Source organism: Drosophila novamexicana, unplaced genomic scaffold, assembly GCF_003285875.2.
Source record: "Drosophila novamexicana strain 15010-1031.04,08,12 unplaced genomic scaffold, DnovRS2.1 tig00000817-arrow-arrow-pilon, whole genome shotgun sequence".
NCBI classification, from domain to species: Eukaryota; Metazoa; Arthropoda; class Insecta; order Diptera; family Drosophilidae; genus Drosophila; species Drosophila novamexicana.
Genome location: NW_020824827.1, coordinates 970231 through 1042146, shown reverse-complemented (window position 1 = coordinate 1042146; position 71916 = coordinate 970231). Strand labels below are relative to the sequence as shown.

At 41.0% G+C, this 71916-nt stretch overlaps 4 protein-coding genes across 7 annotated transcripts; all 4 read right to left on the bottom strand.

Moving 5' to 3' along the window:
* Window positions 1–194: 194 nt before the first annotated feature.
* Window positions 195–2390, bottom strand: LOC115763997 (general odorant-binding protein 83a-like). Its single transcript, XM_030706816.1, has 4 exons — window positions 2089–2390; window positions 912–987; window positions 539–795; window positions 195–462 (listed from the first exon to the last, which is right to left on the bottom strand). The coding sequence occupies exons 1-4, from the start codon at window positions 2185–2187 to the stop codon at window positions 445–447; spliced, it is 450 nt and encodes a 149-aa protein (XP_030562676.1). The 5' UTR covers window positions 2188–2390; the 3' UTR covers window positions 195–444.
* A 23605-nt stretch (window positions 2391–25995) lies between these two features.
* Window positions 25996–27726, bottom strand: LOC115764161 (CAAX prenyl protease 1 homolog). Its single transcript, XM_030707038.1, has one exon. The coding sequence runs from the start codon at window positions 27652–27654 to the stop codon at window positions 26230–26232; it is 1425 nt and encodes a 474-aa protein (XP_030562898.1). The 5' UTR covers window positions 27655–27726; the 3' UTR covers window positions 25996–26229.
* A 1638-nt stretch (window positions 27727–29364) lies between these two features.
* LOC115764130 (ATP-dependent RNA helicase p62) lies at window positions 29365–36489 on the bottom strand. 3 transcript variants are annotated; one of them, XM_030707001.1, is made up of 5 exons: window positions 36038–36489; window positions 33376–34476; window positions 33070–33308; window positions 30351–30529; window positions 29365–30279 (listed from the first exon to the last, which is right to left on the bottom strand). In XM_030707001.1, exons 1-5 carry the CDS (start codon window positions 36472–36474, stop codon window positions 30043–30045), a joined length of 2193 nt encoding a protein of 730 aa, XP_030562861.1. In that variant the 5' UTR covers window positions 36475–36489; the 3' UTR covers window positions 29365–30042. The 3 variants fall into 3 exon arrangements, 2 of the variants coding, with proteins under 2 accessions (XP_030562861.1, XP_030562862.1); XM_030707002.1 differs by lacking the exon at window positions 36038–36489 and adding an exon at window positions 34567–34649; XR_004018008.1 differs by lacking the exon at window positions 29365–30279 and adding an exon at window positions 30899–32123 and having other exon boundaries at window positions 30447–30529; window positions 36038–36459.
* Window positions 36490–36782: 293 nt separating this feature from the next.
* On the bottom strand, window positions 36783–70373 carry LOC115764132 (low choriolytic enzyme). Of its 2 annotated transcripts, none has more exons than XM_030707004.1 (2): window positions 69984–70373; window positions 36783–37860 (listed from the first exon to the last, which is right to left on the bottom strand). In XM_030707004.1, exons 1-2 carry the CDS (start codon window positions 70111–70113, stop codon window positions 37055–37057), a joined length of 936 nt encoding a protein of 311 aa, XP_030562864.1. In that variant the 5' UTR covers window positions 70114–70373; the 3' UTR covers window positions 36783–37054. The 2 variants fall into 2 exon arrangements, with proteins under 2 accessions (XP_030562864.1, XP_030562863.1); XM_030707003.1 differs by lacking the exon at window positions 69984–70373 and adding an exon at window positions 37919–38629.
* Between the last annotated feature and the right edge of the window lie 1543 nt (window positions 70374–71916).

Sequence of the window (71916 nt, the reverse complement as noted above, 5' to 3'; positions counted from 1 at the left end):
TTAGATAGCGCTAATTAAATAATTAAATATGCTTTAGGCCATGGCCAGTCAGCGGATTTATGTGCGCTATCCATCAGCCACGACAATTATGGCGCTGCGAATTTATCACAATATTCCCATAAAATTCAATTCGCAATTCGCAGACCCAGCGCCAAACTAGCAACAGCTGCGGCAAAAACTTTATGCGTAATTGTATTTTCATATTTTTTTTTGCAAAGCTTTTCGCTCATATTTTTGGAATGCTCGTCAAAACGCCATTTGCTGACTAAAATGTAAATGGAATATATACAGAAATATATAGAGAATAATAAGGAGAATAAAATATATAAACATAAATCATAAGCCGGCATAAACCTTGGCCGGGTTCAGCTTGTCCGTGTCTCTGTTGCTGGGCCCGCGACCCCTCGGCTTCTCGACCCCTCGACCGTCGGCCCTCGTCAACGCTCAGATGAGAAAGTAATGCTGGCAAAAAGAGGTAATTTATTAGCTTAATACCTAGCCGCAAGCCGGTGCGCTAATCAGGTGCAATGACACTCACCTTGGGATCCGCCTGCTTCCAGCAGCGGTGCAGCCAAAAGGCGCGCTCACATTTTGTATCGCCCTTGGGGTACAGACACTTCTTGCCCATGTTGACCGCAATGTCGTGCATGGAGTCGGGCAGTCGGTCGAGCAGCTTTTCCAAATGCACCTCACCATCCTCGTGCAGCACATCCGTCTCATCAAACACACAGTACATATAGCATTTGAGCTTCTCGTCCTCGTGCACCTCGCCGTCGCTGAACTCCTTAATTGCCGCTGCAGACACAAGTTGCAAGTTACAGTGACAGATGGCAACAGCTTGTTTGCATTAGTCCGCCATCAAACTGGAGTCTGCTGCCCCAGCTTATGGTGGTTATTTACCAAGCGCTTACCTTCTGTGACTCCCGTCTTGCCAACACAGCTGTCATGCACGGGCGCCAACTCCTTGAGCAGCTCCGGCGGTGGATACTGCAAAATGTTGTAGTTCATTAGATATATCAAAAGCATAAAACGGTTTTTCTCTCTCCGAATGTCAGTGATGGCCAAATCTAAGTAGATGCAAGTCTTTAAAATCCAATCTGTGAGATACCACACTTTTCTAGACTTCTCTCTAGTTACAAATTTTCTTAACGGAATATCAAAGACATTCTTCAGTCGAAAATAATGTTTAAACTCTCAAAACTATTTTCTCGCTTTGTTTTATTGCCTGTTCAATATTTATTTGCTGAACTTCAAAAGAGTTCAGAACTGCAAAGTGCCTACATATATGAGTTCTTTTTCTGAAGTATGTGATTTATCGCTTGTTAAATTAATGCACTCGATAATAAATGTACTCTACAACATAGTTTTTCCAATACCCTATAGAAACATTACTCGATTCCATATCTGACCCAATATCATTGTATGCTATATATCAAAGAGATTTTATCTTTAGTTAAATTTATCAAACGAAAGATTCGTCAATTATAGATCGTGTAATTATATAAGATCCTAGTCTTATATATCTGCTGATACAAATAGACGTCAAAGACTTTGTTTTTTAATTTAACAAAATCTCTGTAAACTGAATGTCTTTGAAAATCTGCGAAAATCTTTTCTAAATAGTATTTCTGATTGCAATAATGTTTTCCCAATACTTTGTAGTACCAAATTTTCTCGTAAGGGAAATTTGTCCAAAAGGAATATTGAAAAGTATACGAATCTTTGTTTATTGTGACCTATGGTTAATTTTGGATAATCGCTTTAAATTAAAATTTTTTTAAATATTAGAAAATGTTTTTTAAAAATAAAAAACTAAAAAGCAATATATTAAGCAAATTAATCATTTTGAAGGTTAGTTATCAATGCAATAATTCGAGTGTAGGAAAAATATATATCGAATTTTTGTTGCAACAAAGTACCAAATCGGGTACAGTTAAATCTCTTCTTCTTTTAGCCAGAGCTAGTGAGAAATGCACGTATTGGCTGTATCTTAAGCACAAGTTTAGCTCCCGTGACTTTTCTGTTCATTATCTTAACGTGTGATTTGGCTTATCTAGACGCTGGCAGCAGCGATCTGCTGTTGCTTACCGTTTCATCGCGACGCAGCTCGGCTGCCCAGCTGCCACGCCCCATCAGAGAGTATAGCAATAAAATGCTGAAAATGTTAATAGTGGCACGCAGCAACATGATGCCGCACAGCTGCTGCTGGTCAAGTTGCAACGTGACAACGCCGTCAAGTCCAAAGTAGCGGTAAGCTGCGGAAGCGCGCACGTGAGACGCCGGATATCTGGGATCAAGGATTTACTGGCACTGCAGCCAGCCACTGTACGTGCAGTCAAGGGTATTAGCAGACGAAATTGAATGACGTTCGCAGCAGCAGCAAACCAAAGGCCAAATGCAACTGTAACTGCCCCAAGCGGCAAGTGGATGCTTTATAGCCCAAGTATGAGTCGAGTTGGAGCGCGGGCGCGAGCGAGAGCTTGATCTATGTAATTAGCTGTCATTAATTGCTGCGCAACAGTGCTCCATAATTAAGACAGGCGAACGGAGTCCACAATTTGTCAATCAAAAAGCACTCAGCAAGGCGCGAAAATACACGGCTCGAGCCGAAATAATCATACGCCATGTTTGACGGCCGAGCGGCCAAGATGGCGACCTCCAAAATGCCCAGCTTACATGAAACTGTGCAACAAGTTAATAACAACAATAAGTTTATGTAGTGTCCGACTAGCAAATACCCTAAACTTGTTGCTATATATGTATATACACAAAAATACACACAAGCAGATTATAATTACGGCCTGCAATGTGTATGAATAGCAAAGCCAAAGTCTGAATATTCTGGATCCGCATGTTACTCTTTTGAGGTCAGAGCTAATATATGTAATCGGAGCAGCGATTCTTATCGATTTTGTAACTACAGATTATGTTGTCGATAGTTTAAGATAAGCAGCATCTAGTCAATATCTTCAAAACTGGCTTTTAATCAATGTTGTGGCGTGCGAGAGCTGGAATCCTAGAGGTTGATTATTGACCAACCTAATGTGATAATCGATATATATCGATTTCATACAATTAAAGGTAGTTGTCAATAATTCAAGATAATTTCCATGCCTAAAATGCTGTCTGTGCTTTTTGCAAGCTTCGATATATTATCTAAATTCGGAGAATCGATTTTTTATTGGGGGGGGGGGGGGGGGGGGGTGTTTTCGATGATTTAAATTAAACTTCATCAGCGTAGGAAATACGTTTCAATTTTGAGATCTTAGAGCTTAAAGATCGACTCATTCATAGAGACAATTTCGGCCCTGCTGCTGATGCGGATCAAGTATATATATATATATGCATTTTATGTGCAGCTACTCTTCTTTAAGCTACTCTCTTTTTTGTACTGTTTTATACAGGGTATAACATCAACACGCACAGCGCTATTAAATATAATGTGAATGCCAGGTACCCCCAGGCCCGTAACCGCAACCCATCATTTGGGGCCACACGAAACGCGTTAATTACGGGCGGCCATTGCATTTATATATATTTTTTTTTGTTGAGCCCTCACATTCATTAATTATTATGCAAGCTAAGCGCTGGGCAAAAGTTTTGACCGGCTCTCCCACTCCCAATCCCACCTACTCGCATACTTTGACATGCAAGCGCAACGTGTCAAATTAATTTTTAATAGCCAACCCATCGGCCACCCAACCAGCGACGCTTAACTGTTGCCAAATAATAGATTTAAACGAGGCGCACAGCAACTTTTGGGGCGTACGCTCAGGCATTGTAATTAAAGTTTGGCACCAGTCTGCCCCCCCCCCCCCCCCCTACTCCTCTGCCGCATTTGGTGGTCAGTTGGAGCTGCGTACCCTCAAAATAAACGTTAATATGCGGACAAAGTCAGTGCCAAGTTGCAGCATACAGCTTGACATGTGGGTGTTGCCGGTTGCCGGTTGTCCTTGTCCTCGTCCTGTTTGCCATAATTGCGCAATGTGTTGAAGGCATTTAATGCAGACGTGTGTGTTTGTGTGTGTGTATTGACATCTGACACTTGCAAATTAGATGCCGGCAGGCGAATGCTCAGGTCACAATGTTGCATATGATGTTGCATGCCATTGTTGCATGTGCGCATGTATGCGGCCTGTCTGCATGTGTGTGTGTGTGTTGTGCACAACTTATTGACACCTTATTTGCGCTCACAAAACGCACAACTCGTTTGCGGTTTGCACATGCAATTTACATGTGTAATTTTTCGGTGCGCTGCTTGCCATGAAAAGTTGCAGCTGCTAACCGCAGCGGCGGCAGCAGCAGCGGCAGTTACATCATTGTCAGCGCCAGGACAAGCCAGGATGACACAGGACAACTTCGTTAAACGAACTGCAGCATTTGTGCAGTTTGTCAGCACTGGCCAGGGGCGGGCGCAATGGCTAGGGAGGTGTGGCACATGCAGCAAATTTGAATAGCGCGTTTGTTGCGGCCATTTGTATGGACTCTTGTGGTGACCGGACATAATCGATTTACTGTTGTCCAGGTCCGGCGGCCGCCTTGCTACGCATTTCATCAACATGCAATAGAACCGACAAAAAAAAAAAAAAAGCCAGGAAAACTCGAAACGGAAAACTGAAAACTGAGTACTGCATAGCAAGTGCTGAAAAAGGGGTGGCCCGCCCGGGAGTAGGGGCTCTGAAGGCTTCAGGCTCAAGGCTCCAATGAATTATAATTAATGATTGCGGCCTGGGCGGCGGCTTAGCTCTTCAAAATTTATAGCCAGACCCAGGCCAGCCAACTGGCGGTGCGTAATAAATTTAAATTAGCACTAGGCAAATAAATACGCACCATAAATAACTGGCCAAGGTCAACAATTTGGGACTCCGGCCGGGTCAAAGGGTATGGCCATTTGATATGCATTTAACAATTTAATTGCTCATTATTATGATATATTTATAAGCGGGTCAGCCTGGATGGCTGCCCCATATATATTTGAGTTGCCTTCTTCTTCTCCCTACTTTTTTATAGTTTACCCAAGTTTCAGTGCATATTTTGCTTAAAGTGCCGCTCAAAGCAATGCAACTTGCATCATTAACATATTCACAGTCTATTAATTTTCAGCACACACTCACACACACGCAAACACACACACACACACACACTCAAGTCCCCCAAGTCTCGTTGCCGACTGGATTGCCCGGTTTTGGCCTTTGGCAACATAATTAGAAACTTTTGCACTTAAATGCAAGTTGAGTGCATGCGGCCAGTCGAATGAATGCATTAAGCCAAAGTACAAGCCAAGTACGCGCTAGAAATGTGCCATAATAACTACAACTATATGAACTGGAACTCACTAAGCACTCGCCCTCTCTCGCTCTCTCTCCCTTACTTCCTCTCTCTCGCTCTCTTGCTTTTATAAAATGGTCTTAGTGTAATGCTTATGTTAGTTATATGAGAGACATAGTCATTACATAATATGGACAGTATTTTTTTCGAAGTCGAAAGCTTTAAAATAATTTGGGTTAATCTTCAATCCCCTGCTGCACCCTACTCCTCTCTAATTCGAGCATTAATTATTACCAAGTACTTAGTGATGGACTAATTTTTCATAAACTAACTATTGAATATATTGAAAGCTTTATACTGGCTTTTCGCTTCAAATTTTAAATATCTACTTTTCACATGTGGGAAATTTAAATAAATTTTCATATATTTCATATAATTGTTAAGCAAGGGAACATGATATTTTTTGTGAAAAAAAATGCCAAAAAATTTTATTTACATACAAAAATATATTTATGTATGAAGCTAAATTCGTGAGTTTGGAAGGAATTAGTTGCGTGTTAAGCCATGCTCCTGTTGCGAGCATAAATCTGTAATTAATTTAATTAAATGGCAGCTGGTTACCTACATAAATCATTAAGTTGTAGTCGATTTCGATGTTAAGTTGTAGGTCATACTCTAGCCATAATTTTTGTCATTGAATCTGGAATTGTTTAGCTCTGACCCATTTAATGGTTCGACTGCGTTTGATTGAGCGATTTGAGAGATTTTAGCCACTTGACTGGGTGGATTTTCGGGAATCGGCTGAAAAATAAATCCACACGCATTTAACTTTATGCAAGACCCATAAAATTGGTCATAAATGTATAAAATGGCATGTCATTAAAAATTAATTATCGGTTAAATATGCGCATACGACTTTTACCAGTATTTTGTGCGCGGTTTTAAATAAATTTTCGATGGCCAATGAAAGCCAATGAAATGCAACAACAAAAGTAAAATGCACAAAAAGTCATTTAACACTTGGCCATTTTCAACTTTTTCAACTTTTGACAAGCGCAAAGAGGTTTAAAAAATTAAACGCATCAGCGACTGGCCAAAAGCTTCAACTGCCCAATGGGTGCCGCGGGGCCAGAGGTCACAGTTCGGTGGGCAATGGGCAAATCGCAGCGGGCAACGGGCAGCGTCCGCCCCGCAGCAATGTCATTGATATTCATGAGCCCAGGGCGTTTGAACTTGACAGTGATTAAGATTTGACTGTTCTATCCAAAGCAATGTAGATGAAAAAAAAACAAAACTTAGAATGATCTAGGCGCGGCTGATCGACATGCCGATGCCCTGTATACAGAGATAAAGTAGCATAGGCCTATTAAGCAGCTTGGACTTTTCTCAAGAAAAGTTTCGTGATTTATTATTATATTGTATTATATGATATATATTATATATTATATGTAATTTCAACTACAATATATCTGTAATTGCATTCTGCTTGCACTTCTTTGGAAGCCTAAGCCTCAGCTGCTCATTAAAACGGTTCAAAGGGTAGCTTTAACTTATAAGATTATTTATTATTATTATTATAATCATATCATGGTAATCCAACGAATTCCAGTAAAAACTGCTTACTATACTTTTTTCCAGTTTGAAAATGGATAGCATTATATTTGCACTACATTGGAATCCCTTTAATTCTGCAGCTCATAAAGATGAAGATAACTTAGTACCTGTCTTTAATAATACAATAATAAGAATCCAGGGAAATGCGGCAAGTAGATACTTTGCTTGATTTTAAACAAACTATGACTAGTAGAGACTTTTCTTCTATTCATACGAACTTCAGCGACTTTTCTTAACATAAAATGTATAGCATTCTTTTTTCACTAAACTGGAAGCTTAAACTTCAGCAGCTCTTAAAAATGGTTACTGTTCATAATCGGCGCTCAGCCGAAGTATATTAATTTAAGGAAATGCATCATGTAGAAACTTTTCCTGAATAATACTCCCTATTTTCCAAACATTTGCGACATATCATGCCTTTTTCACTGCATGAGAAGCCGAAACTTCAGCAGATCATAAAAATCCATACCGATTTTCGTCACATTTTACCTGACTTGATGAATACCCCTTGTTGAGTGAGTACAGTACAGGGCATATGAAAAAGGCTGCTGGTATTCGCTTTACAAATGTAAATTAGACCGCCATTTTTTGCGCTGCGGCAGATATTTTAATTTAGTCTGTAAAAATGACACGGGGCCACAAACAAAAAAAAAAACCAAAAAATAAAAAAAGGCGCCAGCGAGCTGAGCAGCGATATTTGCCCTTTGTTTTGGTTGGCAAGGGCCAAGCATCTGGCCATCTTTAGCCTTTTTTTCTATTTTTTGTTTGTTTTTTTTTTTTTTTGGTGATGGTGATTTTGAAGTCAAAAGCGCGGTTACATCAAAAGGGTTTGGCCGCGCTGCTGGGGCGTGGGCATGGAAATTTTTCTGCTGTCGAATTTTTATGCGAAAATGTCAAGCGGCTAGCACAAACAAATAAAAAGCAAGCAAAGAAAAAATTGTAATAAAAACCCAAATAAAAGGCAAATGACGGCAATTTAATGGTTCAGACGCGAAAACAATAGTGTTGTTGTTGTTGTTCTTGTTCTTGTTGTTGTTTGTGGCTGAGAGAAATGTGAAATGTGTAATGTGTTTTTGAAAGCCAAAGTTGGCTGCGACTTCTGCTGCTGCTGCTGCTGCTGCTGCTGCTACTACCTATGAAGTTTTTTATCTGCTCGCTGCAGCTGGGCCAAAAGTTGTCGTAACTGCTGCTGCTGCTGCTGCTGCTGCTGCTGCTGCTGCTGCTACTGCTGCAGTGGGCAGTGCAAAAGTAAACTTTAATTATAGCTGGACAGGCAGGCAGTGCTTCTAATGAATGCACCTCTCTCTCTCTCTCTCTCTCTCTCTCTCTCACTCTCTCCAAGTGCGTTTCTCTATTTGCCCCCCGAATTCGCCTTATTAAAACTTTTCGTCAACTTGCGATTCTGACGTTCCTTTTGGTCTTTAAGCTACGTCTGTTGCCATAGCAGAGAGCCCAAGCCCTGTCTTGGCCTTATGTATATAGTATTTAGATATATTTATTTGCATGACAACAGCAGCAAGCCAAAAAATTTAATTAGATTTAAATTCCTGGATGTCTAATGTGCCGCTTCACGTTCGTCTCGCTCTCTCTCTCTCTCTCTCTCTCTATCTTTGCTATTTTTTTGGTTTTTTGTAATTTTTATTTTTATTTTGCTGCTCGGAAATTTGTCTTTACAAGTTTTTTGCGTTGCCAGCCCAGAAATTGTTTAATTAAAAGTTTTGTGCCGCTCTTGTTGTGCTTTTTATGAACATGCTCTCAGTTTCGTTTCGTTTCGTTTCACTTCATTTTTGTTTTATTCTCTATTCTTTTTTATTTTTTTTTTGTTATTTCGTACATTTTTGTTTTATTTTTCAATTTGTTGCTTGCAACACTTAAACAGAAGAGCTGCAACACGAAAGTAGGCAACTAAAAATGATTTAATTAATTTAACTTCCGCGCTCAGCTCGCCCTTTTGGTAGTCAGCCTATTATTAATATTATTATTAAATACCTTTTCATTGAGCCGTGCGCGTAGCGCTGGTCTTTTGTGATTTTAATAAGCAGCCATTCAAGTTAAAAGTGCTTCGATTTTAATTAAGTCTACAAATGCACATCAAAGCTAATACCCGAACCCAAGAAGACGGCGTTCCCTAACAACATGATTTTAATTAATAAATTAGCCCCATTGTTTGCATCGTCCAGACAATGCATTAGCGTATTAATTAAACTAGACTTTAGTGAAAATTGTAAAAATTTGGTTGAGTTACAATAACCCAAACATCTGGCAAAACTGGAATTCGACAAAAGGCGATTCAAACAAATAAGTTTTTGAGATACTTTCTCTTCTTATATATTAGGAGTATTTCTCTTTTGATTAAAACTCCAAATACAAATCAAATTCAAAACGTAATTCAGCTATTCGAAAGAGAGTTGATGCATGTAGAATGCAGTTAAAAAAAAAAACAAGTAAGAGGTTCGGGAGCTCCCGACTAGGGGATACCCTGAACCCTCTTTTTCCAACATCAAATGCATATATATATTCTATTTTAGAAGCTATATGTCTAGTTTGGTGACTCTAGCTCTTATTATTTACCAAAATTGCCCAAAAACAGGATATCGATATCGATTTTTATCGATTGCTTGGAAACGGAGTAAGTTATCGACTATCGGAAACAAACTCTATCTGCGCAGGCACTAGGAGCACCTAGATATAAAAGTCTCTAGCTCTTATAGGTTCTGAGATCCTTGCGCTCATGCATACGGACAGACGGACGGACGGACAGACAGACGGACGGACGGACGGACAGACAGACGGACATGGCTAGATCGACTCGGCTATTGATGCTGATCAAGAATATATATACTTTATGGAGTCGGAGATGCTTCCTTCTGCCTGTTACATACATTTTGATTTTGCACAAATACAATATACCCTCATACCCATTTTTAATGGGTTCAGGGTATAAAAATACCAAGAAATACAACCAATAATTGAGCGTTAACAATTTCTTTGCAATCGCACAAGAGTTCTTTTCAGTTCGTTTTCTTTTGCTGGGCATATTACAAAACTCTTTTGGCCATCAATTGAAGTACATCGAACATTGTGCTGAGCTGTATGCAAAACACGGGCAATAATAAATTTCAGTAGCAGATATTTGATTCTATTTGATCAGTCAAAGGGCTGCTGGCTGGCTCAGGCAGACAAAGGCCTAGACAAAATATTTGCTTTTTTTATGCAACACTCACAATGCGCAATGGAAACGAAAAAGCAATCAAAAAATGCCAGAGCCAGTGCATAAAGCCAACAAATGAAGCCGGCGTACGTAGTGATAATGGCAGGGTTTCAGCTACAAAAACTCTCACACACACACACACACACACACACATATATATATATATGTATGAATATAGATACACCTACAGAAAGTGGCAATAGAAAGTATTGGACAATTGGAAAAACCAAAGCCGACCGAACCACAGAGCCACAGCACAAACTTTTTAGTCATCTTCATCTCAGGTTGACACCCATTTTAGTACCGTGGCTTTCGCATATGCCGCAAAACCTGTGCGAAAGCGAAACTAATACAGAGACCAATCGAAGGGGAGAAAGAGTAAACGAGTGCGAAGCGAGCACACAAACAAATTAGCAAAAGGAGCTACCCAAATAAGAAAACAAGCAGACAAGCCAACAAAAAAATAATGTTTGCTGTGCCGAATTCAAAATACCCTGGAATATCGACAACTGTCTTGTAATTGAAAGCAATCCGACTCGCTTGCTTCCATACATAATTTAATATACCCTGGAATGTCGACAACTATCTTGTGATTGAAAGCATTCCAATTCGCTTACATAATTAAAAATACCCTCGAACTTCGACAACCTTCTAGTGGTTGATTCTCTAGTTTCTATACACAACTAGCAAGATTAACCCAGGAAACTCCGTTTTTTATTCACGTAAAATCCGACTTTTTGCCATTTTTAGAGGTTTCCTGAAATTAGCACAGATTTATAGCTTGATTGATTGATCAAATGTACAAATAGTTTTCATTTAATTGTACTTTAATTGGATGTTAATCTTAGACCCCCAATTCACACTCAAAAAGTGTGGAACAATTTTGAACTAAATTATTATAAAAATCATTTAAAATAAATTTAAACACAATCTAGTGAAAAGTAACAAATGCTTAACAATTTTTTACAAATGTTTAGTCGATCAATTAGACAATCAGTCAATAATGGCAAACTGTTTCATATGTATTCTTGATCAAAGGCAGCTGCTACCAATAAAACCCAAAAAAAAAGGAGAAAGGTAACAGACTAAATTGAATTAAAACTCAGCCACATCTTGGATTGCCGACTTGATCTGATATACAAGCGAGCTCGTATTATTTGAGGATGAAAGGAACTACTTTTGTTAATTATTTAAAAAGGATTTTCCTAGTTATAATTAAAATACAAATGTTGTCTTTGGTTCGATTCCCAAATTTCAAGATCAAGACTGGATTCCAGTTGACAAAAGAAAGAAATGTAAAAGAAAACTTGTAATTTTTGCTGCTTACAACCCAATTTCTTTGCATAACTTTCTTTCCTTACGAATAACAACAAATGACATATAAAAGTTAGAAATGTTTCTGAATTTGAACCAGCAAGCTGACGCCTGTTAGTTCGACGCTCAGACGTTTAAGCTACGTCTCATCTGCAAAAATCATTTGAATGAGCAGAATGCTGTAGATGTTTTTCATACAAGCTTCGTTTACCATCTTAACGCCCAGCTTATACCCAAGAGAAAGCTCTAGTAAAAATTAAACTTTTCAGATTTACGACTTTCGTGATGCGTTAATCTCTAATCAGTCAGTCAGGACAAATTCTTTAATGGAGATTGCAATTGCTGTCTTCTGCTAAACGTAACGTATTTCATGCAAAATCTAGAATACCCTCTGCGAAAGGGATATGGCAAGCAAGGCTCTTTAGGGGGTCGTTCGACATAGATATACATAGCCATGAGGACGCCAGATGAAGTGTGGGCGTGGGCTTCCAGGCAACTGTGCGGACTGCTTTCCAAATGTGCCAAAGTTAATTAAGATCGAAATCAATATTGGCCCTTTAGCTAAAAGCATCAAACAAACCAACCAGTTGTGCGGCCGGCCCAGCCCGGCCCAGCCCGGCCAGGCCATGGCCAATGTGTCCGGCGTTCGTTTCAACTGCGCCCAGGGGCGTCAACAACAACGTGCAACGTGCCGCTGCCCAACAACAACAGCAACAACAACAGAAAAACGAAAGTGTCAAAGTGTACGAAGCAAAGTTCTGACTGCTAACGAAATAATTTCAGATATTTTGTGTTGCTAATTCGAATGCGACGCAACTTGGCCAAAAAGGCAGCTGGAGAAGAAGCAGAACGCATGTGCCCATCTTTGATTTGGGTTTTTTGGGGGCTTGGTGCTTGGGGCTTGAGGCTCGGTGCCGCCCAATGGCCATCACAACTCGAACTATGTAATTTAATTTGCCTAAAGTTCGCTGCCTTACTGCCGGGGCCTCTCTCTTAGTTACTCAAGTATTGGTGGGCCAAATCGAAAATCCTTTTGTACTGCTAATTATATAACAAGTTCTAATGCTGAGCATTTCCTAGAATTTATGCAGCGCGACTAGCTTCTGTTATGAGCATAATAAAAAAAAGGTATAATAATAAAAATGCAGAAGATACTATTCGAAATGAATAGGTGGGTCCTTGTATAGATTATAAGGCAGCTTTGACTGCTAAGATGTCTTCAGACTAAGTAGGGCGTTTTTGTTGTTGGTTACTAAAAAACCGGGGAAAAGTTTAAAGGGTTTGATCTTCAAGTTTCGGTCAGATAAAAAGAAGTGCACAATGACTGAGACTATCGTATGCTTGCATTACGCTGTCATTCTAACAGCAGAACCCATTTATGTTAATCATTATGTAACGCCATATGTAAGGCATTCTTTTAAATGAGAATGTTAAACAGTAGTGCCAGTCATTCCTTGGCCTGTGGTCTGCGAATTTAAGAAATGTAGCCTATATTTATGTGAAGCTATAAAACACAAACACAGGTCTAAAGCCTATGGATCCTCGATAATTTTAAAGTTGAGTTTATCTTGTGAGCTTTGATATTTTTAAATAGAAATATTGTAAGGTCCGCAGTCTTTTCTAACTCTCTTTAACAACACTCGACAATCCATTCCATTAGTTCAATCGTTCGAAATATTGTCTAAACAATTCCAAAATCGATACAACTCGCTCATTCAGCTATCGATAAAATTCGTCGCTAATTTCTATATCGATGCATACATCGCTTAGATCTTATACTTAAATGTTAAGATCTTTACAATATTGTTAATTTGTAAGGCAAATAAAAGGGTTCTAATTCTTAGTTCTTAGGCTGCACTTCATAAATTCATAACTATACCGAATTTAAAAAAAAAGTAATATATATACATTTATTAAATATTTGCCACTCAAGTAACTTGACCTGAGCCCATAAGCTCTTTTTATCGTCTGGCTGCACTCGAATCTCATTTTAAACCTTTAATAAGCGTATAATAGCGATACATGTGTTAAATCTGTTAGCTAAATGGTTTTTCATGGACATAAATTGGCGATTTGTTGCTGCGTCTGGCATTAACATAATCCTGGCGATAATTGAAAAACACGTTTGTGGCCATGTTAATGCACAGAAAAACAACAACAATTTATGTTAATAACAATAACAATTTTTGGACTTTACACGTTATGGCAATTTAATGAACACGACGAAACACAGCATGCAACTGGCCAAAAGTATGCTCTTGGCCCGATAAGCGACCAACAGCAAAAACATTGTTGCCGCTTAACAATGTTGGCCTTTAATGAAAGATAGTCGGCGGCGGCGAGGCGTGGCCAGCTTTAAGCGCCACTCGCTTATCAGACACTTTTGCCGCAGCTGGCTCGTAAACCCTTCTGCCCGCGTTTATGTGGGCCAAATCAAAATGAATGGCTAACCATAACTGGCGCACAAAGTTGCAGCCAAGTCTCAAGTTGTCAATGCAGTTGATATAATTAGGGCAGGTGCCGGCGGACGGGCGAACGGGTGGGTTGTCGGTTGCCCAATAGACAGCTCGAAATGTTGCCCAGAATACTGACTTGGCTAAGTCAGAGCCGTGGCTGTTGCTGCTGCGCCACGTTTTAAGCCAGAAATAAAATTAAAAGTTTGTGTACGGCCAGGCAATCCGCTCTCCCACACACACACACACACACGCACACACGCACACACACACACAGTGCCAGCGAAACGTAAGCACCCACAGTGCTCAACCCAATTGCTTTTAAATGCATAAAATTTGATATTTTATGTGGAGGGTTTGGCGGGCGGGCAGGCTGCTGCCTGTGCCAGTACAGAACAGCAACAACAACAACAACAACAACAACAACAACAACAACGTCGTCACTTAATGCCCACTCACACAGCCATTGGCTTTGGTGTTTCGCAATCTCTGCGCCATGTCCCATGTCCGTGTCCGTGTCCGTGTGTCCCTTCTTTAGCCATGCCCTCCGGCTCCATATCCCGTGACAATTGCAACCGGAAACGCACATAAATGTTGGCAACTAACTCGATTTTGTTGTTCTGTTCCTTTTGCTGTTGCCGTAAAATATGGCAACAACATTATTGCTGCTGTTTGTTGTTTGCAGTTTGAGAGCGCCCAAAAAAAAGAGTCCACACAAAGTCCAACAGCTTTCTTATTGAGTACGTAACCTAGCCTGAAAGTGATCGCGATGCTTGAACTAGAAGCTTGGTTTTCATGAACTTGGGTGTTTCTCAAAAACGAACTCCGTGTTCAAATAAATTATTCAAATGTTAGCTTGAAAGTCTACAGTTCTGTCTGGATAATCCATAATATTTTCCATTTTTTTTATTTTATTTTCTTAATGTCAATACTTACGCAAAAATATTAAAAAACAAAATATTTGATCTTTATTAGGTCTGCTCTTATTTTATCAGTGTTGCCTAACGTGCTAATACAATACATATGTGTTATTTTAAATACTATCGTATGTTAAATTATTTGCACATGCTTAATACAATATCCCTTTTTATTTATTTGTTTTTCCTTTATAAAAATTTATTTTTTATTTATTGTTTTTAATTTTTTTTTTTTGTATTTTTATAGCAAACTAGCTGTAAGTCTGGCCTATTTTATTCATTTTTTATGTTTACAGAATTATTTTATATTTGAAGAGTATTTAATAATTGTCATGATTAAAATCTTTTGTTTTTAAAAATCAAAGCACACATACAGCCACACATTTTAGGCATGAAGCGTGTCGAAGTCTGTGTCCAGGCACTGTGCTCTTTGCTCGAGCACTTTTCGCGCTGACTGTTGCATGTGTCCACACACACACACACACGCCTGTGGGGCGTTAAACGCCATTTTTCAGTTCGAAACTCAGATGAGTTAACAATGTGCCAAAAAATGCCAGTAGCCCGTTAATTGGTAAACGGCAGCAAGAGGCCATCAAATTATGGCAGCAGTTCATTAAAATTGTACAGAATGTGCATAATTCTCGAATTAAAATTCAAAAGTTTGCCATGCCAAAATAATGAACTGGCGAGGCAATCTGTTGCCAATAGTCAAAAAGTCATAAATTTCAAATGCAGCAACAACAACAACAACAACAACAACAACAACGACAATAAACGAGCTGAACGTATGGCCAAAAGTATTGAAAGTGTGGCAAGAGCCAAGAATTGTGTGGGGCATCATGGATTGTTGTTGCTTTACGAGTGCTCAGCTGTTGGTGAGGTGTTTTGTGGGTGGGAATGCGGCTGGCTTACCAATAATAACAATAATCATAACGGCAACAACTTTGCGCCGAAAAGTGCCAAAAACATTTCATTGATTTCATGTGACGCCGCGCCTTCAAATCGGCGGCTGCTGTTGCAATAATTTTCAAATTTTCCATTTGGGCCACGGCGCCATTGAAAACACAACGCAGATGTTGCCACGCCCACACGCCCAAACGACCCACACGCCAGAAGTGTTAAGGCGTAGCAAGCGCAATAAGGTTGCGCTTATATACTCGAAACACACACACACACACATACAGCCGCTCCCCTCTATATCCATCCACCCCCACTCCAGTTGCTGAAAAGCGATTTTTCTTTTATGCCGATTTTTGTGAATTATGTGGCAGCAATTGTGTTCAGGGTTCGATTTTTGGCTCTTTGTATTGAATGCCTGGCCCCGAGGCGAACCAGAAAAGCGTGGGAAAACCTGTGTGGGGAGGCGGGTTTGGGGTGTGGGTGGGGTACCCAGTGCAAAGTGTTGCAATGTGGCGCATAATTAAGTTGACCAAGGCGTTTCGGTAATTGGTTTATTATGTAAGTGGCCTTAGGTAGGCAAGAACTTGGCCAATTGTTGAGCTCCAACAACAGCCGCTGGCCTGTGTGCCAAACATAATGAGTTGGATCGAGTGGATCGCCCAAAGGATGGCGATAACCTTCTGATTTGCAGCCTTATCAAGTAAGTTGGCACTTGTCGAGAGTAGCAGATAACTCGACTAGCAGATACCTCGCACGAAGCTGCGTCTGCCCGTCACATGCGTGCTTCTTTCACTCTCCCGATATATATCTATCTATCTATCTATATATATATATATATATATATATATATATCCATGGAAGAAGTATACAGTACAAAATACGTCGATCTCTTTCTCAGGTCTATACACTTAAGATTTGATGTATTTATTCTCTTATAACACACGTAGTATGAGCATCTCAGGTTTGTCGATAACTCATGCGATAAAAATCGATTTTGCGTCCAACCTTTTTCTGATAAATCGAAAATTATCAGCGCAAGATACACCAAATTTGACATCTAGCTTCTCGTTTAATATATACGAGTTAAAACATTTCACTTTTTGTTAACTTCCCCCACATTCCCTCAAAATCGAAGGAAATTAACTTTTATAAGTAGACACTTGCGCTTTGGCATATACGAACTTTTGCAGGCCATATTAAAACCAGCTACATGAAATTTGTTATTGGAAATATTTCATTTTTTGGCTACGAGTTGAATCGGCGTGTAGGGTATATTCTCAGCGGACGCTCGCGATTAAAGCACTCTTGATTTTCAATATCTTCTGTGCTTAGTTCCCAATGAAATTACAAAAGTTGTCCAGACTTGGAAATGAATGAGGCCTACATGAAACATTTTCTTATTATTATTATTATAGAGCAATCGACATAACAAAGAAGATGCTTCTAGCATTAAATATCTGCGAAATATGCTGGAAAACTGTGTCTAAATATATATTAATATATCGATTTTGGAATAACAGCAGAAGTTATCGATAATTAGAAATTAACAAAGATACACAGGAATCTCCGGAGCCTTTCGCTCTTGTTATCAATGAGATCGACTAATTTCTCGAATCGAATATTTAGACAGACAGAGGCAGGCTCTGCTTTCATCAAATCTGTTGTTGATGCTTTAAAAGAATATCTGTTTTAAATGCAGTCGAAGCTGCCTTGTTTGGCATGTACATATAGAAGATTAATCTAACTTAATATACCGTAAAACAAGTAAGAGGTTCTAGTCGGGAGCTCCCGACTAGGGGTTACCCTGAACCCTCTTCGTCCAACATCACATGCATATATATATTCTATTTTCGAAGCTATATGTCAAGTTTGGTGACTCCAGCTCTTATTATTTACCAAAAAAACCTTATTATTACCCAAAAAACAGGATATCGATATCGATTTTTATCGATTGCTTGGAAACGGAGTAAGTTATCGATTATCGAAAACAAGCTGCGCAGGCACTAGGAGCATCTACATCTAAAATTTCAGGTCTTTAGCTCTTATAGGTTCTGAGATCCTTGCGTTCATACATACGGACGGACGGACGGACAGACAGACGGACATGGCTAGATCGACTCGGCTATTGGTGCTGATCAAGAATATATATACCTTATGGGCTCGGAGATGCTTCCTTTTGCCTGTTACATACATTTGGATTTTGCACAAATACAATATACCCTTATACCCATTTTTAATGGGTTCAGGTTATAAAAAGTGCATTAAATGTATATAGTACAAATCGTACAAATCGTATTCCAAGTGCAGCCACAATTCAAAAGTCATGCAATTATATGGTTTTTGAGCTTTTGTAGCCATTTCTTGGCTGAATGAGTTTTGTTGCGCCGCGCCAATTCTGATCAATCATCAATTAGTTGTCTCGGACTTAACAATCAGTTGCTTTCTACTGGTCACTTCTATATTTATTTTCAATTATAACGCATGTCGCTCTGTAATGGTGCTTTATTATTTGCGCTGCATATTGTGAGTATTTGTTGTGTGTGGGCGAGGCGGAGGGGTTTTTTTTTTTGTTTTTTTCTTTTTCTATTTATTCGATTCGATTCTATTCTTGCAGCGTGCGGCGTCTATCGGGCTGTATGTTTTATTACATGCCAAACATTTTTCATATTTTCCGCATTACTTGCATTTATGTATGAAGAAGTCTCGGACACACACTCACACACACACCAATACAGACACAATGTTATCTTTGCGCTTCCGGCTGAAAGCATTTCTTAGCACTCTCTCGTTCTCGCTCTCACTCTGGTGCTGCTTTCTTCTGGCATCATCAATGGCCCAACGTGACCACCAAGTTGTCTTGGAAAATGGTCAAAAAATAAATGGATGATTGAATGAAAACCCCGCCAGCTGGCAAAGGCATGAACTCAAGCAAAAAGTGGCCAACAGCAAAAGGCCAACTCATCGTCTTTAAAGCCAATGTTGGCCGCGCCAATTTCCGGCTCTCTGCTGCTGCCTCTGCTTCTTCTTGTTGGCCAACTTGCCCAGCTCAGCTGCAGCAGCAGCAGCCAGATGCCAGCGTCTTGCATTCATTGGGCCATAAGCTTCAAATTTGTGTGCCCCGCTTGAAATCCACTCGGTTGGCCGACAGCAAAATTGTCTGCACCAATTTGGCTGCATTCTCTCATGGCTCTAACTGCGGCCAGACGCTTTATTAAATTTCTACTTTCAAGTCCATTTTTAAAGGTGCCACGCTCAAATTTAACTGCGGCACTTTTCACGTTAATTTGAGGGACTGAAGCAAAGAAAAAAAAACGCCAAGTGGATAGCCTGGATCATTATTAAGCTTGTTTTTGTTGCCTCTATTATTACATGCATAAATATTTTCTTTTCCTATTTTTGTAGATACGCTCATACAGGGTATTACAGTTTCGTCACGAAATGTGACACAAACAAAGTCCTTATAAAATAATTATATATATTTGCTTGATTTGTGTGAAAAGTCCGGTCGCTATGTCCTTCTGCCCTTTTATCTGCGTTAAAGAACCGTTTGAACAGTTCTATATTTCTTAGATATAGGCAAAATCATATCAACATCTTAGCATTATATCGAATAGTTATATGTAAGAAAGTTATCGAAAAAATGATTTGTGTACTTTAAGATATCTTGACCAAAGGCAGAAAGAATGTACTTCACTTTCTTTATGACATGATTATTTTGTTATAATATCCTTTTAAATACAAATAATAATAATAATAATAAGCTCAAGAAGCAGCTGGTTCTATAATCAGCAGGCTTTGCTCTCCTTGTCCCATTTTCGAAGCCTTAACTCGTTGAGAATTACAAGCGTCAAGCAATGAAAAGACGAGCATACTAGACTCCCATTTCTGTTTAAATATGTCCAGAAAAGCGTGTCAACTCCAATCTGACGGAATTAAAACTTCTGTGCCTGCAAGGGTATTTAATATTCGGTACGCTGCTGACAGATGTTCTTTTTTTGGTTTGTGCTTTTTTGTTTTTGTGCTCGTTGTCATCTCGTTTGCCTGCGCCTTTGCCTGCAACGCGCCTTCGGGGATAATTGAAATTGTTTGCGCAATTTTACACTCCAAAGGCTAATGGAGTAGTCGACCGAGTCCACTGGCCAACTAACTGTGCCGAAGCGAGGCCAACAAGGCAACAAGCCAGCCAGCCAGGCAGCTCGTGGTCTCGGTTAGCCTAGAACTGGCATCAGGATCGGATGCGTGTTGCAGGGCATCTGATGTTTCACAAAGCAAAATAATGCCCAAGGCTGTGCCGCCAGAAGTTGCCAATGAAATGCTAGGCAAATTGAATTTGTGCATTACAAATGCCTCCACAGATAATTTCAGTCAGATAACAAGTCTTAACAAGCCCACAATGGCCAAGACCAGACCACACACTGTGGCTCATCTCATCTCATCCTTTGTGTCTGTCACACAGTGCAATTCCCAAATTAACAGCAAATCGTGCGAGTTCTTCAAATGCCGCATCCAATTCAATAATTGTATTGAAAGCAAACGCTATTCGAATATGATGTTGGCATTCATGAAGCTAATAAAAATTGCAACTTAATACTAATTTATGGCAGCTCTGGGAATTTCAAATTGAAAATAGCTCAAACGTTTGCTTCAGGCAACACGATTTTAGTTCTTGGAACTACAAACTAAAAATATCATAATTTTTATATTTGTTTTTTATTAATTTTTACTTTACTTGAAGCAAAGGAAAAGTTTACTCTTAGAGAAAAGAACTATAAATTCAAATGACAGACGTGAGGCAGAAAAAGATAGTTTTGGAATGCATGTGACTGCCCGAGTTCTGCCTACACAAATATTTACTGCACGAACTTCTGTTATGTAGTTGGGTTCGCATGAGCTTTACCATTCAAAGTTGAATAGTTTTTGTAAGGTATTTGCTGAAGAAGTTGCTCATTAACTAAAACACGCAACTAAAATACAATAGACATGCCCATGTGGCTGATTGGAATGCAATTAAAATTGCCGTCATTGCGGTGGCATGCATCAAGTTTAAAGCACGACCTGGCCTTGCCCCACCTGACAAGTGCTTGATGGCAGCCCAGGACGGCGGGCGGGGAGTTACGGGAGGTGTGTGTGTGTGTGTGTGTGTGTGTAAAGCCTTTTGAATATTTGAAGTGCTTTTCACACCTACAACAAGCAGACACAACACTTGGCACTCCTTTCTTTTTACTTATTATATACCCTGGAACCATTGGAAATGTGCAAAAAGGGTATAATGCTTTTGTACAAGTGTACGTAGCGTAAATATATAATTGTAAGTAAATTATATAAGATAATATAATATAATAACTCTGAGGCTACAAGAGCTTTAGACTTTTGAGTTGGAACGTTTTCTTATTGCCTACGCAGATCAAGTCTCTTTTAAATGTTCGAATATTCAAGTCTTTTCCATGATATCGATGTTCAGTTTGGGTTCTTTTTTAACCGTATATCCAAGCTTACAATAGCTAGAGATTGAACCCCTTAATAAGGGGAAGAGTTATAGCTTTCAGCTGTGGTATGCACACACCTCTCTAAAAACAAGATTGTTTTCCTATAAATAGTGTGGGCTTAAGCCAAGAAGAAGCACAGCCACAGCATAAAATGTGTGTGTGTGTGTGAGGGTGTGTATTGTCTTGCATGTGTGCAGAGGGAGGCAAGCGGAAATGATTGTATCGTCAGTTAGGTTCTCGAGGGTATCTACTAGTCGTTCACAGCCAACCAAAGCCCGCTTACTTGTTTTATTAATATTTGTTGTTGTTGTTTGTGCACGCATGACGCCTGCAAATAAAACAGAAATTACAGCTCATTAGAAATATGAAACAAAAATGTAAATAAAAAGGCATGGAAAAAAAAAAAGATTGCCGGAGGGCAGCAGCAGCAGTGAAAGGCGGAAAGGAGGAGCAGTAAAAGCAAACAGCAGGCGGGTGGCGCAAAAAGGATTCAACAACAGGATATGCCAAGGCAGACGACGAGTGAAAAATGTAAATAAAATATTGCACAATCTATGGGGAGGGGCAGGGAGAGCGTGACAGAGGGGGAAATTGTGGGGCAGGCAGCCACTTGAGCACGTTGTCAAGTGTGTCCTGGCGCTGGTGTCTGTTTGTCTGGCAACAACAACAACAGCAGCCAGGACACATTATGCGTCGTTTAAATAGCAATAAATCTTGCATAAAAAAGCGAGCCAAGAGAAAGAGAGCGAGAACTTGGTTGCAACTTTAATATGAAAATCTGTTTGGCCAGGACTAACGATGACAACGCCCGAGTCCTGCGCGCATATTTGCAACGCTAATTTAGCAGCAAGTCAGCAGATTGCGGCATGGATCAGCTCGAAGCCGGACCGGGCCGGGCCGGGCCGGGCCAAAAGCTGACAAGCCAGCGTAAAGGCCATCAAGTCATCAGAGGCGCCGCTGCCATTAAAAACTTGCTACAAAATTAACTTGACCAGGACACGAGGGTGTCAAATTGAATCTTCTTTCCACTTTCCTCTTCCTTTTTCTTTTTTTTTTTTTGTCAACCCTCAAGGCGCTTGCCGTCAATATGAAACTCAAAGGGATCAGCGTTAAATGTTGCACGCAACGCCAACGCCATCCATCTTCCTTAATGTCAGCTGCAGTTAGTGCCGGCAGTGCCCCACCCCCCGACGCTCCTCTCTCCTGCTCATTATGCTAGGACAAAGCAACTACTATATAGTAGTAGGACTTTTCACGCTTTTATGATTTGCTAACGACATGAGCTGCGTCCTGGCTGGCTGCCGTTTTAAAAATCAATTTCACCCACCGCAGCCAGACCCTGCAGCTGCAAGCCACCCTCCTCTCCCCCCCCCCCCCCCCCTCCCCTGCATCATCTACTGTTTATATTCGTGTCATGTCGCCGACTGCAACAACGCCTCCTGCCTCAAATGGCAGCAACATCAGCAGCAGCATCAGGAGCAGCAGCACAACAAAAGCCAATAGCCGTCAACATGCCGTTCCGTGCTGCTCAGCTTCATGTCCTGGAAGGATCAGCCCCCCCCCCCCCCCTAACTCCACCCCCCTTCCCCACGGCTCCCTGTTCGGGCTCTAGGCAACGCCGCCTGCTGGCATGCGTCAGGTGTGCCATTTTAATAAATTATGCATCCTGCTAAATGCTTAAACAATTGAATTTCATATTTACATAATATGTAATATGCTGTGACATCATTATGCAATCGGGCGGGGGAGAGGGTGCAGGCAGGGGGATTGGCGGGGGCAACATCCAAGACGACTGCTTCTCCTTGCCTGACACTTTATTGAATTATGTTGCGTGCTGAGTGGCATCCAAAATATGACGCAAACTGTGGCAAGACTCTGCGCACAAAAGGCTAGGCTCCACGTTGTCGGTATTCATTACAGCCTCAACTCTTGCTGCCTTTTAATTGAATAATATAGTATATTAATTAAATACATATATGCTAAGTGCATATATCAGTTGTTAAACTATAGCTATATTTCTTTTTATCTATGACATCAATTTGATTATTTAAAAGAGAATGTGCCTGAAAAATCATTCAGAATTTTTCTATTTTCTTCTAACTAACTCTCAGTCAGAATTTGTTATACCCCAAGCCTAGTGAAATTGTGTTAAAAAGGGTTTTATAAAGTCGTGCTTGTGTATATATGCTTGGTCAAGTATATATATATTATTATAAAGTATATATATACAGATATCTGAATGAACATATTTTCCCCTGAATATATACGAATTTGAGCTAAAAGATTCGATGTTAAAGCATGGAAAGCTGACACCGAGAAGTATGTGGAAAAAAATGGATTAACTGAAAGCCAAAATTTGATTCTTAATTAAATGCAAATCATTATGCAGAGTCAATTTAAAGATTCTAATAGAATATTTTGTTCAGTTCCTTGTAAAACAAACTTAGGCTGAACAAAATCAACTAAATGCTTAATATCTTCTTCTTTTACAGACATACACAAATAATAATGAAACAAATCGCTTAGAACCTGTTCTGTGTGGCATCCAAAAAGCCCAGAAAAGGCAATCATGCCCATTTTGAGCATGATTTGTGAGCTCAGGTGAGTAATATTTCATATATTTCCATTCTTCCAATTCTTTTCTTCACACTCAAATCAATCGAAAACAAATATTAAATATTAAAACAATTTAAACTTGACTACAAAATAAACCAAAAAGGCATTATTTATGCTGAATTAAGTCAAGCGAAATAATATAACGTATACGCATTATGTATACGCCACTTAATACAACGTTTGCGCATTACGTATACGTCATGTAGAGCACAAGCGACAGAGCGGAGAGCAACTAGCTGATTGACTGACTGACTAACTGACTGACTGGCTGATTGACTGATTGACGCAGCACATTTACAAGCAAAGACTTAATTACAATAAAGCGCCACGTGACTGCCACATGTGTGCGTGTGTGTGTGCGTGTGTGTGTGGCAGGGGGAGCCAAGGGCAAAGGGCGTCTAATCAAAACTTTTATTTGCATGAAATTAAATTCAAGCAATTGCACTTAATTTGCCAAACAGCCCGAACAGGCGGCGGCGGGGCGATGCCAAATAAACAGGACGAAGCGCACGAAATATATAAAACAAAAAAGATTTACGCAGATAGAGAGAGCGAGACAGAGAGTGAGAGAGAGCGCGAGAGAGAGTGAAACGAAATTAAAAAGCAAGCAAGCGTGGCCAAGGGCCAGGGCATGCGGGTGGAAAAAAAAAAAAAAGAAAGAAGGCAAGTAAATTATGGCAAAATCTAAGATGCTGGGCTGGGGGCGTGGCAGGCGCAGCCGCAGCGCCAGCCTTTTGAAGTGTGCACACGCACACACACACACACGCACACACACTCCAGACGCACATAAATAAAGTATTTGATGTGCATGAAGTTAATGTCTTATTATGCCCAAGTTGTCAAAAACAAGCAGCAGGGTCCGATCCCCTCTGCCCCCTCTCCACGCCCAAAGTAGTTAAACGCTGGCTGTGTGTGTGTGTGTGTGTGTGTGTGTGTGTGTGTGTGTGTGTGGATGGGCGTGCATTTTATGAACTTGAGCTCTGATTTGGCTTAGGCGCCGCCCGCGCTGCCTGCTTAATGATAACAAAAACTCAACACAAGTGATAACGCGTCAAATTACCAAAGCGCCAAGCTCATGTGGTGTGTGTGTTGGTGTGTGTGTGTGTGTTGGTGTGCTGGTGTGTGTGTGTGTGCCGTCGCGGGTGTTGTAAATACAATCAATGAATTTCAACTGGTTGTCTTGGCTGCGCCTAACCCGAACCCACATTTGCAATTGTCTGATTTGTGTGTGTGTGTGTGTGTGTGCGTGTGTGGTTGTGTGGCAAAAACGAAATTAGGCAAATTTAATGAATTTATGCTGGTGGCGTCTCCTTTTGTAATCCGAGTGCGCGCGCAGCGAAGTAAGTGACCCGCTTCCCGTTCCTGGTTAAGTGGCTTCCCTTTCTGGCCAGAAAGCGGGTGGAGCAGGCGGAGAGGAAGGCACATGAATGTGTCGCTGCGTGTGTGGACTCTCAGCAATTTGCCATATCATTCGGTTGCGCCGGGAAGGCTATAAATGCGCTGATTGGGGGGTAGCTGGTTAGTTTCGGCTGGGGAGCTATTAATTTAGATACCATTTGTGGTCACGGCGCGCGATAAGGAAATTATCTTTAACAACATTTAATCAAAGCGTTTCGATGGCAAGAGAGCTAAAATAAGTCATATTTTAGACCGTGAATAACAAGCTAAATAAACAAATAGAGGAAGAAAGGCCCTTGCTGACCTTTGTCTTTTGCAGATATATGAGAGAAGTGAAGATATCGTTAAAAAACCAATAAGTTTTCCATATAAGAGCCTACTATTCGACATATCGTTCCTATGGCAGCTATATGATATAGTTATCCGATTCGACACATCTAATGCCTGCAATAAAATGTAAGAAAGTTTTAAAGCTGAGAGTCTAGTTCGCATAGAAACGGACAAAAGATATATACTATATACTGCTAGACATGAATATATGTACTTCATAGGGTCGAAGAATGAGATAAGAAAATTAACATTAGAATAGAAACTTTACTGAATTTGAACCGGCGACAGCACGCTTGTTGGTCCGACGCTTAAAAAATTTAAGCACGCAGGCTTTCTTGGCTTTCCTTCTTGATTTTCAAGCCAAAGATCAAATTATAATTTCCTATCTCTCAGTTTTTGGTCTTGTATCACACAGAAAAGTTCTAGATAAATATTACCTGCCCCTCTTGTAGATAATGATACAAATGAAAGGTTAATAAGAGAGCAGATTGTAATAGTTATCCTCTATTATTGTTAACTAATTTCAATACTGATCTGAATTTACATTAGATACAGTTTAGATAATTGGGAACTATGCCTATTGCCCCTCAAATAAATACATTTCATAAATATAATTTGATGAGCTAAGCTTTCGCCTAGGATCAGCTATCAATTCCATATCCCTACAAGTTCCGGGAACAATTCAGTTTATAGATTCATGGTTTTTCTGTTGCTGCAAGGAGCTAAACAGCACGCCAGGCTGCAATACGCTTGATGCGCAACAGATATGTTGGCCTGAAGCGATGCCACATCATGTACCACCTGTCCACGTAGGGGAAAACGGGATTGTCGGCAAATATTTTGAGCAAAGCGGCGACCAGTGGCGAGCCATAGCCCAGTTTCCAGGTATATTTATCGGCCGAATACTCGAACGAGTGCAGAACAAAGAAAATAATCCAATTGGTAATTGTCAAATAAATTGGCATCACATACTTGTAGACCAGCCAATAGCCAACAATGGGCGGATAGAAGCCGGGAGAGAAGCCGGCCGCCTCGTAGAGGCAATGCAGCCGATAGCAGACGCCAAAGATCATAAAGTATACGATAAGTGTGACGTGGACCATTATGAAGGACTTGACAATGTGCCACTGACGCCAATGGACAAGTGCGTGGGCTATGTAGCCGACCATCTCCTGGGTATTGAGACCCTTGCCGATCTCATCCTCGTACAGCTCGGACTCGGGCTTGCCGAGATTCAGCAACAGATTCTCCATGATGAAGATACGCTTCCAGCAGGAACAGCCCCAGGCATTGGCTTTTGAGCCGCTCAGTTGAAAGTTTGTGTGTATCAGGTACACATGGTCGGCCTTAAATCGAAATATCTTCAATACCTTGGCCAGGGCATCCTTCAGTTCGCCGGCGGGCAGCTTGGAACGCTTGCTCAGAAACGGAATGCCAAAGAAACTGTAGGTCATCAGGCCAAGGCTAGTTACAATGAACAGGAAACCCCAAATCCAGAGCACAAAAAATGTGCCGCCCGACCTTTCAATAAACAAAAAGATTGCCGTCAGCGGCACAAGGCCCACCTGTACCAGCACAAGCAGCAAAGCGAACGAGCACAACACCCCGACCAGGGGCAAGGTCTTATCCCGGCCAAGATTGTACCATTGGGCGAGCACCAGCTTGTTGTAGAAGATTTGGGGCAGGTGACGCAGCACCAAATAGCTGGAGAACAAACCCACATACGCAATGCTCTGCCAGACAAGATCGTCGACAATGCTATAGCAATTGATGATCACCCTCCAGAGATACGGATAGACGCCAAAGTAGAGCTCGATAAAACAAAATATGGTATCGAATATGTAGGAGAGCAGCGACTGTTCCACAGAGTACATCTCGTCCGTTTTGGACGCCACATACGCCTCCTTGGTGAAGGCGTTCTGCATTTCGGGCGGCGGATCCACGTTCTTGTTGCACACGCGCAACTGGCGCCAGCAGAGATACACGTGAAAGAAGTTCCGCACGACGATCATCAGGCAGAGCATGTGCCGCAACAGCACTGGATCGAATAGGCTAATGTCCTTTGGCAACAAACGCAGATGTATGCCCGTATCCGGTATAACCATCGGTTGGCTCTGCATCGGATCCTGATACAAGGAGTGGCTCATGTTGAAAGTGTTCTCTTACAATTTTACTTGGCGTGAAAAATAAGGGGGAAAACTGGAAAATGCCTGTTCAAGCAGCCTTTTCAAAGTGCGCTCTGTTTTTATTGCTTCTCTATTTCATTTTTCTGGCAATTAATTTGGTTTCCCTGCAAGGCACTGCCTTTTTTTTCAATTTCACCTAAAAGCGTGGAAAATAGATGGAATTCTATTATCTAACACTTTTCTGTGACATTCAAGAGTGTGCAAAGCCTTAGAGTGTGAAAGCCTAAGCTCTTAGAAACTTTGGAAATTTTTAAGCAAAAATGCATTATTTCGTTATCGATTCTTATCGATTGCTTAGCGAAGGGGCAAGTTGTCGATAATATTAGAGGACCTACCTTCGAAATATCTCTAATATCTGAAAACGATGCGTTCTGACATAAGGTCAGATGGACGTAGACATGGAGGGCTAGACGAACTATTTACATACATTGGCAGAAAATCATCATACCCCTTTTACCCATTTTTAATGGGCTTGGAAGAGTTTTACAATTTGACATGGACCGTGAAGGGTATTCTAAAAGTGAAATATTCTCAATCTGTGTTTACCCTTGGACAGCCTACATACCAAGTCTCAAAATTGATAAGCTTGAAATGGTTTGATTTATCGAAAAAATTGATAAACTCGTTCTGCATATGATATTCGGGAAAATTTATTGAAAATTTCTCTCGCTTTAGCTTCTGTTGTTTCCCATGGTTCAAATATTTTTATTTTTATTCAAGACGAAAAAAAAAACAAAATTTTTCTTAAATTTTCACCCACAATATTTATTATATTTGCTATAGAAATAGTTGGAGATTTTCAACTGAAAAGTTCTCACCCAAAATATACTTAAAAGAAATCTTTAATATCTTTATATATATATAAAACTGTTTGTCCTCAATTGTTTTCAAAGATCTTGGTTCAAATTCATTTGAGGGTTGTTTCACACTTTTCGGAAAATCCATTCCTGCTTGGTGGAAATGTGGTTCAAAAGATTTGGCGCTCAAATTCATTTCCAAATATCTATACGTATATTTGAGACATATTTCACACTTTTCACACAATCCAAGCTGCGTGCTTATCTACAATCTGCACAAACGACGGGCAATACCCGCTTGTATATATACATATGATTGTGATTAGGTAAACCACACCTAACTGAAACTATCATTTGGCGTACAGAGTATCGCGCAGCGCAGTTATTTTGTGCTTCAACAACTTTGCTCGGCTGCTTCAATTATTGTTCGAGCCGCAGCACAGCCCATCCCCAGCCTCATTATCGGCAATCTGTCAGGGGGCAGCATAAATGGTGGTAAGTCGCCCCAATGCGAAACTTGTCATAGGAATTGTGAGCGACAGGCGAAAAAGGCTCAAACTCCTAGCAATTCCTGGCCCCCAAATTGGCTTCATTGCATCTAAATGTGGTGTCAGAGAAACGGCTGTCGCTCGCCGTTTTGGCAAAATTTCTTATCTACGGCATTGGGCCTGCCAATGCCCCCGCTCCGCTCCTGTGCCTTTGTCCGCCAACTGACAGGTTCTCGATGCGAAAGTTGTTGGGACTTAATGATGCCTGCCTGGCAAAAGAAGAAAAAGAATATCCTCTGCGACTTCTGTGGCATCATGGCCTTTAAACTTTAATTGAGAAAGCTGTCAACGCACGCGGAGTTTCTGTTGCTTTTGGCTGTTGTAAGTAGGTTCACACACATTTATTTTCCAAAAGAAAAATTAAAACATTTTTAATTGTGAGAATTTCTCTCCTTGTACATACAATTGCATACTTTTTCATTTGTATTGTATTTTTTTGTTTTCTTTAGTTCTTATTGTGCCATAAAAGGTATCCAAAAGTTAAATGATGATCACAAGGAGCCGAGCCCTCTGCTCCTGGTCATCATCATCAAAAAAGAGAAGGGAACGAGACGGGAATGATCCTTTGCTCTTTGCCTTACACACGACGCGCTTCGTTTAAGTTGTTGTTGTTTAAAGTGATTATATTGTATTAAATTAAAAGTTATCACATGATATTATAATATTGTGTTTACCATTTCGCAGGGGAGTGAGTGTTAAGTGTGTAGTGTGTGTTGTTTGTTGTGTGTGGAGCAAGCGTCAAAATAATTTACAAGTGTTTGCTAACATAAAATGCTATGTTGAAGAAGAAGATTGTTTGCTTCGGCTCACATCTAACCCCTCTTCTGGTTGTGGGTTATTTGCTCGTCCGGGGACAAACCGATGATACGAGTAGTTGGTTGTACGAAAACTTAATTTGTAGCTATTACTTAAATTAATCTTATGTTCTAGGAGGGGGGGAGGAGCTGCTTCTCATTTGCTAATCAAATCAACTGATACTATAGTTAGTTTCCTCTGTGTTTAGCTTAATCGAAGCGCGTGTGTCGGCCGCCTCCGTCGCCGCCGTTCCGGTTGCCAAAGCCGCCGCCATCGCCGCCGCCGCCACCGCCAAAGCCGCGTCCATTGCTGATGCTGCCCTTCTTGAATCCGCCGCCGCCGAAGCGACCGCCACCACCGCCGCCGCCGCCTCCATAACGGGAGCGTCCACCGCCACCGTCGTAGCGCGAGTTGCGTGCCAGATTCTCTAGCGCGGGGTTGATTTCCTGCAAACAAAGCGGAAAAAAATGGTTAAATACAATTCAGATTATATATGCGAATCGCTAACTGTACGCACCTGGTTAGCCTCTCGGAGCACATCGACGAGCGCCTTGGCCTGCTTGGCATTGTTTTTCGTGAAGAAGGCAAAGGATGTGCCCTTGGTATTCGAACGTCCTGTGCGTCCAATGCGATGTATATAATCCTCGCTATTTTGTGGATAGTCAAAATTGATGACATACTTGATGCCATCGACGTCTGCGCATATGTGTGTGAGAAATAGATATGGAACGTGTTGTTTATAGATTAATATAAATCAAATTGTGTTTGGTTTATTTTCTAAAAAAAACACAGTTTGCAAATTGCCAAATGGTTTGTTTTCAATTTTCTATTTGCTTTGGTGCTTTGCTTTTGCTTTTGCAACAACAATTTTTAGCGTTTTTCCGAGACGTTTTTACACTTTGAATACACTTGTCTTTTTTGATTCGCTTTTCGAGTAAAGTTTATATTTTGTATGTTTTCAGCTTCTTTTTTTTTTTCTTTCTATATGTATATATAATATTTGATATATTTTTTTTTTGGTTTTGTTTTTACGAAAAAAAGAAAATGTTTCAAAATGTACGTTACCTTCTTGGTGCTACAAATTGTTTCACTCAATTTTTCTCTCAATCAAAATCTCAAAGTTTTGTGGCGCCGCGCAGCTCGTGGTCCAAACTCTCTCCAAACAACAATAATATATATATATGTACATTATATTATTTAAATATGATACATCGCATGGCGAAGCGCGAGCGGCGAGAGTTTGTTGCATTGAGCCCCGCGTGCACCTCATCTGACTCGATTCGACTCGACTCGACTCATTAGACTTGGGGGGCTGGGGGTCGGGCCAGGCCAACCGGTAACCGCATCCTCCTCCATAGAAGGGAGAGGCGGCGGCGGCATATATGTGTGTTTCTATTATTTAAATTAAACTCTTTTTTGTTGAACAACTTTTTCAAACAAGCGTCGCGGTGTCCAGGAGAGGTTCAGTTGCCACCCACTAGACGGCGGGCGTTGGCGGCGCGCAGGCAGTTGGGCAGTGGGCGTGGCGGCCCAATTGGTAGCTAGGCACTCAGCAGCAGCAGAGGCAGCAGCAGCAGCGACGACGACGACGACGATCATCACACAGCTCTCTTCCTTCCTGAGATCCATCATCAACATTCCATTCCAATTCTGGGACAGCTTTAATAGTGGAAATGGTTCTCTCTGTGTCTGTGTATGTGGTTGTGTCTGGGTGTGCGGGTGTGTGTGTGTGTGCATCCTTCGGGCTGGGTATTCATTCCGTGTTGCTGTCGCTGCCTGGCTGATGTTTGTGGTGTGTGCTTAGCAACCGGCCGGCCGACGACATCAGCGCCTTTCAAGTTCGACATATACATATATATATATATAATTATGTGCCTGCATTGTAGCGCCGCCTTCAACTGGTGACAACCAAGATGCGCCCCTCTTGACCGTTTTGCTTGTTGTGCTTTGGTTTGGTTAGCTGGCTGGCTTTTTGGTTGGTTGACTCAACACTCTTTCTCGATATGTGAGGACTGCAGAGGCCACGTATGATGCATGATGTTGGGGATATATATATATAAGCCCTCGTCTCGTATGTTAATGTTGATCATCGCGCGTCCGAGCACGAACGAAACACGACGACGACGACTCGAAGGATCAGTTGAACATTCTATTATCTCAACAATTCAATTGTTTTCTGTTCTTTCATTCACAGTTTCAGAGCTGAAAAAGTCGGCTCAAGTTACGAGTACAGGTTTTGGGACTTGTTGTTTGTCCTTTATCCTCCCCATCATACTACAATAAACGGCCTCTGTAAACGAGAAAGAAGGAAGAGAGAGAGACAAAGAGAGAGAGAGAGAGAGGCAGAGAGAGACACGCACACAGACAAAATTGTGTGTGTGTGTGCACAACACAAGGCACACATATTTATAATTTACGGGGTTTTTTTTTGTGGGTGGCATTTGCAGGGAGGCGGGTGCATGGTTATGGGGGCGGGGTCGGGTCGGGTGTGGGGTATGGAATAAAAATTTATGTTGATTATTAAAGTTTTTTTCAGCTTTGTTTGGGGGGCGCTTACGACTAAAAACAGTTTATATATATTTATATAAAAAAGTTGTTCGCGCGCACGCTAATTTGTTCTTGTCTTCAAGTCTAGATGCAGTTGATGAGGAGGGGGGTTGGCGGGCGGTTGAATCTGTGGGGCTTGTTTGGTGGGAAGGGGGAGTTATAGTCTAGTGGGATGTACAGTGAAAGCTCTGTAAAGCGGACAGCTCGATAAAGGACAAACTTTGGCAACAAAACAAATTGTATTTATATATATGAATCGAGGCATTTCTTCCAGCGAGTATATATATTCTTGATCCGTCAGTTAGAGACATAGAGTAAACTAGTTTCTTAATTCTCAGTCTAGCCTCATATGGAACTCTTATAGATGAAATAGAAACGATCCGTCAAGATCGATCTACTATATTATGCAGCTCTATAGGATGAATCGGACCAAGAGTTTTTGTATGGGATATTTTCTTTAACTTCTTATTAACAATTACAATTATATCAATCCTGGCTGTCCGTTCTAGCGAGTTTTCACTGTGTGCATGTCAAGCAAATGTTTATATGGGCAAATGTTTAAGTGTGTGTGCGTGTGTCTGTGTGTGTGTGTGCGTGTGTCTGTGTGTGTGTGCGTCTAGTATGGCAAAGGCTTGATGGCGCGAACGTCGTGAAACTACGTGAATTGCTCATGCATAACGTTAACTTACCCAAGCCACGGGCCGCCACATCGGTGGCCACCAGAATGTTGGACTTGCCGGATCGGAATTCGCGCAGAACAAAATCGCGCTCCGACTGGGATTTGTCGCCGTGAATTGCGCCGCAGCGCACGCCGAAGCTGCGTATGAATCGAACCAGATTGTCCACGCGACGCTTAGTCTCCACAAAGATGATGATCTTGCCGGGATTCTCGCTGGTATCATAGATGTCCGACAGCAAGCTCTTGAGTCTGTAAGGCAAGTAGAGTATAGTTCGGACTAGATGGGATTGGCCAGAGATGTGGACTGAATGCTTACTTATCCTCCTTGCTGAATTCGTCGCAAACATCGACCACTTGGCGAATATTGTGATTGGCCGAGAGCTCGAGCGAGCCAATGTTGATCTGTATGTAGTTGCCGAGGAAGTCCTCGGCCAGCTGTTTAACCTCTTTGGGCCAGGTGGCGCTCCACATGAGCGTCTGGCGATCGGGACGTATCTGTGAAACAATCTTGCGTATCTGCGGCTCGAAGCCCATGTCCAACATGCGATCGGCCTCGTCCAGCACCAGATAGGTGCAACGCTTCAGATTGGTCGAGCCCGCCGAGAGGAAATCAATGAGACGGCCGGGCGTGGCAATCACAATCTCACAGCCGCGCTGCAGATCGCGCATTTGACCGCCCTTCGGTGCGCCGCCAAAGACGCACGTGTTGCGCACATAGGAGGACGAACCGAACTCGGTGGCCACCTGCTGTATCTGCTGGGCCAGCTCGCGTGTGGGCGCCAGCACCAGGGCAATGGGACCCTCGCCGCGCTGCAGCGGCTGCTGGTTGTTGATGTGCACAATTGCGGGCAGTATATAGCCGAGCGTCTTGCCCGAGCCCGTCTTGGCAATGCCCACAAAGTTGGCGCCGCTCATTGCAATTGGCCAGCCCTGCGCCTGGATGGGTGTGGGCGACTTGTAGCCCTGGCGACGAATCTCCTTCACCACATAGTCAGGCAGATAGGCCTCGGCAAAGTCCTGTATGGGATTGGCCGCCTGGCCGCGCACTGTGATCTCGTGCTCGTCACGATAGCGCTGCACCTCGTACGGCGAGCGAGCGGCCACCGTCGGATGCTCCTGATAGAAGTTCTTCTTGAACGGCGTCAAATTGGAGAAGTCCACCGGGCGCATGGGCAAATCCTGGCTGCCGCCACCGCGACGATCACCGCCGAAGCCGCCGCCGCCACCACCACCGCCGCCAAAGCGCCCACCACCGCCGCCGCCGCGATCATCACGACGCTTCTCAATGCGACCATTGCGTACGCCGTGATAGTCGCCGCCGCCGCCAAAACGTCCACCGCCGCCGCCGCCGCGACGATCGTCATCGCGGTCGCGGCCGCCACGTGGTCCGGATCCAAAATCACGGTCGTGCGGTGCCCTGTTTAAAGAAAATGCAATTCATATAAATTACGTTTTAAAAAGCAAAAAAATATGCTAGAATGACACTTCATTTGATTTGGCAACTTAAATTTTGGCAATGCGGTAACCAATTTGTGTACTTTTTGCATTTAGTGCACTTTTATCCAATTTCAACATATTTAGTTTGCTTTCGTTTGACTTTTTGCTTTCGTCTGCAGAAATATTAAATGTCATCCGAGCTTGTGAAATTGTTAATGCGGCGCCCACTTTGATCGCATGCTGTTCGTTTGCAGTCAGTTTTGCGACTGGCTGGCAACGCCAAACATCTGACGGATTTGATATGTGAGAGTGAGAGCGAGACAGCAATAGAACCGCAATAAACTTAAATAAAACTAATTGCGTGTTAACGAAATTAAATAAATTTCGAATAATGCAAACAATCAGGCAAATTTGATTGACAACAACATGCAAGACCAGCATTTATCTAAACTATACAATATTTACATACAACTATACAACTCGGCACCTGGCAGCGGCAGCCAAAACACAAATGTTACAGTTTTGACATTAATCAATTATACACACAAACACACACATACAGAAATGTGAAACGTATCGGTTTATTCGTTTGCAATGTGCTGCCCATAAAATGCTACCCTCTCATTTCCTTTCCCACCCGCCAAATGTCTGTCAATTTGGGCTACTCCGCCCTTTGTTTTTTTCTAGGCACGCTAACTTGGCCAACTGACAGAACAAAACGCTGAACGTTTATTAGACAGCAAATGTCTTGCCTAGCTCCCCCACCGCTCTCTTTCTCTACACACTGTCGTGTGCTTTACCTGTCGCTTTTCAGGCATGCAAAAAGGCAAATCGTGCGCGCACACGACAGTGCAAACGGGCGACGGGCAGACTCTCATAATCAATTGGCGTCGTTTGACATTTTAAACTAACAAACTGGGAGAGTTAGACAGAGATGGAGAATTCAGCTAGGTAGTGGTATTAGCTTTGACAGACGGCGATAAAAAATCATGGGCACGCCAACTGTACTACGAACTGTTATACATGAGCAACACACGCGAAAAATGCCGCCAATACATACACAGGCGCACACACACACTCACACATTGTTGCACGCTGTGTCTGCGTGCTCGTGTTGAGGGCATACAGACAAATTAAAATGCTATAAAAAAGCAAACGAAGTAAAGACACGTTTCACAAATCAAGCCAATTCTCTTTATGACGTACACTGACATTTCCCCCACCCCTTTTCCTGTTGTTGTGGTTCTTGCTATTAGTTGTTGCTTGCGGGTAAGAAAAATAATAACAGTAGAAAAACGAAGAACAACAAAAAAAAAGTTGATTTTCCGCTGTTTGCTTTCCCTTCGGCATTTGCAACTCTTCATTAATTACTCATCGTTGAGTTTCGAGGTATACAGACTTTACGAACGTTGAGCGCAAAGCGTGGGCAAGAAAATGGCGACGGAAAAAAACCCCAACAACTACAACAGCATATGTACCCATACATGTACATGTTTCTATAAGCGCGTTTTTCATTGAATTTCCATTAGAAATTTACTTACATTATTCCTTCAATTTTGATTTCCTCTGATTGCTCGTCTGGGTCAATAAAAAGCGATTTCCTCGTACGTTTGGACAAAGTAGTAGTTTGCCTGTCTGCTGGGAGTGCTTCGTCGACTAATCTGGATGTTTCGTATCGAGTTGACGACAAATGAAACGCACGCTGTGTCTGCTGGGAGCAACTGAATAATACTCTATGTGTGGGTACTGCTGACTCCTGGCTAGACCGGCTCCCTTGGAACTGTTGTGGTTGTTCTCTGCAGATGGAAGCAAGACTGCTGCTGGTTGTTCTGTTGGTCGAGCAAAAAAGAAAATGGCGACGTTGCGTTACACATTTTTCCATGCTGTTTGGTGAAATCAATAAATTGCGCCAGCTGCATGTGGGTAGCGTCGCAGCTTCGCACGATTTACGCGCTACATATTGTACTAATTTTAACATATTTAACTAAGCAATAATTTATTTCGTTTAATAATCTAACAATTTTCACTTATTATGCACTAAACTCGTGCAGGTCTATGCGCGCGTGTTCTTACCTAACCTCGTCCAAAATGGAAATGAAAGACGATGAATTTTTTCCCACGATATTGCAGCAACAAACTATCGTGCGTTACATCGATTGGCAACGAGGGTTGCATTGACTGCAATCGATGTTCTGTACACCAAAACTGTTCCGTCAGACAACGTTGCATATGCCAGTTGCTTGTATTTTATGTGCTAAGAAATATAAATAATATGCAAACAACGAATATTTTGTTACATAAGCATTGAATAACAAAATTATTTGAAAATTGAGCCAGTCGCTCGACACTTTGCGCTACTCAAACGCGTATAGCGCCACCTGCTGGCTTTCGTGTGGAATTAAGTTGACGCAATGCCATTTGTGAATGTGGCAACGCTCTGCAGTGGCAACTTTACAGTTATTTAAAAACAGTAAAAACGCGTGCAATTTCGCAATGTGTATAATTTATTAAATTAGCAAATCAATGTGATTCAAATAAAAATACAATTAGTGCAACAACTACAAACCTAATAAACTACAAAACGCCCTATACATTTTGGCACGCCGACCATTCAGACAGCCGTACAAATCGTTTATCTTGAGGCAATCAATTTGGCTGATCGTCTTCCTCTGGCCAATTCGGACGCCCGGCTGCAGCGGCGTCATCGTTGGCTTTTGACCCTTCTTTTTGCTAAAATAGTACTCGCCGTAATGCATCACCGAGTTGTAATCGTAGTCGAAGGCGTATTTGCCCCGCTTGCGCGAGACGAGCTTGAAATTCTTACGGAAACGCGGCACAATATTGTCCCAGTGGATCTTCACAAAGTTGTCCCGATCCGCGCGCGATTGCTCATGGTAGATGCCAATCGCATGCATTAGCTCGTGCATGATGCGTCCCTCGCTGCTGAAGCAGTGGGCGCTCGTCTCGTCGGGCCGCTGCAGGGCGACGACCTGCTCCCCGCCCCGCTTGCCCACATACGACCAGCAGCCCTGCGGCCCCTCCTCGGGCGGCTCAATCAGCAGATAATCCTCCACATAGCCATCGTATGGCAAAAACCGGATGCAGGTGAGCGAATTGAATGTCCACAAAGCATGCATAATAGATTGTCGCTCCCTGCTCTCGTAGCGCGGGCTAATCGCAAAGGGTATGGTGCCGTTGGGCCACAAGCGTTTCGGATGTCGCATGGGATTCACGCCCAGACGCAGCGTAATGTACGTATAGGGATCGATGGCAATGTCGCCCTGGAACAAGCGCGGCATGGTCTCCGGATCGTCAATGCCCAGATCATCATCCCCGATATCCGGCCCGAACGGATCAAACTCGTCTGCAAGAAGAGTTAGAGCTTAGTATGGAAACTATGGAACTGGCCGGCTTGGACGCACCTGCCGCCAGGCTGCTGAACTCATGCTCAAAGAAATCCACACCAGCCGGATAATGGACACGCTGCGGCGCCGGCTGCTGCCCGACAACGCTTTCTCTGCCCGGCGCGGCAGTCAACGCGGCGGGCAACAACAATAGCGACTGCAACAGCAGCGGCAGCAACAAAGATCTGGGTAAATCTTCACACATTGTAAAAGAGCTTTGATATCGTATTTGTTATTAATATTTGCGTTACGCTGTTTGTGTTTGCCTTTCAGAGCGACGCCATACCCAGAAACCGTACCGAACCGAACCGCTGCGCGCAAAGACGTTAACTAAACTCGCCGCCAGCTATCGCCGACATTGAGGCCCGCGCGCGCGCGTTCGACTTGTATTTAATTTATGCAAAAAGTGCGAAAATAAAAACTAAATAATGTTGGCCATCCGCCGTCAGGTGGATCGGTATATCGGTATCGCTTGTTACCGGGCTTTGCAGACTTTGCAAACCAAATCCAACATCTATCAGCTGTACGCGTCGCAGAGCTCACCTGATCACCTGCTCACCTGTCCGACTGACTGGGCCACTCTTGTAATTTAATGCCGCAATGGGAAAGAGCGATGGGCAAGTGAACGGCCTACGTTTTGCCATACACTTCCAATCCGGGTACTATGCCTACTTTAAATTGTGTTTATTGTTCAACTTTGCTCATTTTCTTGCCTTTTAGAAAGTCGCCCAATCGGATTTGGAGATCAAATTTAAATTATAAATAATTATCCATCAAATAGTGGCAGTGGTAAGTGCATATATTCTGCATATTAGACTTTTACTATAATCTATATGGAGCTATAGTCCGGGCGATTTTAGGGAACAGGAAGCATAACTTAAACTATAAAATATTTGTATGAGACTTTTTCTCAATCATCCGATTGGCTTCAAATTTATTTTGAAACATCTTTGTGACATGTTTCACGCTTTACGCAGAATCCACTTTTTTTTAACGGAAAGTTCGGCTGAAATATCTGTTTAAAAAAGGAATCCGTGATTCAACAATTTTTGATAGTTCAGTCTCCGGAAAGTCTTGATTGGTTCTTTTATATCTTTTTGATCCATCCGATCGCCTTCAAATTCGATTAAGAATGTTTGCATATCTATATGTATGCCTATATTATACTTTTGAAGGGTGGAAAAAGGGTGGAAAAGTAATGTCAAGACAGATTAAGAAGAAACTTGAACCGGATAGAAGTGTTTAATACCCTTTACAAAAGAATTCCAGTATTATCTATAAAGATAAACTCTCCGATCTCTATCATACAAACACCATTATGTAAATGGATTGAGCTCTATATAAAATGATTGACAACATATAAATTATATTTCATAAAACCTTTGAGCCTAAGCTTTCTGTATGAAAGTGTATTTTGGCTGCCGCATTTAAATCATATCATTAATTTCTTTGCGTGCTGTTGTTGTCGCCTGTTGTCGTTGGTCAGGTTTACTTCTTAATGTTATAAATAAACAAAATTTCGCAAAATTGATTTCAACGTCCGGAGGCCCGGCACGCTGCATTTCGTAAACGTTTAGAGCTCTGTTTTGTTAGTTGTTGGTTTGTTAGCCAAAACAGTTGCTGTTATTGTTTCTATACCCTATGCCCATTGCAAATGGCCAAAAGGGTATGATGTTTGTGCGCAAGTGCATGTAATAGGCAGAAGAAGTCAGGCCGAAATCTATAGTGTATATATATTCCTGATGACAGTCGAATTGATCCATCAAAAGCTTCGAGCTCGGAAATTATAATAGCTACAGGTATAATATTTGATAGGTATATCTCGCTAAAGGCCAGGCAGTACAATTTAATTTTAAATAATCGATAAATTGATTTGCTTTTATGAAATCGATTAATATTAATCGATTAATCGTTATCGGCGCTGTTTTATGAGCATATCTCAGAGCTTATCAGAGCTAGAGACACCAAATTGGGTATATTTAATTTTTTGAATACCTCTTTCTGAAAAAGAGTTTTACACATATTTGAATGCTTTAAATATGTCCCAAAATTTTCATAAACGCCGAAGTTAATCAAGAACATATTTGGCATAGAGCTAAGGTAAGAAAAAGGAAGAATTTCGCTAAAAGCAAACTTAACTCTCTGTGCAGGGTATTTCCTAGTCGGTGACTAGAGCACACACTTATTTTGTGTTTTTGCTGCTGTTAGCTGTTGCTTATATGATACCAAAGAGCAGCATTTGGACCAAGCATTTGAAAACTGCCGCCTCGGGGTCATTTCATTTTCAGATTAAAGATATATGTATGTACGCTCGAAATTGTCCAAGACTAACTATTTGTTTCTACTATCTACATCTTTGGGGTTTCAATTGTTTGTGTAGCAGCACTTGGGAATGCATTTTAATCGCTCATCATTAATTAGAGGCAACTACTTGCAACTTAATTAGCACAACAACAACAACAACAAGAACAACAACAATTCGGGCCACACATTTAATCATGATAATTTTTGGAATTTAAATTCATTTGTGGTATGTCGGACCATTTCGTATATTGTCGAGGTGTGAGCTTTGATTTTGTTAATGAATAAATCATTTTGCAAGAGCGCATTCCAATTAGTTACTAATATCCAATTACGCAAAATTGTGAGAGATATCAATGGGTCTACTAAGCTATTATGTTCGCTCGTGTGCCTATAAATTCCTTTGTGTACCCTGTGCACAGAGAAGAAACGGATTAAATGGGTATAACATGCTGATAGAGAATATATTCGTTGTCCAACACTATTTTTTCGGGCAAGGTTGCTTTGGAGTGTCGTCTTTGTCAACTATTGGGTATTTTCTGGTCGATCAGTCTTGCTTAGAACACTGCAGAACTAGGTACAGGGTATAAACTTGGCTCTTACTTTAGTTTTGCTTCATTTTGTCAATCTCGATTGAAGCAGTTGGAACTATAATATAGTATTACCAGATACCCTATACTGCTTGTCGATCACTTTCGACTCGACTGCTTTAGTACTGAGTTTTGGAATGATCTGCTGCTCAAACAATCATGACTGAAACTCTCTTGTACTGGATGCAAAAGTCGGCCTAAGTACAGGGTATGCAATAGTCGATCACTTGTGACTTTTTTCTTTAATTAGATTTGGCGCTTAATCAAATATATTTTGCATGCGCTTTGTGTTTTGCATAAATAATATATTTTACTATATGCCGCAAGTACAGGGTGTCTTAGGGTCGATCACTTGCTAACATTTTCTCTTGATTTGCTGCATAATCAACTAGATTTGGCTTGCGCTATATTTTAAATGGATTTTATTGTATATATTATATCTACGACTATTCAGCTTAAGTGCAGGGTATGTCAAAGTCGATCACAACTGACTTATTTCGATTTTCTGCTTGCGCTTTATGTTTCTAATATATTTTGAATATACTTATTATATTTGTGACTATTCGGCCTAATTACAGGGTATGATGCTAGATTTTCCATGCTCTATATACCTTATACTATATACATATACACACATATGTTATATATATGCTTTTAAGGCACTTTCCGCCACTTGTTCACTAGTTGTGACCTCTTGACCTGTTGTTAACCGCTGCTGACCTGGCAAACATTCCCAAATTTGAGTCAAATTTCAAATGCGATTCGCTTCTTTCTTTCTTTCCTCTTCTTTTTGGACGAACGTTCGGTGGGGGAGGGGGGGTGGTGGAATGGCATTATACCGCAAACGACTAATTCAAAGTTGTCACGTAATAAACCACCAAAAGCCAAAAACGAAAAAAACAAAAACTGAAAGCGAGAAACAATCGCTTCACAAATAATAAAAATCAAATAAATTTGCATTTTTATTTATTTATTTATTTTTTTTTTGTCAAAGCTGCGCTAACAACAACAATTTGAACCATGTACAAAATCGTTATTTGATTTGATTACGTAATGACGTCACACGCACACACAAACACACACAAGCAAGTGTTGCCAGCCGCCCCTCCTCCATACACTCGCACGCCCTTCTCGCTGTTCCTGAGACTGTGTCTTTCCCGTTTTGGCTGACAGTTTGTCTGCCGTTTGCATTTCGTTATACCCTTCTGTAAAAAGTACGTTAAACTCCGCACAAAATATGTGACGCAAGGCATTTTCAAGAACAAATAACGTATACATATTGATTCATGTATCTATCATATGACTGCAAGCAATGCAAATATTGTTTTTGGTATGGCAACACTTTAAGGCATTGCCAACTTAAAGGCGAACCGCTGCCATTTGTTCGCAAGTGTATTTGATATTCTGTGCGGCGAACATAACTGTTCTTTCTTATTTTGCATTCGCTTTGCTTTGCATTTTTATTGTGTGCTTCGCTTTGTTTTGCTTTGCCTTGTTTTGACACCCAAAAGCGATATCTCCAATTAGATTTCGAATGGAATTAATTGAATTGCATTAAAACGGTTGCTGATTTGTAGCTATGCTGATAGCGCCCCCCTCCCTTAACCCCTTTCCGCTTCGCACCCCTCGCCCGTGCACTTTGACTGCATTAATCTGCATAATACAAAGATAATATTTGGCATCTGTATAACAAAATTAATAACGTAATTTTCTTTGAAATATGAACAGCTCAAATTTTTCTGCCCCTTTGTTGTGCATCACGAAATGAGACGATTGTGGTGGGGGAGGGGGGTGGTGGGATTTGAGGGGCATTGCAAGGGATTTGCGTATTAATTATAACGTTGGCAAAATGAAACTTTTATTCTTTTTACGCTTAATAAAGCGAAAGCGCAAAGTTTTTCATGTTGTCATGGAATATCCTATGCTTAAGCATAAAGTGTTGTGGGTAGAACGGAAGAGGGAGGGTGGCAGAGAGAGAGAGAGGGAGGGGTGGGGGGACCACAACTTTTAATGCCGCTAATGTCGATTTTCAGTTAGAGAGAGTGAGATAGAGAGAGAGAGAGAGCGCGCGTAAAGGAAGTTTATGGAGAATTACGTGAGTGTGTCGCTGGTTAAGCTGCATTCGCCCAAGTCGGCTTAAATATACTTATAGATTTTGACCAAAACGAAAAACTTCTAGGCCAGCTTTGTCAATGACAGCCAACATTTTTATTAACAATACGATGTGAACAAAAGATATTAATTATTGAAAGTTAGAGCAAAACATTAATTTGATTGTAATATTAAGTTTCTATTTGATAAATTGTAATATTAAGTTTCTATATTTGCAATTTTCGAATTAAATACATACTTTTTTTACCCAGGACCTATTGAAACTGGGTAAAAGGGGTATAATGTTTTTGTGCCAATGCATGTAACAGACAGAAGGAAGCATCTCCGACTATATATATTATTGATCCGCATTAATAACCGAGTCGATCTAGCCACGTGGATCGCAAGGATCTCAGAAGAGCTAAAGACTTGAAATTTGGAACGTAGGTCTAATAATCGATAACCTGCCCCGTTTTCAAGCAATCGATAATAATCGATATCCAAACCTTGTATTCTTCAGCCAATCTCTTAGGTTTTAAGAGCTAGAATCAACAACTTTGATTCTTCTAGAATAATATATACCACCAAGAGGTTGTGGATATGCCCCAGTCACGAACTCCCAACTAGAGCATTTTTAATTTCAATTTTAAAACAAATTTGTGCAACTTTTCTGCAAAAGGAGTACTGAGTACAGGGTCAGCTTTATGCTACATAGAGTCTTCATTTTAATAAGCCAAATGCATATGGATATGTGTGCATGTTCATAAATTTGCTCTGAATTCCTCTGAGCTTTACACATAGAACGTTTTTCCACTAGAACTCGTTTGCCATTTCAAAGGTTTAGCTCATAAAGCATTATGTAAACATTTGAAAACTAACAGTCTCTGTGAAGTTCAAATTCATGCCATGAATATGTATAATTTTTAGTAAACACTGTAATATATATAAAACTTTTGCAGCTCTGAAGTTTATACAATCTGCACGTGTGCCTTGTTTTTTAGAGATGACAGCGTGTTTGGCATAAAATAATAAAAACTAACAGGTAAAGCTTTTAAGAATAAAAGACGCAAGAAAAAATAAGGAAAATTAGGAAAAAATTTAATTAAATGAATCAACAACGTTCTATTATTCATATGGGAGTTAGGTATTCAAAGTAGGCAACCTTTTTTTTGTATTTTTAGTTTTTTATTATATTTTACTTTTATTTCTATCACAAATAACATGACAGGCAGGGTATAAATAGCTTGAAATATTTGCACAAATTGATTTAAAGTAACTATTTTTTTGACCATAGGTGTATTTGCTATTAATTTTTCGTGTCACGCGCTCATCTCTAGCTGCCATTCACATTTGGCAATAGTTTTCTCATGTTCAATTCATTTCGCATATGGGGCAGGGCGTACGATTTACGTTTGCCAAATTCCATATGCGTGATATGTATACATATACATGCACATACACATACATATACATATACATATATATATGTTATGCGTGATATATATACATATGCACATTTTTATAGTATGGTGACATTTGATGTCACTTGAAAGATGCTCCCAGCTCTGTTACACACGCTCTCTCTCTCCCTATCTCTCTCTCTCTCTCTCCCCCCCATATTTACGCACTCCATATTGTTTGTATTGAAAATATTATCACACGCACACACACACACACGTTTACAAAATGGCGACACTGTCCCGTTGGAATAAACAAAAAAGCTGAGGAAGAAAAAAAAGTAATAAAAAAAAAGCAAAAACAATCGCTTACGTAGGCATTCTGTGAAGTATGTAAATCGATTTAACGCCACACGTCGGCGACGTGTGGAAAGTTGCGTATAAATGCCGCATATATGGAAATATCTTTGATAAGGGCATCAAAATGCCGGCATTTGCATTATAAAGATCCCGAGCAGCATGCGGGGGGAGGGTAAACATACCCACAAGTACAGTGAATGCTCCTTAGGGGCAAACAATTCAAATTCTATTCGAGTTTTGTTTTTCGAACAAAATGTCTTCCGTTGGGGCGCACGTTCCCTGGACAACATTTTTATACCCTGAGCCCATTAAAAATGGGTATAAGTGTATATTGTATTTGTGCAAAATCCAAATGTATGTAACAGGCAGAAGGGAGCAACTCCGACCCCATAAAGTATATATATTCTTGATCAGCATCAATAGCCGAGTCGATCTAGCCATGTCCGTCTGTCTCTGTCCGTCCGTTTGTCCGTCTGTCCGTATGTATGAACGCAAGGATCTCAGAACCTATAAGAGCTAGAGACTTTTAGATGTAGGTGCTCCTAGTACCTGCGCAGATCGAGTTTGTTTCCGATAATCGGATACTTACTCCGTTTCCAAGCAATCGATAAAAATCGATATCGATATCCTGTTTTTTTGGGCAATTTTGGTAAATAATAAGAGCTAAAGTCACCAAACTTGACATATAGCTTCTAAAATAGAATATATATATGCATTTGATGTTGGAAGAAGAGGGCTCAGGGTATCCCCTAGTCGGGAGCTCCCGACAAGAACCTCATACTTGTTTTTTTTAAATAAATGGAAAAGTTTGTCAACATTTATTTGCGGAAGCTTCCTTTTGAGCTTTTGTCAAAATTTGCATGAAGTTTTCGGAGCGTTGAACTAAGAAGTGAGAGGTCGCCAGTTCAGGGCGATGCTGGGTAATGTCTGTTAGTGCTAAAAAACAAGACTGGAACGTAGATTAGTTATTTGATTCAAATGTTCGTTCAAGCGAGCATTCACTGTCTTTCTATATTTCGTTTGCTTGCGTGGCAATTATAAATTATAAAACACAGTGTCATATCAATGGGCGAATATTTTTAGTGTTGACTGTGCCCGTGCGCAGCGGGTGGGCGGAGCGGCACGCCACATTCATTTAGATGCATGTCCGGCGATAAGGTCAAATGCCTTTCGGGCATTGCCTACTTTTAGGCAAATTAGTTGAGATTTTATAAAGCGTTTGTCTACAAAATCACAAACTGAGTGCCAAAGTCGGAAATGAAAAGCAACTAAATGCTTGCGCCATATCTGGCTAATAAATCAAAGCACGCTGCTGTTGGCCAAGTTGTACGCCAACGAGCTGCTTTCAGCGTTGGCTATAAATTCAATTTGTTAGCCAACTCCTTTGCCCGCCACAACAACAGGGCAGGGCTCGTGCGCCACGTTCTAATGCACAAACCTGCCCTCATTTGTCTTTTCGTGACGCTCTCTTTGTTTGTGTGTGTGTGTGTGTGCCTGTGTGTTGGTTTGTGTTTTATCACATTTTATCAATTGTCCAAATGTATCCGCTGCTCAATCAGTCGCACGGTCAGACAGACGGACAGCAGGACAGCCAGTCGCTTAGAGCTGACATTTGTCTGCGGCAAGCGCAGAATTAATGAAAATTTTGAGAATTTGCCAATCTATAATTACATCACACGCACACCGACTAGTTGCTGCCCAGATCTCTGGCTGTGGTTTTTCGTTGTGAATTATTGGTTGGCTGCCTCATTTGTTCAGTTCTTCGAGATGCCCCAGCCAGCAGTTCGTGGGGTGGAGGGCTAAGTAGCAAGGGGGGAGGGTATGCCGCCAAAATCAAATGAGTTAGCGGTCGCTTGGCCTCCCCTGGGAGGCATGAATTTGAGTTATGAGTGAGGCGCCACTTTTACGGGCAGCCGTAAATTTTTGACGCGCTACAGGGGCGTGGCAAAAGCTGTTGCTGCAGGTGGTGGGGAGAAACGGGGGGGGGGGGGGGGGGGGGGGTGACTTAATATTCACACCTTTATGTTGTGCGGCTCGGTTGGAGTTATTTATGCGCACGCATTACGCTTGATAGTGAAGGGCGCACAGAGCAGTGGCATGTTGGAGGGGTTAAGGGGGAGTGGGAGGGGGGGGGGTGGCGTTTTGTGTCCCGACTGATTGCTGATGGGTCATGCTTTATTATTTGCGAGCGTTTGCTCTGCTCTTATTGTAATTGAAAGGTATAAATAACATTAGGCAAACAGCAAATAAATAATGCGCGTGTGTGTGTGTCTGTGTGTTTGTGTGTGTGTGTGTGTGTGTGTGTGTGACCTTTGTCCCCGTCTGCGTTAAGCACCTTTTAGGGTCTGTTGCGTGCCCGTGCGCTAATCTTTCCCGGCCATCAACTGGCTCGGTCTCATCATATTTTATCAATTTATTGGCAGCTCTGCGGCTGCGGCTGACCAAGTGGCTACTGTACATCAAATTGTTATTTATTATTTACACTACACATTTGATTGCCATTACATATTGCTAATATTATTGTGTATCCAGGTGTGTGTGTGTGTGTGTCAGTGTGTGTGTCTCGCTCGAGGTGGTCTCTTATCAAATTTTGCTGCCACTGGCTTCGTTTTGCCAATTTTTCATCTTATTTATGAACTCTCGACGCTCAGGTGGCCCTCAAGGTATTTGCCAAATAATAATAAATATTCCTCTTCCCCTGGCCTCCTTTCTCTTTTACACCTGCCACACACCGTCTCTCCCCCTCTCTCTCTCTCGCTCTCTATTTATATTTTGCATATAAATATACTTGCATACATATGTATTTCTTTTATTTATGGCATTTTTCTTCTTGTTGTTGTTGCTCATAATTGAATTTGAATCACAAATAGACACAACACTTGCCTTCCGGGCGTGTGTGTGTGTGTTTGATGTGTGTACTTCTTTGTCGCACTGTGTGTTATTAAATTATTGTTTTTGCATCTAATTCCTCTTCCCGCTGGGGTCTAGACAGCCGTGCAAATTCAATAAAAGTATTTAAGTTTGACAAATAGCTTGCCACGCAGACAACTTTATAAATAAAGCACAAAAATACATTTCTCAAATATATCTCAAATATCTGGCTAATCTTCAGTATAAAATATTTTTGTTTGACTTATTTAAAATAGTTAAAAAAAGGGTAAATATACAAGTATTTTGAATGTGGCAGATGTAAATGTAGATTAAAGTGAAATGTGTTTAAACACTCAGAGTTAAGAAATGATCAAAATTTGAATTACATTTTTATACCCTGAACCCATTAAAAATGGGTATAAGGGTATATTGTATTTGTGCGAAATCCAAGAGCTAGAGACTTGAAGTCTTAGATGTAGGTGCTCCTAGTTCCCGCGCAGATCGAGTTTGTTTCCGATAATCTATAATTTAATCCTTTTCCAAGCAATCGATATCGATATCCTGTTCTTTGGGCAATTTTGGTAAATAATAATAAGAGTCACCAAACTTGACATATAGCTTCTAAAATAGAATATATATATGCATTTGATGTTGGAAGAAGAGGGCTCAGGGTATCCCCTAGTCGGGAGCTCCAGACTAGAACCTCTTACTTGTTCTTGATTTTCTTCATTTCTCTCGCTCGATCGGGAATGGCATTTGGCACCATAATTGTCCGGATTCGTATTAGAGATGGACTCAATGTTTAGTATAAGAAAGGAAGGGAAATGAAATGTTGTTTTGTTTTTTTATACACTTTCTAGAGTATATTATAGTTTTGTCATGAAATGTGTAACGCATAGAAGGAGATATACATTCGAGTACAGTATCAACAGCCGAGTCCATTTAGCCATGTCCGTGTATCTGTTTGCGAACTAGTCTTGAAACTTTGCATTGGTTAATATTTTGATCATATGAATGGGATCGTTGGGATCGCAACACTATATCATATAACTATACCGAAAATGATGTCTTTCTATGGAAAACTTATTTGTTTATCAGGATAGTTTGGTCGAGACTCGGCATTCCGTAACTAAACTATGCTGCTTATATATGAGGTAAATCTTATCAGGATCGCACTACTATATTATATAGCTCTATGGGAAGAATCTGTCAAAAAGAAAAATCATTTTTGTTACGAAGAATATTGTGTTTTCCAAGATGTTTTCATGAATCTCAGCATTTACAATTCTCACATATTTGCAAAATCATTAGGCAAATGCTCACAAAGGGTATTAAATCTTCGGCTTGCCAAAGATGTCCATAATTTCTCCTTGTTTTAAAGAGAAAAAACATGATTAATTGACATCTAGAGTACCCTCTACCTCGCTCTCCCTTCCTCACTCTCGCTCTCTGACTCTATTTTAGAGACTTTTTTAGAAAGAGTATCAATGTTCGTCTAAGCTAAGCTCTAAGTTAAGTTTCTTTTCCAGTCGTTAACTTTTGCTAGTTCCAACTTCCCTTTCAAGCTTTCTCCTTTACTTTGCGGCACTTAGTTGATCAGCAGCAGCCTTTTTAAGGATATTTGCAAATTTTGTGTTTTGTTTTATTTGTGGTTTTTACTTAATTTGAAGCACAATAGAGCTGTGTGTGGCCAGCTAGTCTGATGAGCAGAATTCACATAAAATATGTATCAGACAGCTCACGTCTATTGCATTTGTTGTGGCTGCGTGGCAGATGCGTGCGGTTGCGTGTTGTCAGCTCGCTGAGTGCCAAACAGAGTGCTGACCAGACCACACCAGACCAGACTGGAGTAGAGCAGAGTCGACCGGTGGAGTAGCGTCCACAGGAGTCCACTAAACGGCTATTAGCTGGCCGGGCTCATGCAAAATGCATGACCGAATGGTCAGACAAGTTAACGAGTCGTCTCCGTGGGGCCTGGAAAGTGTTTGTGGCTAATCAAAGTTGGACGCTGGTGGGTCCTTTGGTAGACGCTTTCTCTCGGCTGCTTGGTTTATGCGCCATTTAAATTAATCACGAGATATGTGTTGAAAACTTTGGCCATATTTTGTGCGTGTGCGTGTGTGTGTGCGTGTGCGTGTGTTAATTAATTGACGCACACATATTTGATTGTGGGCCAAGATTTATAAACAACACATTAGCGGTGTGTGCCGCTTCACTAACCGCATTTCCAAATGCGTTTCAATGTGTGTCCACATGTCCAGACTTGGCTCTTTACGCTCTAATTTCATTGAAATGTGCTGCGTTGGCTTGTGCCCAAACAAAAGGCCAAACAAACCACGGCACGGAAGCGCGACACACACACACACACACACACACACACATACTCGCACATAGACTGAGCACAGGAAGTGTTGGCGCACAGCGCGTAGGTTGGGGCAGCTATTGGGGCACATGCAATTGCCTGACTACCACAATTTGACGTCGAAAGTAGCAAAACGAGTATAACTCTATGGCACATGCCCGCCGATGAGGTGCCAATATAGCCATGGAGATCCTCCGCCCGCTCATTACCATGGCAAAGCTGCATACGTTTTGTGACAATAACTTAGAGCTCAAAGATACTAGCGAAGTTTGTTGAGCTCTTCCTTTTAATACTTTTCAATTTTTTGCACACATTTACAAACCAGGTTTTTTCTTTTAACGTTGAAAATCTTTTTTTCAATTTTAACCCAGGTATAGTTTTAAATAATTGTCTCGGGCAACTCAAAACTCTTATATGTCATATGTTATCTTAACATGTTTGTTGATGTTAACAATTCTGTTAAAGCGTATGTTATTTGGCTGTAGTATTTCATTTATCAACAGTGTAGTTACTTAAAATATTCAGAAAAGTAACTGTTTTGCTAATAAGTTATTGAAAGTTGCATTGCTTCGGGCATTTTTATACGCGACATGTCCGCAAATCTGTTCACATAACATGTTATGGGTCATGTGTTATCTTAACATTTTTCTGTATGTTAACATTTCTGTAAGAATGCAAGCGTATGATATTTTAGTGTAGCAATTTTCTTTATCAAAAGTGGGTTCAATTTAAATATTTTGAAGAAATACTTTTTGCTAATAAATAATTCGGATTAGCCCATAGTGCATTGCCTCGGGTAGCTCAAAACGCGATATGTCCGCAACGCTGTTCAAATAACCCTGCCATGGCAGTCATCGCTCCATATCCAGAGCCGCCCACATCCGCCAAGTACTTGCACACTATTATTTGCTGCAGCAGCTTCTCTTTTGGCTGGGAGCTGCAAATGTGTGTAGGTGTGTGTGCGTGTCCTGCCATCCTGTTTGTATTGACTGTGTAGGTAATGGTAATTCTGTAAAATGCGTTCCCCCAGCATAATGAGTTACGCAAAATGCTGCGCTGCGTATACTGCCGACTATTTTCACAGGGTTTTGTGCGAAAGCGGGCGTGGCATATCGAGGGGGGAGGGGGGGGGCTGTACTTTGTACATTTGCATTGATTATACGCACACGATACATAATGTTTGGTCGAAAAATGTGCCGCCGGTTATCTTTTGTTAGCCGTTGCTGTGCTCTAATTGAAATCTTTGCTCCAGCTGTGTTTGATTATGAGGTTGTTCATGTTGTTGTTGTTGTTTGTGTTGTTGTTGCTTTTGTTTAACGAGTTTCAAGCATCATTAGTTCAGGTAGTTAATTATTCGACTTTCACTAATCGCATTTACGGGGCTTTTTGTAGCTTATCCGCATAGATTTGGACTCGAATTTTAATTGCATAAAAGTACCAACATACTGAACTAATCAGATTAGAAATATATATATATATGTTATCTTAACGACAGAGAGAGAAACAGGGAGAGAGAGAGAGCGTGTGCTACATTCACTAGTCGACAAAAGGCAGGTATTGGATTTTATACCCTTGCAGAGGGTATTGTAATTTTGTCGTGATATGTGTAACGCATAGAAGGAGACATCTCCGACCCCATAGATTATATATATTCTTGATCAGCATCAAGAGCCAAGTCAATATACCCATGTCCGTCTGTCCGTCTGTCTGTTTCTATGCGAACTAGTCTCTCAGTTTAAAGGCTATCTTTATGAAACTTTGCAGAAGTCCTTTTATCTGTGGCACGCAGCATATATGTCAAAATCAGCTGGATCGGACCACTATATCATATAGCTGCCATAGGAACGATCGGTCGAAAATGAAATTGTTGTATGGAAAACTTTTTTGTCATTCAAGATATCTTGATTAAACACGGCATTTAAAGATTTCACTATGCTCCCTTCATTTTTGCAAAATTTTATTTACATCGGACTACTATATCATATATCTGCCATAGGTTTTTGATTGAAAATCTTTTTTGTTTATAGAGATATCTTGACCAAAATCGGCATTAACTATTTTCCCTGTGCTTTTTAGATACGGGCAACGCCCGTTGTTGGATCTGCAAGGGTATTAGATCTTCGGCGTGCAGAAATATTCAAATAATCAACTTATTTACTGCCTGCACAAAAAAGGCAAACTTTCATCAGGAAATCTTCAAAACTGTGAGAAAAGTTTGCATAGAAAGAGACAAACATATCGAAGGTCAGACGGAGCTATGTTAACTCGGGTATATATAAAGGGTATATAGTAAATGCCTTAAAATTACCCGCCGTTGCTCGGTCTATTCAATTCTCTTCACAGACATGTTCCCTCAATATTAGCACAAAAGAAAGAAACTTAAAATATCCTTATTATTATATAACAAACAAATTTTTGCCTTTCGGGGGGCTTTTATTCTTAAACTTTGACACGCGTTTAACCCTTCTTGCGGCACTCTAAACCCGGTCCTAGGGCTTACTGTCGACGTAAAAGGCAGCTTCTGTACAAATGTCAGCTTCTTAGCTTTTATGACTTGGGCTGTGTGTTGATACTCATATAGTCAGTCAGTCAGCAGTCAGTCAGTCAATCAATCAGTCAGTCATTCATTCATTCATTCATTCACTCAGGACAAGTTCATTTATCTGTATAACTAAATGTATTCCCTTATACGTTTTATATCTCGTGATACTATCACAACATGCTCTAGATCCTGGTCACTATTTTTTTAAAGCTTGCTAACTTGATAATCGTTGGCCCCCTACTAGCTTAGATTATTAATTAAGGGTATTTTGTATACATGTGCGGGCACACGTTTTGTCACCTGCTGCTGGCGTCAACAATAATAACCAGCTATTAGTTGCTTTATAGTTGGAAAATTGCTGTTAATATGCCTCCGTTCAGCTGTTGCGCAATCTAACTACAACTATGAAGACCGGTGTAACAGCTGTCATTTATGGTGTAATTATGGTTTTTATTACATCAAGAGCCAGCACACACTATGCACCAATACATGCACACACATTGCCACCCACAACGCCCCCACACACACACGCCCACTCACACTCACATGTGTGTGAATATATGTGTTCAGCTGTCGTTGTCAGCAGCGGACGATAAAGTCGATTGATATTGGCATGACCGCTTGGCCAGGAATCGAGTACTCGGAATACACGAGTAGATTTGCACATACACACACATATAAGTATATGTAAGTATGTGTGATTGTGTGTGTGTGCAGCATATTGCTGGTGCTCTTTCTGCGTTTGGTTTTGGTCGTTCATCTGCTTTATTGGCCACTTGCTTTAAATTGTAAATCCTTCAGTCAGAAGCCAAGTCAAATGTCATATGACAGCAGTTCCCACTGACTACTGCTACTGCTGCTGCTGCTGCTGCCTTTTCCATCTGTCTATCCTTATCTAGCTGTAGCTCCTTCTCTTTCTCTATCTGCGCTGGCAGTGTCGTAATTGATTCGTGTTAACTCTTGACTGGCAATAGACGAAGCATGCCAAGCAAATGTGGCTCGCAGTTATCCTGCGACTGGCTCTCACTCTCTCTCCCTCTCTCTGTGTATGTGTATGTGTGTATGAGTGTGTGTGTGTGTCCTGGTCTGGTTTTGTGTGGGACACATTTGCTGTCATAGATCATGCACTTGGTTAAATCAAAAATTCTTCCTGTCAACTTGCGTTTTAACACACGACTGACTGCAGTCAATGCCTCTTCGAACGCCTTCTGCTCCTTCCCCCCCCCCCCCCCCCCCCCCCCCCCCCCTCACACACATACACACTCGCACACTCGCACACTTTTCGCACAGTCATTCCCTGCTAAGAGCCTTCAGCTCGTTTTTAGCTGAAATTCGAATTTCATTACGAACGAACCCCTCTAAGTGTTGTTTAATTACATTAAATTGCTGCAAGACAACCTCAAAACGTCAATAGCTCAGCCGTGCATCCATGAATTTGCATGAACCTAACCCACTTTGAGTTAAAATATGTGCACATGTTTAACTCAAGATCGGGCCCAATTAGCAGATACCCTTCCCAGCAGCTCCGCAGAAAGTCAAACTTCCCTTTTCACTTACACATAGACAAGAAAAGATACGTCCTGCTGTATAAAAATGCATTATTAACTTGTTTCTTCTTCAATCACTATGAAATTGTCAGAGTATTAACTGTGCACTCATTCATGTACAAGATGTTGGAGGTATTTCTCCAAATGTGATCGTTTTTGGGAAAGTGAGAAGTTATTTGAGGTAAGCATTTTTCGATTTGTGTCCTCGGAGAATCTTTAAAGGAACTGCAAGTCAGTTTATTGATAACAAATAAATTCAAATGAAAATTTGATGGACAAGACAAGAATCCGCTAACCGACCTGTAAAAGTCTTGTTCGATCGCTTTTTGATGCTGTTCAAGATAATTTATATTTTTATGTGCTCAAAGGTGCCTGCTTCTGTTGCCTGTTGCTCACATTTCGACAGTTGCACTGTAATCTATAGTGTGTATTAAAAAACCACAAAAATGCTTGCACATTTTTACTCAACTCTCTGCGTCTATCTTGTTTTCATGTGCTCACAAACTTTTGTAACTTGAGTTTCTTCCTCTGTGTATACCCATTATATGTGACTAAAAGGGGCATAATGTTTTTGAATGCAAATTTATGGAACAGCTCGAAAGACAAATAAATATACTTTTGAACAGTGTGAATTGCCTCCATATATATATATAATTTCCCATATCCCAAATACAAAACAAGTATAGTTAAATATATACATATATATATATATAAGTATTTGTATAGTATAAATATCGTATACACTGATTTAAAATGGTTCAATAATTGGTGAGTGCACGCGTTCCTCCCGAGCTGTTTTTAGGGTATCTTCTAGTCGGTCACGCCCATTTAAAGCAAGCTTGCTAGTTCTCTTTTTTTTTTTGGCTTCGCTTCGGCTTGCCCCGCCGGCAGGCAGGCAGGCAGGCAGGCAACAGAATATGTTAACTAACGATGATTGAACGCTTTCGGTTGCCCGATTTTGGCGCGCAGATACAAAAAAGCCTTTCGCATGCATATGTAGGCGTCGCTACACCCGTGAAGGAGACTCATGCCGCTTATATGTAGATCGCGCACTTGTACATGTTAACAAAGCAACTCTTGGAGACTTGACACACACAGCAACACACACAACACACACACATGCACACATGTACACATGCACACATGCACACATGCACACATGCAGCTGCAGTTGCGCAAAGTTTTGCATGCATTTGGCGCATTTAACGGATTAACGTCATAAGCTTTAGCGCTACACACGCGATGACAGATGAATTTGCCAGCGTCTGTGTGTGAGTGTGTGTGTGTGTTGTGTCTTCGTGTGTGTTAAGCTTTTATGCGCTGTGGTGTGTTTTTTGATGCTTGACAGTTGCTGCTGCAAGCGCCTTACGAGCGCTGGCAAATATATTGCAAGTGCAATTGCCAGCTGTGGTTGCTGTTGGGGAAGGGGAAAGCAGGTGAGGGGGCATAGGCAGGTGAATGGGCGTGGCAGTGCTGAAGTTGACTGTTGCTGCCTGAATCCATCAATCAATATGATTAAAAGGTTTTTGGCGCTGGAATTTTCGGCTTACAAAATAATAAACATAATTATCGTGAAATTAAAAGTATCTGTCAGATACAGCTTGAATCTATTGATTTCGCCCGCAATTTAATGTGACAAAATATCGACATACACACACACACACACACACAGACACATACATATATATATATATAGTGAATATGTGTAAATGTGCCCCGTTTATCAGAGAAAAGTCCGGGCCTAAAACATTTTGTGTGTTTAAATAATTTATTTGATTTAAATATAAAAATGTGGCACACGCAAATATGCGAATGTGTGCAATGCACACACACCCACACACACACATATACACACATACATGCGCATGTCGTATGTATTGTATTTTATTTATATTTCTTTTATCAACATATTTTGCGCCATGTGAAACATTTTAACGGCCATTTGCATTCGGACTGTAAATGTTTTTGGTAGATCTACCCCTGTTGCTGCCACTTGCCCCCTGCCCCCGCACCTGTACCCGCCTCTGCTGCTGCTGCTGTGCGATGATTTAGCGTGCGCAATCAAAGTGATGTGTATAACAAATTTACCGTTATTTATGCAAACAAAAATTGCACGGCAATTAACTTTCGTCGGGCGGTTCAGTGGGTGGCACGTCTGGGTTCGCCTCCGCACAGATTGATAAAAAAAAACAACAATAAAAAAAGTGGAGGACGAAATATTTATTGCACTGCTCGATCAGAAGATACCACGTGATTAGCTCAAGCTTTAGAAATGACGGAAAATATATTTCGTTTATTTCAATATAGAAAATAATTAAAAAAATATCGAGAGAAATTATGTTATATTTGGTTCCAACTCAGTTGACAGTTAACGAATCATGACCTAAGTTATTTGAGGAAAAGTGTTTACTAGGCCTTTCGGTAGATTTTGTAGAATTTTTGGCAAACAATTTGATTTACAAAAAGTTCGCATGAGTGCTGCATTTTCATCTAAATGTGACACTCAAAATTGTATCAAAATTAAAAACTAAATAATAATAATTAGAATACAAATATTTGTAATATCATCGTCGACATGTTGGAGGCATTTTATAATTCCGTCCGGCCAGCTATGCAAAAAGTATGTCAATGAATTGCATTTTCTATCTTGCATAAATTTTATACGGAGAATCAAATATATTAATATTGATTTAGTTTTGCCAAAGTTGAAGGCGTTTGATATTTTGGAGTGGCATTCATTGAGGAAATTTTATATTCAAAGATTGGACAATTTTTCTAGAATTTGTGGCAACTTTTTTGACCGCCTTGAACTGAGTTTTATCTGGTATTTTGTGCTTATTTTGAGACTTCTTTTTGATTTTTCTTTATTTTTGTGACAATAAATTGTGTGGATATATTATATAAATAAATATAAATATATTAAAAAATTAAAAATAGTCCTTTAAATGAATTTTCATTATTTTGTGAGGACAAAAATTATATATATTTATATATTCAGTTCCAATTATAAACAGATTAAATTGCATAATTTAATTTAAGTAATAATTTGAATAATTTAAGCATCATAAATTGAAATATGTGCTTTTTCCCACTGCCTGTTATATCCTTGAAAATGTTTGCTCGCAGGATATAAATTGTGCCATGTCCGGCGTTTAAAAATGCCATGTTGCATATTGACGATGGCCTCACCCTCGTGGAGTAGATTTCGCATATTGAACAAATAGCGACAGCAGCAGCTGCTACACCCGATCTCTGCCAGCCCCCCTCTCGTCTGTTCTTGTTTCCCTGTGCCCCCTGCTGCTCATACATATTATTGGGTTAGTCACATTTGCATGTGTAACTGCGATTTACACAGCGAAAATAAAACACTAATCGGAGCGCTGCGAATTGTGGGACTGTGGGACTGGGTCACATGGGTGTAGATCATAATTGCGTGTCGTTTGGCTAAAGGGAATACTGTTTGGTCATCTGATTTTAGTAAAATATGAACAGTTAACAGGCGACAATAAAACGACTCAATTAGTGTAGTTGGACAAACCAATGCCAAGCTATAAATCTTTTCGAAAAAAAAAGTCTGAAATAGTAAAAGAACATCGGACACTTTAGTGTAAATAAGAGTTTAAAGTGAGTTGAACAAAAGAAAGGGACTCTCTGGCCAAGACGGTCAATTGGGCCTGGGGCTCTCTAAATGAGAATGGGTTTTTTTCATGGGGAGAGAAGACTCTGATTATAATACCCTCTAATGCTTTCATGCAGGGTATTTTTAGAGATAAAGTTAGGTGGGCCCACGACCTACCTTATGTGAGGGTAAGAAGCTTAAAAAGCCCCTGATCGTAGTTGGGTAGATAAACCCTTTGCACAGCTGCTTCATTCTATCCCAATTAAAGAGAATGTGCATGATTGTTTCTACTTCAGCCAAGCAGAGCCTACTCTCTGCGTCAGAGATGATATTTGCCCTGTCGGACAGTCTAGTTTCATAGGCCAATTTCTAGGTTCACTAAGCATCTTATCCTTTCGGAATTCCTTCCTAGAGTGTCACAGATTTTTGATATCTTCTGTTAATAGCATGCTAACGTGGATTTGTTGAAAACTCAAGGGTATACAGAGGGTTCTGAGTGAGTTTGGGTAGAGAATCTGACCTGGCGCATGACAAGGAACTTATCATAGTGTGACCCTCTTGTGGAGACACTTTCAGCTGTCTGCTACAAGTTTTGGAGCTTGTGCTCCACATATATACTTTGCTACAATAAAAATCTCAACTTGAAAGACGCCGCATTGCCGCCCAATTGCAATACAGCCTTCCCGTTTTGGTGCAAGACTCGATGTAACCGCAACTTAAGTGTAAGCCGTGTCTTTAATTGATGGCCAAGCAATTAAAAAGAAGAGCAAAAGGTATTTGATAGAAAGTATTTCCTTTGTCCGGTTGTTTGCGTTTTTGCCCCAATCAATTTGGCATTAACGTGTTTTCCTTCAGGTTGCCTTGTGGCATGCCACACACTAATTGCTAAACAATGCACAACACTTATAATTTCCATTTATCTGTTTTGCTTTCGCCTTTGTTATGCGCTCTCTGTGCTATTTTCCCAAATTCGCAATTCGCTTCATTTCGTTGCAGAAGTGTTCAATTAAAACCAGAGGCAGAGAGCATCATCGGTTACAAGTGCCTCTGAGCTGATTTGTTTACAGAACGAAGCGCGCCTTGGTGGAGCTACCACTTCATGTATGTAGCATTGTCCGAGGTGATTCAAAGCGTTCAAGCTGAGCTCCATGTTGGTGGATGCTTGCTATGGGGTTCAAATGCAGTTGTTGCCGTTGCCTTTGCTACAGGTATGCTGGTTGCAGGTCGAAATTCCAGCACAGCTCGGGGCCAGCCAGGCAGAGTTCAGCTGGGAAAGCTCTGCATGTCATCAGCTAACGAAAGTTGCAACCACTTGCGAGGCCGCAGTTGCACGCAGCGCTGATCCCGTTGTTGCTGTTTGATGATGATGAAATAGCGTGCACACAGAACAGATACTGCCAAGACCCAGGCCATTGTGTACCACAGCAACGTGTGTGGTGTTTGTGTGTGCGTGTGTGCGGCATGCCAGAAAGGAATGTGCAACAGAAACCAAAAATATGCGATATAATTCCAAAGCACAATACCATGAAGTACATCATCAGTGCAGATTTATGGTTGACTGCTAGAATAGGTCAGCAGCCGCATTTATTGAAGAAGCAGCAAACGCCAGGCGCCTGCCACATGGTGGCACACACACACATGCAGGCAGCCAGGCAGGCAGAGTAACTGGAGCAGAGGCTACCATTGCAACGGGCGTTTGGTAAATTACATGCACATGCACATGCACATTCGCATGCACATGCACATGCACATGCACATGCCATGCCGCCATGCTATATGCCAGCGTGCATCATGGCCATCATGTTGCATGGTAAGCTCACCCATATATATACATATATACATATACATATATGTGGCCCGCCCACGCGCACCTTGTCGCCATCATCATCATCACACGTTGCGGATGCGCCAGCGCTTTGTTGTTGCCTTGGCGGCTTCGCATCGTGTTCGAGCACTAGAAAATATTGAAATCTCACTGACTGACGCCGCCGCATCTCTAATGACGTGTGTTTGAAATGAAATATTCATATGTACGCTGTGGGCGGAGCTGGTCGTGTCGGCTCGGAATGGTCGGGTTGGGTTAGATGGGTGCTGTCGGTCTGCCAGCCGGGCGGAGGGCCTAACACAGGCCACAGGTCCCACGGCTTGGAGGTCTTTAAAGTGTCACCAAGTTAAGGGCACGCAGCAGAATGCAAAGCTCAAACTCAAATCGTTGGGCATTAGCTTAATGGCCAGCCCAACTGGCGCAGTTGGAGTCCGGGCCAAGACATCAACAGGCCGCACAACGCGCCCCTTAACAGTGTTGGCAACGTAAGGGTTTTATATAAAAGAAGCTAGCAATAGCCTTAAGATAAGTATCGTAAATTCTCTAAATAATTTCTGAAATACTTTAAGTTAGAAGAGCATCAACAATAATTCGCTGATATCTAGGATATTTCGTACTCTGAATAAAATTTTAAATTATTCTATTCAGTTATGAGATATTACATAAAGTTAACTATTTTATTATAAATATTTTGACAAATGGAACTTTTTTTAAACAACGAGAATATCCATATATATGTATATAGTATTTAAACTGTATGGAAAATCGAAGATGCAACATTCTTTTTTATTTCTTAAAGCACCTAACATAGCTGAATATAATATTGACGACTTTCTAGCTTTAAAATAGCTAAAATGACAGCACTGCCAGCACACATACTATTATCGTTAAACGTCATCAGCAACATCTTAACTTAAATTTTCCGCCCGCAAAAGCTGATTTGTAATTCAAAACCTGTTTGCCTGGACCCCGAAACATATGTTACGAATTATAAGGAATTAGATTCATAATAAAATAAAGCAGCCACCGTCGGGCTGTAATCAAAACAAAACATTTTCTGTTGCCCGTTTTAGTGAAAGCTTTCCTATGCCCCGCCCGCTCACGCACGCACGCACCGGCTCCGTTCCCGAACTCGAACCCAACCCCGAACCGGATCCATTGGCCAAGGCATGGCTCTGGGCCAGCAGAAGCAGCAGCAGCAGCAATCAGTGCACAATGTGTCCATGGTTTTTGGTAAATTCCAGCCAATTCCGAGCAGTCGGAGCAGCAGCATCCCATCAGGTGAAATTTGATTAGGGTCGTAAGGGCAATGATTGAGAAAACGTGATCAAATATGTTGCCATAAATGTTTAAATGTTGCCATAGTTTTATTTTGGGGATCTGTTGCTATTCTCGTTGCCATTGTCCGAGCTACTGCTCCAGCTACTGCTACTGCTAAGCAAAACTTGGGTTTATTATGTTGATGACTTTTAGCTGTGATTATTATCGTTAGCCCCATTTAATGCTTGTCGTCGCTGCGGCGCTGCTTTCAAATGTTGTTCGACTGTTATAATATAGCTCTTATAATATAGGTTAGCTAATCCCTAGCTTCCCATTAATCTAGATAAGCATTTGATTTGTTAACATTAAGACCATTAAATAGTTTAAAGTTAATAATAATCCGGCAATTATTTATGGAATGTATTTGTGGCATTGAATCCGTATTCTTATTGCCATGCTTGACACTTTATAGCTAGATTTAGCTATTTTATGGCTAGATAGACACATGTACCTTAAAATATCCTATATAGACGTGGGTAAAATTTTTCCACACCTATAACTCGGTCAAATTGAATTTTGCAGTAAAACCGCCGTTTGTGAACATTTCAGAATTGTTTTAAGAATATTCTAAATATATATATCACAATGTAAGGAACCAAATACAGGGTATGTGCAAAACTAGGTTTCCGAACCAAGTTTCAAGGTATGCTATTGGTCTTGAATGTAAATCGATTTGTTGCCTGGATTCCAATCTACCCCAACGAGTTTCAAGTTTTAAGCAGGTCGATCCGCAACATTAATATATATATATATATATATATATATATATATATATGTTCTAATTGAACACACAACCGATTGAAATTTGAGTTTTTGATTGGAAAACACCGTATGGAAAATGTGCACGGATATTAAATCTTAAAGCTATTGTTAATATCTAGTTGTTGTTTTAGGAAATATTCATAGACATTACAGTTGCCCACTTAAATTCAATTTACGAATGTAAACATCGTCATATTAATTAAGAAGTTTATACATGCGTAGGGTACATATGCATGCGTATGCATTTGAAGCAAATACGTGTAGATGGCGCTCATTTGCTATGGGAAACCCTTGAGCCATTTGGTTTGAGTTTCTATAATTTGTTGGTTAATTTGTGAATAGCTAACGACCGCAGAATTTGCTTGCGGTTTGGCTTACACATCCACGCCAATAGGCTCACACGCATATAATACGCACACGCACACAGTTGCAGCTTAGCTCTCACAGGTATTATTATTATTTGGCTGGCATTATGGACACAAGTTACTGTGAGGGATCGGTTTAGGCGCTGCATAATTGCATTAAACAAGGTTTGTTTAAAGTAGCTTATGGCTTAAGCTATTCCCGCAATCGTAATTGCAAACGGATGGCCAATGCATAATACAATGTGAGGGGGCGCGCTTGGGGAAGGGGGTGGGATGCATTAATTTATGATTGCTTAATTAAACCAATTAGATTGTTACGACAAACTCAACGTCAACGGCGACGGCGACGGCGACGCCGATGTCAGCGTCGACGTCGACGGCTGCGTTTCATAATCATTGCAATTGGCGGCGTTTTGGGCGCTGCTTTGCAGGGCTTTTCTCGCCGCGCGTTAGCGCATTTGCATAACTTAAGTCGACCCCCCCTGCATACGCCCCTGTTTTCCTTTAGCTTAAGTCCCGCTGCAAACTATAGATGGGCGCGTGACGAATAAAACGAACACGAACAATGTAACAAAACACGATTCAGCCTAGTCCTTAGTTTTCTTTTTTGTTTTCAAAGAACTCTACTTGAGTTGTGAATCAGGCTATGCCCATTCCCACTCTATTAGGCCCATACTCCTCTTGGCCGAACATTTGCTGTCAAACCATTATCAATCAGGCCATAACCATTTCTTCTCTTTTATTGCCCGTTGGTTTGCTGTTCGGCTCAAAGAGTTTTCACTGTATACGCTTCTTTTTGTAATTAATGAGATGTTTTAAATAAAAACTAGGAACAAGAATTCGAGTTGGAGCCCATGCCTGAGAACTTTCTTTAATTCTTTCCTTTTACCTGACTTTAGAGATCGTGTTTTTCGTGTTGTCACGTAGAATAGCACGGACCACGCCCATCTCTAATTCCCAAGCCAACTGCAGGGTTGCAGTGAGCGCTACGCAACTTCGTTTTTATGGCCGACGCTTTGGGGGCGCCCCATCATTTCTAATTTATAAACCTAATGCGACGCTGTTGCTGCCCCCTTGCAAAAGGGTGCAGGGGGGATTGGGGGGTTGGGTTGAGACTGCATTTTCTACAGTCTTCACTATTTAAGATCATTTAGTATGCAAGTGTCTTTTGTTCGCGGCGCGTAACCAGCTCCGTTTGCTGTCATATTTATTTTTCATTTGAGTGCAGGCAGGCAGGCAGGCACTGAAATAAAACTTTGCCATTTGGCCAAAACAAAGGCTCGAATGTCGCGCAACTCGGACGCACGTCAGCTGGCTGCCTTCTTAGGCAAGCCGCCGCGCCCCGTCCCGCCCCGCCCCGCCCCGGCTTGCCGCCGCAACACTTGGGGCCCAACACTGCCAACTCGAATTGGCAACAAAAAGTACATGCATTTTCATATAATGCTGTCGCAATTGCTGCTGCTGTTGCTGTTGCTGCAGCAGCCGCCGCTTCCTGGGAAATTGTAAATTATTTAGTGTGTCGCCGGGGGCGTGGCATGGACAGAACGTGCGGAATGGGAAAGTGGGCGGCGGGAATGCAACGCGCTGAATAATTGAATAGACTTTTCTTGCGTAATAAATGCTTTTTCCAACAGGCTGACACAAACCCAGCGACAGCGACGGGTGAAAGTTTTTGCACTCAACAGCACAAAATGGATAACTTTTCTATTTTCTATTCACACGTATATTTGTACAATTTCTGCAGCTTGTTTTTACCACCGAGCCCTACCTGCCTGCCTCTTCCTCCTTCCACTCCTGGGCTTATTAGCTAATCAGTTCCGATCATGCCACCTGTCAGGCACCTGACATGCATTTTTTAACAGCGCACTCGAGCCACAGGGTTTCATCTACATTAAATTTCGATTAAGCGTGCGCAACGTTAAGAAAATTCAAGCAATTAGGCGCAGCTTCAAGCTTCAAATGTTGTGGGTGGTAACTGGGGGGGAAGGGAGGCGTGTGTGTGTGTGACGATTCGGGGGTTGCTGACTTTTGGAAGCTCTCGTTGCGTGGGCTTCATTGTGGCCAGAAAGGTTTTCCACTTGCGAGCTATTTTTTTGCGAACGAAAAACTTTACGCTGTCGAAGCATAACCTTCTCAGCGTAAAAATAAAAATTAAATTTAACTGCGCAATGGGCGAGTTTGCTACGAAGATTCATGCACAATACAAATGCTATGTGAAGTGGAAATACTTGGTAAGCTCTTTATATATATATATATTTAACTGGTTGGATTGACGTATTCACTGCATGACTGATTGATTGGCGTAAAAGCAAGAAAGTCTTGCAATGAAAGACGCTACGATGAGGTTTTCGTAACTTTCGCCCGCATGTGTGGAAAATTGGCGGAATACGTTTGGTATTCAACTCGCGGACCAAAGGTTGTTTGAGCGTAATCCATCTTAATTGTGTTTAATATCTCATGGGTGGAATGGAGGTAAACGGAATGTCTTAAATTTAAAAATATAAACTTATTATGGGCCTAGCTAGCTCTAGGATATTATTATTTAATTTATTTTATAAAGAATTTCTAAGTAATTGCAAATTATGCCCAACTAGAATGGCAGCTAAAGCCACAAAGGCCTTAGGCTAAATAATTGAATATATTTCCTTTTGCTATGTGTGAGTATACTTTTTGTGTGCATTGATTTTAATATTTGTTGTATGAGTTAGGATTACTTGATTTTCGATTTGATATCTGATGATCATATATTATTTTGTGGATACGCTTAAGTCAAAAGACTATAATTATTGCGATATTCACTGTCGCATTCACGTGATTGACTGACTGATTGACTGATGTTCAACGCACAGCACAAACCTTTTGAGCTAGAATAGATTGCATTTTGCACAGTATTTTCATTATATAAAGGCACATTTCGATAGAGTTTTGGAAAGTTAATTAATTAGGCTGCATTTTATTTGCTTTCAATCGAATTTGAACTCATTTCGCAAGCTCATGGTGAAAATGCATTGCAAATTTCAAAAATATCTAGTTAATTTTAAACACAACTAGATCATAAATAAAATATTAAATATACATCAAATATACGACTACAATAAGCTATATTTGTAGGATAATTTTGAATTTATTTTATTCATATCTTTTTTTTTTTTTTAGAAATATAATGAAATATTTGTGCTTAAATATTTTTTTGTTGATTTATTATAATTGTTATTAGTTTTTTGGTATAATTTCATTTTTTGATTGAGTTTGAGCCAAACTTTATTACTTTATCGTTTTGAACGTTTCATGTAGACACGAATTTCTTTGAAAATATAATAGAGATGTTTACTTCGCATCTTTTAAATTCTACAACAATCGAAATATCAACCGACCTATATGCATTGTTCTGATCCCGTGAGCTCCTTTGAACTTGTTCCGCTCAACTAGGCAGCTAAAAAGCGCCAGCAAATATAATGTAAATGATAAAGAAATGAATAAAGCGCACTGCCAAAAGTTAAATGCAAAGTTTTCAATGTGAAAATGAGGCAAAGTGAAAGTTCTTTTTTTTTCCATTTATTTTCTTTTGTTTTATTTTTTGCTGCTGCTCTGTTGCCTGCTTCTCCATATTATTATTATCTGCCTTAATTGTTTTTCTTTCGACTTATTTACTTCTTTTGTGGCCCCTGTTGCCACTCCCCCAGCCCCTCTGGTATGTTGAGTGCCCATTTCAACAACTGTGCTAAAAATCTATTATTAGGCGCGTTTTTCTGTCCTCGGCACACGGCTGCAGTTAGGAAAAAACTCACAACTTTCCCCGAAAATCCACAATCCCCTTCCATTCCATCAACTTTTGCTGGCCAGCGCTTGACTCGTTTATTTCCGCGCGGAAATTGCGCGGTGACAAAGCGCTTTTATGAACCCGCTCGACATGGCTTGAGCATAGGCCCATCTGTCTGTGCATAATAACAAAACATTTTACTACCGCCCCACGCACACACACACACACACACACACAGAGAGGTAAGCACAGCTCGCTGGCTAGGTCCGAGCAAGACATCAGGTGTTTGGATGATTTGACAAAAAGTGCTTGGCGTTTTGTCGAAGCGCGCCCCGTGAGATTAGTGAGGATTTTATGGACTTACGCGTCGCCGGCAACTGCTAAACTGCGTGCGAATCGTACGTTTTTACCAATCCCCAAACCCCGCCCCGCCCCCACCGCCGCCGCCGCCGCCCCCTTTTTGTTGTAAACAACACCTGCTGAACTTTTGTCGTTTCATGGCTAAAAGTTTTTCGTGCTGTTGTTGTCTTGCCCGGCTTTGGGGCTATTGCGGTTGTCGTTTTTCCATTTGCAGCCAGTTTTGTTGTCTATTTTAATTTGTTTACTTTTGTTATTGAGCTGTCCTGTCCGCCGTGTGGCATGTTTGATTGGCTCTAAGCCCCAAACGGCAACACGGCACCACGTCAGGTGCTCGCTTGTTTTTTCTTATTCTTGCAACATCTGTCTGGTCGCAACGTTTGACTTTTGCTTTTGCTGTTAATTGAAATTCATACAAGACACAGATCAAGATGTCACTGCCAGGCAACAACTAAGTCCTCCTACGCATGTCAGCTGTCCGATGCTATCGACGCTATCGATGCCACATCAATATTATCAATGCCATCAATTCGCCAATGCTTAAGCAGCATAGAGCTGGCACGTCCAGGACTCATTTATAAATTTTGAGCAGCGTGCATAATTATGAAAAACAGGAAACGGAAATTGCAAAAAAAAAAAAAAAACTAGCCAAACAGCTGTCGTTGACGATGACGTTCTGCTGCTGCAACACTTTACTCTTTTACAATGCACTGCAACTTTGACGTCATCATCATCATTCCGATCAGCAGCAGCAGGAGCTGCAACAACAACATCATCATCATCAGCATCGGTGATAGCTTTTGGTTAGCACTTGGTAACTTTGTCTGCTATCAAACAGCTAAAAATAAAAATGAAGAAGCTGAGAAACAAGTAAATCAGCACTAGTCGGGTGTGCGCGACATGGAGATGCTCTGTAAGTTTTCATTCAAGACATACTAGCTATATTCTTCTAAAAATGCTTTCACAAAGGCATCCACCTCTTCTCCTCGTCCAGATTATTTATGGGAAATGCATACTTGTTTAACTTAATACCAAAGCGCTAATCTTTAGCTTTAAAATTGAGTTTAGCTTTATTGAGTATATATATATTTTTCGAGTTATGCATAAAAAGGTGATATCGATAAGGAAAACGATAAATTCATTATGCGTTTGGTATATGAGAATATATATATATTTCTCTAGTCTCTAGCTCTTGAGATCGAAACAATTATACAGCCAGACTCAGCTCATCTTGCTGATCAGGAATAGGTATATTCCTTTCGCGATCGGAAATGCTTTCTTTTGCGTGTTGCATTTTGAGCAGTAAAACCTGATGTCCCTTCTACGCCTTGTCAATCGGCTTAGGGTATAGAAAGTGCTTCGGTGTGTGGGTCCAGTCAGGGCCAGTGGCCATGGCCATAACTCTTTGTCCTGCTCAGCAGTTATTGAACATTTTCAATTACTTTCAGTTGAGAGCATAAATTTTTAATAATTTGAAACATGATAAAGGGAAATTAAAGGCGAAACTTGTCAAAAATTGCTAAGGAGCAACAGCAAAAAGCGATCCACAAAGTGACGACTGTTCCCTGCTGCCGGGGGCGGGCTCTGTGGATGGGTGGGCATGGCTGCTTGTTGCTAGGGAGTGGCTGCTTGTCGCGCACGATGTTTTACCAAACTATTATAATTACGTTGGAAAGACAAAAATTTTAATAAATGATAACTTTTTTGTCGTCAGCGCGTCACAACTTATTAAAAGTATAACGCATAATGCTAGTGGGGTTGGGGCTTTGTAGCTTCCGTTGGATGGGTGGGCAGACTTGGCAGGTTGCGAGGCTTGGGGTTGGAATTTGGCCGAAATGTTGCCAAGTAAATTTTGTTATCAAAGTTTATAATACGCTGCGACGGATGGCACCGTGCCGTTCCGTCTCGTTCCGCCACGTTCCTGGTCACGGCTGCAGCGTGAATATCTAAATAGATTTCCAATTTAATGTGGACAGTACTTTTATGAAGCTCTCATGGCTAGGCAACTTAATGGGCCGGCAATTACGTATAACATGCTCAATCTACGCCCTTTTTACATTCCTTGCATATATAATATGTGTGTTAAGCTTCAAGTTGGTTGACAGATAGATGCCCTGTACACGCTTCTGAAGTACCCAAAAAGGCCTTCAGAGTACTCAGATTCGTCTATAGAAACTAAAGCTGCTAAACTACCCAAAAGGCATTCTATTCTAGGAAGAGTCTTCAGGTACGTCTATAGAAAATAAAGCTTAATCTTCTTTTGATGATTGCAATTAACTTTTAATGATGTCTGAGAGGAGTGTGAGAAGTGTAAAATATTATTAGCCTAGACTCTTCATTTCATGAACTCTTATATCATTATCTAATATTTGCAGACATATATGGTTGCTGAGATCACACAGACTCTGGCTAGAGTACACAGTGATCAAATATGCCTTTTAGAGTCGCAAATTCTCAGCTGACGGGGAGTGCATTCAATTTCTATGTGAAACTTTATCCATAGCCATATCAAGGGCATCAAGTCTAATGAAAATTGAATAGTTCTCCAGTTTTGCACATGCTCCGCATCTGTGGGCGGCTGAATATTTGTTGTTGGTTAGTTGGTTGTTGCCGGCGCCTGTTAAGGGACAGCAAAGCCCGCTTTGCTCAGTCCCAGCTTCACGGTTTCATATATTTTTAAATATGCCAAAACATTCGGCACACACACACACACGTGCAGGAAATATTCTTGCTCTAGAATTCCTAGAATTGTAGATCTGACAAAATGGCAAAACTTTGCGACAAATTATAATGGCGGCCGTTATAGGCACACACACAGACACACACACATACACACACTTATACAAAGAGAAATATATTTGAATTTAATTTTGAGGCGTCTTTTGTGTGTGTGTGTGTGTGAGGGGGGGGGGGGGGGGGCACAGCAGAGGCAGCTGCGCAATGGCGACAACAGCTGTTGAGCTACTTTAACAGTCTGCTAGCTCATTAAGTTTTCCTACACACACACACACACACATACGCGCAATATAATGCGGCACACAAATAAATTTGTCACAGCAAAATTTTGCAACTTTGTGTAATCCGCAGGGAATGCGTTGCTGGGCGTGGCGGCCGCCCCTTGGCCACCAGAGGCAACCGCCGCAGCACACAGAATCTAGAAATCAACGAGTTTATCTCATTAAAAAGTTATTTTCCGCAGCAGCTGCAAACGCACACACACACACACACACACACACACACACACACACAAAGTCTTAGCCTACACATGCCAAGACTCACACACACACACACTCAGAGGGGGGCGCCATGTGTATTTAAAAGTGAACGAAATATGTAAATCCACTTCATTTAATTTCGCATTTAGCTAAAATGCTAGCACTAAATGACAAATATTCTTGTTTTGAGGCATAAATGCAGCAGCAGCAGCAGAGGCAGCGCAGCAGCAGACTTTTACTCTGGCTTGGCGTCCAGCCAAGTGTTTTGTGGTGGATGGGAAAGAGAAAGGGAGGCAGCCCACTTTCTTGCCTTTTGTCTGCTTGTTGTTTAGTGCAGCTCGACATACTTTTGGTTGCAAAGTATTTTTGCAACAACATCGCCTTGCCGCCAAAAAGACAAAGTACATTTCCGCTGGCAGTTTCCGGTTTCCGGCATTCGTTCGTGCTGTGCCTCCCTGCGCGCCCCGCACCCGTCCGCACACAAATCGAATTGTGGCATCAACGCTCGCTAAATTAATATAGTTAAGTGCAGCCTGTAAAGCGGCTAGGGCAAATCAAACAAACAATCTGCATGCCACGCAAATGAAGTTGAAGCGCTGTCAGACCTTGCCACACACAGCATTATGACCACTTAAGCATGCCACAGCCCGCCCTACCACCCACCATGCCCCGCCCAAGGGAGGTGTTTGCACTGATGTTGCACGACTCAGCTGTGTTGGGATTTTGGCCCGTCTGCCCAGGGCCGCGTACTAAATAAAACTGACGATCCTTCAATTTTAGTTACGAGTCAAAGGCTTACCTGCGCTCGATGCTTGAACCTGGTTTGCGACAATCAAGAGATTGTTACGAGTCAATGGCTTGCCTGGGCAACAGAGATTGCTTTCAAAGTAATTCCAGATTCTTTCTTCGGAATTCCATTTTCTTTGCATAGAAAAAAGGTTTAATCATAAAAAATTCTCGGTCTTTCGGTCGGTCTTACAAGCCAAAGTCTTGATCTTGAGATGAAGGAAAACATTATGAAAGAGGAGCGTTTAATTTTTTAACCGATTCAGTTTGTTTTTCGGCCAATATTTGCGTTTAGCTATAGCTAAGGTTCATTACGCACAAAAAACTGCTGCAAATTGAAAAAAATTGCCGAACCTTATGCGCTTCGTTCCGAGCCAAAGCCAGAACTTTTTGGACTCTAGTTTTGCCCAGTCTCGATGTTTCGTTCTGGTTGTTGCTTAAAAAATGTCACAGATGATCTTTACTTGGCCCTCGGCTAACATCTACTTAACAGAGTGTTGAAAGGTTTAGTTCTTAAAACGAATCACTTAGCTCTTAAATATGATTTGCTGTGATTGGATTTGGCTGTAACGACGGCTCAACGTGAACAAAAAATTAATTCCGGCTGCGAACCAGCTCGGTTCGGTTCAGTTCTGCTGGCTGGCTGGCTGGCTGGGGCAGCGCCTGCTGCATGTGCGCAGCTATTGTTGTTGACTGTTTCTGAATGCTTCAGCATTTTGGTCAATATTTGTGCAGCGCTTTGGCGTGTCCGCCAGTCCCGGAGCCCTTTGGTTGCCTTTGGCTTTCGGCTGGGGCCTTGCATATGCAGATGTCGTAGCATGAAATGCTTTTAGCCAGCTTTTCTGTGCTGCCTTTTACCCTTTTTCTGGCTACTTTTTTTTTTTCTCTCTCTGTCGGTTAACAACATAAAAACGTGCTTACACCTCACACACACACACACACACACACTGCTAGTAGATTTTAGTTTTTCTATCGACTCGTCCATTGGATTCACCTGCTGCTGCTTACAGCACGCTTGGCTTGCCTTGCTTCTGTCTGTACTTTTCGTGCCACAGCTCTTATATATTTTTTTTGTTTGTTGGAGATTAGCATGTCGACCTCAAACTGGCCTTGCCCATAATCCATAAGCCTTGCCACTCAACTGTATTGCAAATTTACATTCAATTTGATCTATGCAGCGCATTCATTTTATTTAATGGATAAAACTTGTCCAAAATATCTCGAATTGAATGCACTCTTCAATTCACTTCATCAATTTGAGATTGTTTCTCTTGTTGTTGTCGTTGCGGTTGCTTGTGGTTATTGCAATTTGCGGCCCTTCGGCATAAATGCATACAGCAGGCATTTTAACATTTTAGATTGCATTCACTTGATTGATTAACTCATTGAAAAAGCATTTTTAATGAAATACGGGCACAAAACAATAAGGTAATTTTCAAATTGGTTGTGTAAACTGAGAAAAGGGTAATTTTGCATTGATTTAATGCCCATTGAAATTAAATAACTACATATGAAACTGGATATTAATTATTCTTCAATTGATTTTTAAAACGTTCATTTGAAAATGGAAATATGAGAATTCCAAATCATTCATATTTATGGCCTGAAAGTCAATAAAAAGCGTATCATTAAACTGTGTAAATGTTTGTTATAAAAAAAAGGAAACATATCTGACTACGTTAAGGATATATATATCCTCGATCTAGTCATGTTTGGAAATTAAACAAGTAAGAGGTTCTAGACGGGAGCTCACGACTAGGGGATACCCTGAACCCTCTTCTTCCAACATCAATGATGATACATCATATATATATTCTATTTTAGAAGCTATATGTCAAGTTTGGTGACTCTAGCTCTTATTATTTACCAAAATTGCCCAAAAAACAGGATATCGATATAGATTTTTATCGATTGCTTGGAAACGGTGTAAGTTATCGATTATCGGA

Excerpts from the sequence above, each read along its gene's own strand:
- LOC115763997 (XM_030706816.1), bottom strand. The coding sequence starts at position 2,187 with ATGTTGCTGCGTGCCACTATTAACATTTTCAGCATTTTATTGCTATAC. Across the intron at positions 988-2,088 it reads AGCTGCGTCGCGATGAAACG|TATCCACCGCCGGAGCTGCT; the intron begins GTAAGCAACAGC and ends AACATTTTGCAG. Across the intron at positions 796-911 it reads CAAGACGGGAGTCACAGAAG|CGGCAATTAAGGAGTTCAGC; the intron begins GTAAGCGCTTGG and ends TTGTGTCTGCAG.
- LOC115764161 (XM_030707038.1), bottom strand. The coding sequence starts at position 27,654 with ATGAGCCACTCCTTGTATCAGGATCCGATGCAGAGCCAACCGATGGTT.
- LOC115764130 (XM_030707001.1), bottom strand. The coding sequence starts at position 36,474 with ATGTTAAAATTAGTACAATATGTAGCGCGTAAATCGTGCGAAGCTGCG. Across the intron at positions 34,477-36,037 it reads ATCAAAATTGAAGGAATAAT|GGCACCGCACGACCGTGATT; the intron begins GTAAGTAAATTT and ends TTCTTTAAACAG. Across the intron at positions 30,530-33,069 it reads TGTGGCGGCCCGTGGCTTGG|ACGTCGATGGCATCAAGTAT; the intron begins GTAAGTTAACGT and ends ACATATGCGCAG.
- LOC115764132 (XM_030707003.1), bottom strand. The coding sequence starts at position 38,105 with ATGTGTGAAGATTTACCCAGATCTTTGTTGCTGCCGCTGCTGTTGCAG. Across the intron at positions 37,861-37,918 it reads GTTCAGCAGCCTGGCGGCAG|ACGAGTTTGATCCGTTCGGG; the intron begins GTGCGTCCAAGC and ends CTCTTCTTGCAG.